At 46.5% G+C, this 60,436-nt stretch overlaps 2 protein-coding genes across 2 annotated transcripts; one reads left to right on the top strand and one right to left on the bottom strand.

Annotated features, from left to right (window-relative positions):
• Window positions 1-1,095: 1,095 nt before the first annotated feature.
• On the top strand, window positions 1,096-6,552 carry LOC116629054 (sialic acid-binding Ig-like lectin 15; the record flags this gene model as incomplete). The annotated part of the gene is made up of 5 exons (XM_032399340.1): window positions 1,096-1,155; window positions 1,528-1,911; window positions 2,957-3,337; window positions 4,748-4,778; window positions 6,471-6,552. Coding segments are annotated over 5 exons (938 nt in total), but the record flags the coding sequence as incomplete, so codon positions are not given.
• Window positions 6,553-12,678: 6,126 nt separating this feature from the next.
• On the bottom strand, window positions 12,679-58,875 carry LOC116629053 (ectopic P granules protein 5 homolog; the record flags this gene model as incomplete). Its single annotated transcript, XM_032399339.1, has 19 exons — window positions 12,679-16,627; window positions 18,954-19,068; window positions 21,353-21,568; window positions 21,756-21,972; window positions 23,455-23,697; window positions 29,658-29,802; window positions 30,530-30,739; window positions 31,245-31,430; window positions 33,851-34,026; window positions 38,570-38,670; window positions 40,074-40,146; window positions 40,704-40,905; window positions 41,469-41,617; window positions 43,680-43,893; window positions 44,945-45,139; window positions 47,637-47,793; window positions 49,416-49,558; window positions 57,505-57,667; window positions 58,773-58,875. Coding segments are annotated over 19 exons (3,191 nt in total), but the record flags the coding sequence as incomplete, so codon positions are not given.
• Between the last annotated feature and the right edge of the window lie 1,561 nt (window positions 58,876-60,436).

The raw sequence follows: 60,436 nt of genomic DNA, 5'->3' as shown, positions 1-60,436 counted from the left end.
CTGCACACCCCTGCAGCACACACCTGCAGCACACCCCTGCAGCACACTCCTGCTGCACACCCCTGCAGCACACCCCACTAGGCTGCAAGGAAAGCATGAAGCAAGCAGTGAGGAAGCGGAGTAGACGGGATAGGGTTCTTGGAGGATGGGTGGTCACCAGCTGTGGGCCCAGGGGATTCCTACCCAAGGCAGCAGCTACCCCCAAAGAGTAAAGAGCACTGGACGTGGAGTCAGAAAAGCTGGGTTTCTCCCATCTTCTGCCTGTGTGACTCTGGGCCTCCATTTTCTGATATATAACAATATCCCCCCCCCCCCCCCCCCCCCGCCTCACTCCCCCAGGGTGTCTTGCGGGTCATGTGACATGATGTATATAAAAGAACTGTGTAAATTACAAAGCTCTTGGGAAATACAAGAGCAACTATATTATTCCCTCTAAAGATCCCTTTTGTGAACTGCATTCAGGGCTCTAGCAGCGCGGGCCTACCAGCCTGTCCTCCCTCCTCAGGGAGACACCAGCCCTAGCCAGATTCTCCCCGGCCGGGCTCCAACACCCAGCCGCCCACCTGCTCGCCCCCTCCCCAAAGCAGGGCAGGCATGCAACAACAGGGGCGGGGCTCTGGCGCCATCTCGGAGCTGGAGGCCGAGCACAGCTCCCAGACCTGAGCTCAACCATACTTCAGAGGCTCCCAGCACAGCAGGTGAGGCAACTAGGCCCAGAGCAAGAAGACAGCACGAAGCTCTACCGCTCATGGTCTCTCAGCTCCCCATCTGGCTTTTGGGACGCCCCTTTGGGACGCCCCTTTGGGTTGACCTGGATTCTAAAGGAACCTCGTCTACCAGCTCCACACATTAAGTTCAAAACCTACCACCCCTTGCTGAGGCCTGTTTCCCCTCTGTAAATGGGAGTGTTGGTCTCCTCGGATGAGCCCCAGGCTTCCATGCCTTTAGTGCACTAGACAGCTGGCTGTGGAGTCAGGCAGTCCTGAGTCAGAATCTGCCTGTGCCTCCTTCTAGCTGTGTGGCCTGACCTAATTACACAACTTCTCTGGGCCTCCGTTTATTACATGTAACCCAAGGATAACTGCTTCCATCTAGGTTCATTTGCGAGCACCAAAAGAGATACTACCGGGAACTTGGTCAACACAGAGGTGCACAGTAAGTGTTTTTATTTTCACCGTCGTGGGAGGCTTGGGGCTGTATGGTAACCACGGATCCCGAGGCTCTTCTGCAGCAGCGCAGGTGCTGGGAAAGAGTATGGGGTCAGTGGGCCTGTAGGTGAGGTGGGACCTCCCCGAAGGAGGCAGGGAGGGTCCAGGCACCTTGAGAGTCATGGGAGTCAAGATCCCGGGAGATGCCTCTCAAGTCACGGGGTGGGTTTCTGGGCCCCCACGAGGGAGACGCTTCCTGAAATCCTGGGGTTTCCAGCGGCCCCCCCCCCGGGGCGCTCCCTGAGTCCTGCGGGTTCCAGGCTCCCCGGCGAGGGGTCCCCCCACCCCAGCGTCTGCTGACGCTCCCGGCCGCCCGCAGGTGCGCCGGCGCAGCGCTGGTCCATGCAGGTGCCGGCCGAGGTGAGCGCGGCGGCGGGCGAGGCGGCCGTGCTGCCCTGCACCTTCACGCACCCGCACCGCCACTACGACGGGCCGCTCACGGCCATCTGGCGCGCGGGCGAGGCCTACGCGGGCCCGCAGGTGTTCCGGTGCGCGGCGGCGCGGGGCAGCGAGCTCTGCCAGACGGCGCTGAGCCTGCACGGCCGCTTCCGGCTGCTGGGCAACCCGCGCCGCAACGACCTGTCGCTGCGCGTCGAGCGCCTCGCCCTGGCCGACGACGGCCGCTACTTCTGCCGCGTGGAGTTCGCCGGCGACGTCCACGACCGCTACGAGAGCCGCCACGGCGTCCGGCTCCGCGTGACCGGTGAGCGCGGCGCCCCTCCCCCCGGCCCGCCGCGGCCCCAGGGGGGCGATACACGGCGCCTTTCTCTAGGGCAGGGGGCCGCACACCTGGCGATGGACGCGGGCCGCTCGGCAACTTGGTAAAAATGCAGAATGCTGGCCCCGAGAAGGGCTGAGCGGCGCCCGGGAGTGGGCATCGGAATGAAGCTCGGGGGGGGGGGGGGGCTGGGGGGGGGGGTTGGTGAATGGCCCCAGGAGCTCTCAGTCTAGGGGGAGGGACACGAGTTGAACAATAATGGCAAGGCTGCGATGGAATGTGTGCTCTGTGCACTGAAGGGCACCCGCAGCCCCCTGGGGAGGTGCCCCGGGAGCCCCTAAAGAAGTGGGAACCAGGGTCCCCGGCCCCTAGAGCCGAGGTTCTCAACCCTGGCCGCGCACTGTAATTAGCTGGGGAGCTTTTAATCCTAGCCATCCCTGCTGTGGGGATCCCGTTCTGGGTTCCAGTCTGGCTCTGCCAAGAACTTGCCATGTGCCTGTGGAGTCAGGCCGTCCTGACTCTCCGAGTGCCGCCTCTCCGAGTGCATGGCAGTTTCTAACCCGGGGCCCGCGCGCCGCCCTGCCGCAGACCCCCGCGTTCAACTCTAGACCTTGGTGAGGCTGTCTGCGAGTGGGAAGTGCCCTTGAAATCATACCGGCAGACAGCCCCCAGCCCTGAGCTCCAGCAACGGTAACGACCGTTGAGTGAGCATTTGCTATGGGCCAGGCCCGAATCCAAGCACCCCACATGTATTAACTTGCCAAATCTTCTCAACGACCCCATAAGGTAAATGATCCCCATTTTATGCATGAAGAAACTGAGGCACGGAGCTTCAGAGTAACTTGCCCAAGGCCACATCTCCATGGGGTCCCAGGCACCATGGCGCTAGAGCGCCTACTCCCTCCTCTCCGCGCCCCCCGCCCCCAAATCTCTTGGTGACTAAAAGGGACTGGGAGGGGTCCCCCCCTTGCCCGCCGCTGCTCTGACCACAGTTCGCTTTCTCCCCCGACGCCCTGGCCGCCGCCCGCAGCCGCCCCGAGGATCGTCAACCTCTCGGTGCTGCCCGGGCCGGCGCACGCCTTCCGCGCGCTCTGCACGGCCGAGGGGGAGCCGCCGCCCGCCCTCGACTGGTCCGGCCCGGCCCTGGGCAACGGCTCGGCCGCCGTGCCGGGCCCGGGCCAGGGTCACGGCCACCAGGTGACCGCCGAGCTGCCCGCGCTGGCCCACGACGGCCGCTACACGTGCACGGCCTCCAACAGCCTGGGCCGCGCGGAGGCCAGCGTCTACTTGTTCCGATTCCACGGCGCCTCCGGGGCCCCGGCGCTCGCCCTCCCGCTCGGCGCGCTGGGCCTCAAGGCGTTACTGCTGCTCGGCATTCTGGCCGCCCGCGCCGCCGCCCGCCGCCGCCTAGGTGGGTGCACCCCGGGCCAGGGTGGGGGCGAGGGGCCGGGCGGGGGCTCTCTCCCAGGAAAGACCGCCTGGCCGAGCGCCTGGCGTGACTCACCCCTGCACGCTTTCTGCACCTGTGCCTCATCTCGCTGTCCTCTCCCTGCGTAGAGCCCAGGAGGGGGGAACCAGCAGGAGCCCATTTTACACTAAGGAAGCGGAGGACAGAGAAGTGAAGGAACTTGCCTCGAGCCTAGAGACAGAGACCCAAAAAATGTAACTCCCACCCTTCGCCCACACCCCATAAATGACTCCTCCCGAGGATTCTGACCACACATAGGCCTTCCAAATAGCACCATTCCGTTGTGTTACAGTAAGCATCTTGAGGACCTACTGTGTGCTGTGTAGGTGCTCGGAAGACAGAGATGAATAAGACGTGCCCTCGAATGGGGTGCTGAGGAGTAAGCAAATAATGGCAGTCTGCAGGGAGAAGGGCTATCCTGGAGCCCAGGTACCACAGGGGCCCAGAGTGTAGCATGCCTCAGCCGGGTGGGACGTCCGGATAGGCCAGGAGGGAAGGCTTTACAAGTAAGGGGACAGCTAGATCAGGAACTGAAGCAAGGAGCTGATGGTATTCCCAGCAGAGGGAGCGACAGGTGCGGAAATGCACGCGTGTGGGCCAGCAGGGTGTGCGCGTGTGGGCTAGCAGGGTGCGCGCGCATGTGGACTAGCAGGGTGCGCGCGCATGTGGACTAGCAGGGTGCGCGTGTGGGCCAGCAGGGTGCGCGCGCGTGTGGGCCAGCAGGGTGTGCGCGTGCGGACCAGCAGGGTGCGCGCGCGCGGGCCAGCAGGGTGCACGCGCGTGTGGGCCAGCAGGGTGTGCGCGTGTGGGCTAGCAGGGTACGCGCGCGCGGGCCAGCAGGGTGCGCGCGCGTGGGCTAGCAGGGTGCGCGCGCGCGTGGGCCAGCAGGGTGTCCTCCAGACCTGCCGTTCACCCCTCATTGCTCTCGCTGAGCTGGATGGGAAATCGGCTTGTGCCAGACAGGGGCTTCCCAGAGCCTCTCGGACCATCCAGGTCAGTAGCACCCGCCTCACACCGTCTTGGGATGAAATCCAGAATTTGTCACAGTTGCCCTGGCTGTTGCCTTTCCTGTGGCTTTGCTGTCTTTCCTTGCCGGTTCTTCAGACCCACCAAGCGTTCTGGGCGCCACGGTCCTGAGAAAGGCGGGTTCTTCTGCTGGGCGGCTTCTCCCTCCACGCTTCTCATCGTTAACTCCTGGTCATCTCTAAGGCCGCTTCATGCCCGGCTAGCTAGTGTTTGTCGCACGTCCCTTCGGACCACTTTCCACAGTGCGGTGGGGTGGACAGCAGGGCCTGTCGCCTGAGGCTACCATAGAGATTCATGCCTCTCTCTCTCTCTCTGTCCCTCCTACAGAGCACCCAGTTGCCCAGGACACCCCACCACGGTGAGTACCCTGCCTTCACCCACCCCAGTCTAAGTCCCCACTGGCCAAGGCACACAGAGTTCCCAGGGCTTGTAGCATAAGGAGAAAGACCAGGCAAAGGGGCAGGGCTGGGGTCTGGGCCTCGACCAGGGTTTCGACCTTCCCTACGGCCTTCCAAAGCCCTGCTCTTCAGTCTCCCAAGTCCTTCTTGGCCAAACCAGGCTGCGCTGACCTGCTCTCCCCACCCACCCCTCCCCCAGCATTTACAGTCTGGGCCTCACACTGGCATCTCTCCCGGACCTGCCTGGTATCCTGGTGCCGAAGGGTCATTTTTCTGTCTTATGTCCGCGCCTACATGTGATTCCTAGAGCCTGTGTTTCCTCTTGGGCTCCCCAGCATTCTAGAATAGGCAGACTCACACGAAAGCCAGCTCGGGGCGCTCATTCTGCCCCAGAGCTGAAGGCTTCTCAAACAAAATGCCATTAGAGATTCAGAGGGTTTAAGCTAGGACGTGCTCACGCTGCAGTCCAGCTCCCCTTCTCTCTCGGTGTCTGTTCAAGTGAAGGTCTGCGTGGAAGAAAGAATCCAGTTCACTCACCCTGGGCGGGGTGCCTGGGATGCTGGGGAGTTGGGGGGCAGAACCCAGTCTTTCAGGGCCTACTGGACAAGCGCAGGCGTTCCCATAACTTGGTCCCTGCCTGTGCCCTGAGGGCGGGAGAAGCCGTATTACCAGCCCAGGCCCCTCTCTCCAGCTGCCCGTCCAGCCATCCCCCACGTCCTTGAAAACCCGTGCAGTGTCCCTCTGCTCCGCTGACTAGCACACCGAGTCACCTAGGTCAGAGAGCCGAGGGGTCAGGTAGACACTGCGTACTTGCTGTGTAGACAGCGTGCCGGGTGCTGACGCTACAGCGACATGCCCCAACGTCAGAAAACTCACGTTTTAATGTGGAGAATTTGATAAACACGTGAACAAGATCAGCTTCGATTCTGAAGTACGAGCTGTGAAGGAAATGGACAGGGCCACGCAGCAGAGCCCCGGGGAGGGAGGCGGCCGCTGGGCCCGTCGCAGGCTCAGGGGAGACCGGGAAGGGGCCGATGGGAAGTCACTGAGTGCTGATGGGAAGCACCCGGGGGCCCCACCCGAACAAGGCTGGGGGCCAGGAGCCTTCCGAGGAGGCGGCAGGGCGGAGGTGGAGAGGCGGGCAGACGGAAGGCAGGGCCGACCAGGGGGCCGGGTGGGCAGCACGAGCGAGCGAGGCAGCCAGGGTGCCCAGCTTCGGCGCTGTAAGCCTGGGTGCCACTGACTGAGATGAAGACGACAGGGAGGAGGGGGTGCAAGCGCCCACACGTAGGTCTGAGATGCCCGCGGGAGAAGTCAGGAGAGCAGCTAGAGCTCAGGGGGCCACGCCTGGGGAGATCAGTGTGGGGGGCACCAGGCACAAGACGGTGTTGATGCCACCGACGAGATCCCTTCCAGAACATAGTGCCTCTGGGGTCTGGGAGGCCGTCCTCCATGGTAGCCTCCTCCCTACTCCGCAGACGCTGCCGCCCGCTCTCCTTTCTCCAACCTTAGTTAGTCCCCACGCTCTGCTGGGTCTAGGCCGGGCACCCATTTCGACTCTCCTTCCTGCCTGTGGCTGGGGCATGGTGTGGGCAATTGGCGGCGCCCCCACTTATGTATTGGGTGGTCAACGCACTTTCTCCTGTCCACAGGCCCCAGGCTCAGGAGTCCAACTATGAGAATTTGAGCCAGATGAGCCCTCGGGACCCACCAGCGGCCACATGTGTACCATGAGGAGCCCCTTGGCCACTGGCATCCACTTGTACCCCATGAAGAGCAGAGGCCAAGGCCAAGCTTGGCTGGGACAGCCCTTCCTGGCTCCCAGCCACGTGGGCAGCCCCTGGCTGGGCGACCTCCCACAAAGGGTGTCAAGATCCCGCTCACAGAGGCTCAGTGGTCTCCTACAAGGATGTCTGTCCCAGAGCCCCCGGGATATTTATGTCAATGGGACCAGCATTTTGAGTGTGTGTGTGTGTGTGTGCACGCACACATGCGTGCAAGCTCCAGCATGAAACTCAAGGACAAACTCTCGCCCTTTCCTACACAGAACGTCATAGTAGAACAGACAGGGCCGGGGCTTCTGAGGCTGGGGCTGCGTAAACCTGTGGTCCCAGGAACATCCACTCAGCGGTGAGGAGAAGCCTGGTCCCCCTGCCTCCCGGGGTCTCCTCTGTGACTGCCCCCCACCCTCTGCCCACCTCTTATCCCATCGGCTGCTCTGCGCTCCTTGAGCTGGGACCCCCTGGGAACCCATCGTCTCCTGCATCTGGGATCCACTGCCCTCAAGGACCCAACGCTGAGAGGCTAGGGGCCAGTCTGGGCTGCAGGGTCCCATGGATAAGGCAGCTGCAGCAGCGACCTCTCCCTATGACCCGCACCCTCCCCGGACGTGTGAGGTCCAAAAGCACCAGCAATTTCACGGCATTTGCCCTAGGCCTCTCAGGCTGACTTTGTGGAGTGCTGCCTTCCACATTCACACGTCAGTGCGAGCGTGTGCATTTTAGCTCCCGCAGTCCCTGGGGTCAGGAGAGGGGGGGAGCAGGTGTGCTTGAGAGCCAGGCAAGCTGGCAAGAGGAAAGGGTCACAGAGCTAGGGGACTGAAGAGGCGATGGGGACTTTCCCTCAGAGCTTTTCCCAAAGCTAGGCTGGTAACCCAGAGTGGGGAGGGGCCCTGGCTCATGCTCTTCTGGGGAGGTGGCCTGAAGTGGAGGGATCTTCACAAGTTAATAAGCAGGGCAGTGGGTGGCGAGGTGCCCTTGCTCACCAGAGCCTTCGCCAGGGCCTGTGGGTGTCAGCAGCCCATGGTTAACTGGGGATCCATCCAGGAGGCTGTTTGAACTGCCAAAAATGCGTCAGCATTTGCACCTCCTTGTACGAGGATACCGTGGGCATCTGCATGGAGGGTCCTATATCACCAACGAAGAAGCCAGGGACACGGGTGGTGTGTCTTGAAACATCTGCATGGACTTTGAGGCCTGTTTTGCAGCCAAGAAAAACTGTGACAGCAATTACTTCTTAAGGGTCCGTTTTGTGCGAGGAATTGGGCCAGGCGTGTGTACGGAAATGAGTAAGGGGTGTCTATCAGTCAGTCTGGGCTCGGTTGTGCTGTGCTAACCGACAAACCCCCAAATCACAGTGGCTGAAAACAGGGTTTCTTCTTACCGAAGGTACGTGCCCATCATGGACTGGCGGGGTCCCGGGCTCCCACGGATCCAGCATCTCTCGCTGTGGATTGTTGGGTTGGAGATAAAAAGAAAGCACTAGAGGGTCTCCCACTTGAGAGCAGGACTAGCCACCTGCCCCACTAACCCTCAAGGGGCTGGGCAGTGAAACCTGCCACCACTTGGAGTGAGGAAACCCCGAAGCCCGGGGCACAGCCCTGAGGGCTCCACAGTAAGACTCCAGGATTTCTCACGTTAGCGAGCCACAGACCAGTAAGTGGAAAATGCTGAAGGTGCTGTGGGAGCACACAGAAGGGATCACTGACCCAGTCTTGGGAAGGCTTCCTGGAGGAGGGGACATGGAGATGGTATGTGTGATGGGGAAGGATGGAAATTGGAAGGTTAAGAACAAAGGTGATTCTAAGCAGAAAGGACAGTCTGGGCAAAGGCCAGGAGGTCGGACACAGCATGATGTTGAAGCAGCTGAAAGTTGCTGGGATGTGAGCACAGAGAGAGGCACGGCGGCTGGAGCTGGGGCTGCAGCGAGAGGAGCCTCCCACGCGGTGGCCAGTGCTGCCCCCAACAGGGCCGAGAAGCAGAAGGGAGCCGGGCACCCAAGCGGCCCAGCATGGTGCTGACTCCCCGTACTGCCCAGCGGGATGCTTTCCCCGGCCTGGCGCTGCACCTGCCCCACACACCCCACGCGCTTGGGCTGCGCTTTCCACCTGGACACCCTGGGCTCTCAGAGCAGTGTTGCTGCAGTGGTTTCTGAGGGTCACCTGTGTCAGGAGCACCTGGGGAGCTTGCTCACATCCCCATTCTGAGTGCCACCTGGGCCTCCTAAAAGTGGGCTCTGAGGGTGGGCACTGGAATCTTAAACAAATGCTCACGTGATTTTGCCCGTAACTTTGTATTGTGATCATTTTCCAACATGCACACACACACACACACACACACACAAAGCTGGAAAAGATGATCATCCACATACCCACCACCCACATTCAACAGTACTACCATTTTGCCATATTTGCTGTATTTCCTAATGTGCCCATGCACGTGTGTGTGCAAGCATGCACGCACATGTGTGTTTGGCTGAACTATTCAAGAGTAAACCATTCAAGACACCACAGTACTTCACCTCTAAATACGTCAGCTGCATCTCCGGAGAACAAGAGCATGCGCCCCCATAATTTCAATGCCATTAGCACATTGGAGAAAATTAACAATAATTGAACAATACCATCTTACAGCCCACATTTGTATTTACCCAGTTCTCAAAACGGTTTTTTTAGCTTGTTGTCTCTAGCCAGGGTCCAGTTGACTCCAGGCAATTCTTAAGCAAGCTAGAGTCTGAGAATGCCTCTGGCTCTGGCCCAACTTACAAGGGAGCGAGCTAACCAGCCAGTGTTCCTTCCTGTGGTGTGTGCAGTGCGAAGTAGGTCTTCCAGAAACTGCAGAAGCGGCATTCCTCAAAGAAATGCGCCTCTGATGGAGTGGTTTCACACGTGGTGATGGGCCGTGGGAGCACCCTGAGGAGGGACAGCAGAGGCTCCCTCTGGCACTCCCTCTACCAATTTGCTCACAGGGCACAGGTGGCCTCCTGCTTGGTCTCCAGAGAACGCAGCTGCTCTAGGAGCAGAAGGGGAGGGTGGTGGTGGGGGGTGCACTTGGCCATCACCAGACCCCTGGGAGCCTGGAGCTGCTACTGGGAGGTCTCCGCGGAGCAGAGCCACCGTCCTCCCCAACCAGACCATCTAAGAGCACAGGGGCTCTGTCATGGCAAGCAAGGACCAGAGCCACGGGCGACAGGCGCAGTCAGCACGTGGTCCCCGGCCCCGAAGAAGCCGCGGAGAGAAGAGACCCAGGAGACTGAGCGTTTTCAAGACCGGACTCCCCAGTGTGGCCCAGGGCACACAGCTAGAGCCTTCCCTTCCTCCGTACAGTGCTCTGGGAACGTGAGCCCGTTAGTCCCAAGAGGGGCTTCTGACAGCCCGGAGACTGCCCTCCCCTGCCTCCCACCAACTGCCCCCAGGGATGGGCAGCGGGAGGAAGAGATGACAATGGCCTTGGGTACCCACCCAGATCCACCAAGAGCCCAACACACTTTCCCTGCCCTTGAGGAGCTAACCTTTTATATCAAGATGTGTCTCCGTGAGATAATTTACACTGAAGGTAGGCCCTGCCTGGGGACAGAAGTGACCCACAGTGGGGCTGAGTTTTCACATGCAGCCCCCTTGCTAGCCTGGACGGGAGAGACGGGGGGCCCCACTGCTCACAGGGCTTCAGGCCAGTGGGACCTTAGAGACCCAGAGTCAGGGGTCCCAGGCTTTGTCCTACCACCAGCCCTGGCCACTTAGGTCAGTGATACTGGTCCCCCGCCCCCAACAACAGCCCCTCACATTTCCTGAGTGCCTCCACCTCTGTGACCTCAGGGAGTTCTCGCTATAAACCCAGGGGACAAGAAAGGCTGCAATTATCCTCATTTACAATGAAGGGAAAATCTCTGGGAGGGAAGTGGCCCCGTCCCAGCTCCTTCCACATCCATGTGCTGCCTCCTCTTTCCCAGGCTTTCCTCCTCTCCTGTGCCCTTCCTCTGTGTCCTGTTTTATGAACTAAAGGGAGAAAAACATGATCTGCCAGTATAAGGATATAGAATTACTTGGGATTGGAACTCTCTGGGTTTCCCTGGGTTTGGGCCCCCAGACCTTTGTCTTCCACAGTCACTTCCAAGTCCTGTGTGCAAGTGACCTCAAAGGGTCCCCAGAGCAGAAGATTGCCCAGACACTCACCTCCATACCTCCACCAAAGGAGGAGGAGGGGTGGGGGAGGCTAAGAGTGGGAAGGAGGGGGAAGGGAAAGGGAAGGTAGGCAGAGGGGCCTTAAGGAAGGTTGATTAAGAAGGACAAGGCAGGGAGCAGGTCAGCCTGGGAAGGCTGAGAGAGTCCAGGGTAAATCTGGTCTAAGCCACAAATTTAGGCGATATTAAAATATGGCGTCCAGGTGAGAGGCCATGTTGGTCACTCTGACCAACAGACCAGGGAATGCAGGGCTGTTTCCTACAAGGGTTTGGCTAACAAAGAAGACCAAGAGGGAAGAGGACTGTCTTCAGAAGAGGAGGAGTTTTCAGAGGAAGATGAAGACCTTCTCTATTCTGGGTTGCCCCACGGTGCCAGGGACCACTTCCGGCCCAGCAAGAAAGCCCACTCATCCAGAGACAGGTAACCGGATTCCTACACTACAAGGAGGTGGCGCAGCTGGCCTCTAAGCCACTTTCCAATCCCTTAATCCTGTGGTTCTATCTGGAAAAGGAAGCCAAACCCAGACAGGGGTGGAAGGGGCCCTGTCCCTGGGTGAAATTCCAAACTGATGTTACTCCCAAAAGTGCAGACCCTCCCACCATACTTTGGCCCATTCAAGATGTGTCTTACAAATGTTAATGAAAACGAATAGTAAGAGCAAGCTCAGGTTCCGAGGTGCCCCACCCCCGCCCACCAACTCTGGCGGTGGAGGCTTCCTGCAGCTTCCGATCCCTCCTCCTCCTCAGGTCACAACCACATCAGACTCCAAGGACTCTCCTGAACTCTCTGGGATCACCAGGGGGCCTCCTGTCTACGCCGGGCCTTAAGCCCCCAAACATTAAATTCTCTTTGAGGCCTTGTGTGCGGTGTGGTGACTTGTCACAATATATAGATTCTACCCACTATGAGCTTTCTAATTTCACCTTTTTCTTAGTGTGATTTCTGGATGACAAGACCTGCCAACCAACTTGCCAAAAAATGAGACCTGTCCACCACATGTAAGTGAAATTTGAATCTGGTTTATTTGCAGAATTTTACTTAAACCAATTCTCATTTCTCCCTGCTTATCATCATTACATAAAAACTCATCCTTTGTACAAGCCTGTAAAATGCTGAACAATGAATAGGAAGTGAATATTGCACATTTAATGAACAAATAAGTTGTGGTAAGGCCACACTAGACACGTGGGAAGGAAAGGGTTAAATACACTTAGGAAGTACTTGTTGCCCCATAAGTGATTTTAAGCCATTGAAAGAAAAATGAATTGTAACCTTCAGTGCTCAGACATACTACATCTGTACATTAAAAAATGAAAGTTATAATAAACAACATTCATTCCTTAAGTGATCTCATTACCCCAAAACAGGGTCAGTAGTTTATTTTTTTCAAGTTATTGTCATCAGAAATCAGGAACCCATCCGGACTAGAGGAAGCATCAACTATAGTTTCTACAGGACACTTGGTGGCTCTATTAAGTGTGAGGATCACCACAGACCAGAACAAGGTCAGTATGAGCACCGGGCTGTAAGCCAAGAACTTTATCCAGCTCAACCCAGATTCAAACGGAAGATCAGTACGAGGATACTTAAAAGTAAAAAAGGCATGTTTGTTTCCAACATTATACTCTCCATTTTGTTTAATAAGACAAAGTTAACTGAGCAGAAAAAAATTCAGCTACTACCTCAAAATAAGCCATAAAGTTGGTCCAAAATGAAGAGCAGTTTTGTTTTTTTTTTTTAAAGATTTTATTTGACAGAGAGAGACAGCGAGAGAGGGAACACAAGCAGGGGGAGTGGGAGAGGGAGAAGCAGGTTTCCCGCGGAGCAGGGAGCCCGATGCGGGACTCGATCCCAGGACCCCGGGATCATGACCTGAGCCGAAGGCAGACGCTTAACGACTGAGCCACCTAGGCGCCCCATGAAGAGCAGTTTTAAAAGATATGTGCAAAGCCTTATTATAAGCTCATTGTGCTGACAGGTGAGACCAGTCTTTGGAAGGAAACGACGTTAAACAAGGTCTGGAGTTTGAATCCACCACTAACTGAATGTGCCAACCGCGGGGCACAGCTGCTGAGAGCCGATGCCGTCCACGGGGCCTGGGCAGTGGACATGGCTGCTGGGCCCTCGCTGCGGTGACTGACCCCCCAGGGCAGGGGCCAGGCAGAGGGCACGGAACGGAAGGAAGCACACTCTCCAGATGCCTGCAGGTGAGTGCCGCCTCCAGTTTGTGCCCTTGGAGCCTCATCTGTCTCCCGAGTCCTGGCCCTGCTACTCATGGACACGGCCCTTTTGGAGTACCATGCGCTAACGTGGGCACTTTTCCCAAAGAGCAGCCCTGTTAGACGTTGGGTGGAAGACGGCCAACTGAAGGCACTGAGCATTTAGCCTGAAGACTAAGAGGTGGACGGGTGGGGCCAGAGGCGTGAGGAGGTCTGGGAGTGTTGGAAGATTTGTCCGAGGAGTAGGAGTAGAGCAGCCCCGGCCTGGCCTGCTCCTGCCAAACCGTTACCGATGTTATCAGGCCAGCTTTGGTGCTATGTAAAGTAGAACTAGAGAGAGAGAGCTGGTCACTGGCCACCTGGCCTTGCCCACGAAGGGGGGGACTACTGGCCTGGGGGCTGCCGGGGAGGGGCAAAGGAGAAGGCAGGAGGGGGTCAGCAGGGGAGGCTGGAAGAGCAGGGCTGGGGATCCCTGCTGAATGAGAAGTGGGACCAGATGAGCTTTAATGTCCCTGCTGACTTCAGTCACGATTGTATAGCATTTGCTGACTTCAGTCACGATTGTATAGCATTTGCTTCCTGCTCCAGAAGAAATCATTAAGCTTAGTATTAAAAACCCAGTAGAAAACTGAGTATCACCTTCATTCAAAAGGAAGAAAGGCCATGCACACTCTACCTTGTACAACGTGGACACACTGACTTTAGTAACCGACCGGGAGGAACGCGGTTGGCACTTGGTTAAAGTGAGGTCAGGCTACTCTGGGGGTTTGCATCTTCTGGGTAGGCTTGCCCCCGCCTCAGGACTGAGCGACTCCCGCAACCCCAGGAAGCAGATGTGACTGAGCCCCAAACAGATCATGAGGTCCTCTGCGTGCCCAGGAGCTTTGGGAACATGCGGGGCGGGTCCCAAATCCTCCAGCAGGCTGGGCACACATCAGCACCACCTCCTGTCCTCAGCGTCTGCGCCTCCCAGCTTTCCGCCGTGTTCACTTGTCACAGGCGTGGGAGCCTGGGGAGGGAGACCGAGGGTGCCTCTCGGACCGAGCTCTGCGTGCTGCGGAGCTGGGGGAGACGGGGTGGGGTGGGGGGGCAGAAGCAGGGGAGGTGCTCGTTATGGGCCAGGAAGCTGCCAGACACCCCTGTGGGAAGCAGGTGCCGCCCGTGGCAGGTGCAGGGCAGGTGTGCGCAGGTGCGGGCAGGTGTGGGCCAGCGGGCCTCCAGCACTGCTCGGAGCGGGCGGCCTGGGGCCGGCTGGATCCGGACAGCCGTGCACAGCACGGGTAACAGCGTCCGAAACCGGCCCTGCGCGCTCCGGAGGCCGACTACTCTCGGCAGCAAAGGCGCGTTACTCCTGAAAGCCAACGGGGAGGCCGGTCTCTTCCGCCCCAGGAGGCCGCAGCAGCGCTGCCACCTTCTGAAGCATCTCACGGTCTTTAAAGCGCTTTCTTGGCCCAGAGCAGCTCGGAGGAACCGAGCGGGGAGCCAAGCTCCCACTGCTGCTAAGCCCGAAGGAGTCAGAGAGGAGGCGCTTTCACCGACCCCCTCTGATAATCAAGTTCCAGTGTCAAATGAAACAGAGCACATCAGGCCGAAAGCCTGCATCGACTTCAACTGAAATACTTGACAAGATAGTGTGAGGTCCCTAAAATTCGTAGTCTTGCCAGCTACAACCAAAGGTTGGTTTTATTTTTGATGATTTTTACAGACCAAACACATTATAAATATTACAAACCTTCGAAAATTAATAATCATAATTTTCTTTAAAATGTACATACTGTCACTCAAAAATGTTCACATTCTAGGATACCAATAATTACAGCTTCCTCAGAGAAAAGAGCACACAAAACCCCTCCTGTCATAAAATCTTTGTTGCCAAATCGGCCACCAAACTGCTCACAGCTTCTAACACTTTCTTACACAGCACAGGGAAGCTGCCTGATGTTGAAAGTGGAGAGAAGCAAAACGCAGGCTAGCTCTGTGACGCGCCCCTCTGAGACGGACACCTCGTGACCTACACAAACTCGGAGGCTGCACGGGGATGAGCTCTGTGAGGCAGAAGTGTTCTGTCCAACTAGAGAAGTTTGAAATGAAGAACAGCTCCTGCACACTTCCACATGTTGGGGGAAGTACTACATAGGATATCTGAAAAAGAGATTATCACTCCGTTAACCTAGATCCCTACCCCCTGCTAAGAGCTCTCAGTTCAGATATTTTTAGGTAAATACCCTTGGGTTATAAGTAACCCATGAACAGAAGACATATTATGCAAGCTGAACAAACAAAACCAATTCTGAGCCAAGAGAATTAGGAAGACAAAAGTCAAACTGTTCATTCCGGGGGGGAAATGACGAGAGCAAGAAGCTGGCGACAGAACAAGGCCACACTACAGAAAGGCATTGGTAATGAGTGAGCTGTTACCAACAACAGAAGGCACAGGGCTACTGGGAAAAGCTCAATGTCCATGGACAAGTGCTTCAGCAGGTGTGCTAACTTCACCTGACTTTACATGTGGAATGAAGAAACACACAGGGACCCAGAGCATCAAGTTCTCAGACTCTGTCTCTTTCTAGACAGCAAGGCCTTCCGATTTCAAGCCTGGTGTCTAACAAGAGTTGCGAACTCTGATGTCTACAGGGACGGAGGAAGTGACCTGAGTGAGGGAATGGGCTGGGGTAGGCTCCACAGAGATTATGTCTACAGTGAGCACACTCTCCACCATGGGGGTCACACAAAACACGCCACCAGTGTGCCACCTCGGTTCACAGGGATGTCTCCTTCTCCATAAGGACCACAGCTGGATGGAAATGGACTTGTCACCATCTCTGCTGTCCACTACAATCAGGATCAAGTGGCCCCATTTTAGACAATGACTCACTTTAATTCAGCGTTCTTATCTCCATTCTGAGGGAAGTGATACTTTTAAGCTGGTGTATTTCCCCACCTGTGAGAAATGCAGAAATTTTCTAAGCTTTTTTTACCTGGAAAGAACACAAATGGGGTTCAAAAGTGAGGGTTCTACATGACTCCCAAAGCGGTTGGATCTGGCACAGCAGTCTTGAGATTTAAATAAAATAGGGAAGACAGAAATGGAGACACAGAAGAGCTCTGTGTGGGGTCCTGTGAGGTGACTGGGGCTCCAGCAGCTGAGAGTGGTTCTGTGCCCAAGGGGGACTCAGTAAGTTTCTCCTGTCGGGTGAACATAAAAACTAAAAAGGCCCCAAGAAGTTTCAAGAAGAAAACACACACACACACACGCACACACGCACACACGCACACACACATGCGTATGCGCAACAGAATTATCTAGTGCCTCCCGACTTGCATTGCAGTCAGCAAACTCATTGGCCAAACTGAGCTCTGCAGTGAGACTGAGCGAAGTTACTTGTGCAACAGCAAAGTTAAATGTAAATGTAAACAGCAACAGGGTTTCTTGAGATACTCAGTGTCACTATCGTATGTTGTCCAAATAATGCACTTCTGGATAGAGACAGTTAACAAGAAGAGCCAGGAAGCTTTTCCCATCTTGGAGGCAATGGCCAGGATGCTTTATAAATTGTGCAGCTTGTGATATCTGATCCTGGTATTCAACATACTGCTTATTTGATGTCAAGGATTCAAGAGCAGTCAGAGCCTAAAAGACACGAAGACAAGAGGGTTAAGCATACAGACGCATACAACGTGATTCCCTCAGGTGCAGCACACCTGCCGTTATCTGCTACGACCGTGAGCCTCCGGGAAGCTTACAGAACTACAGGTCCCAGAGGCAGGCACTCACTGATTAACCACAGCGGAAGGAAGCCAGCAACTCAAGTTTCTCCGGCTTCGGCCGCCTTCCACATCCAGCCCTCCCTCCTCCTGGCCTGTGCTGTTTCCCAACCCTTCTGCACAGAGAGCCCCTGCTGCAAGCCCCTCAACCGGAAATCCCAGGTGCCAATGGCCTGTGCGATGTTTGATTTGCTGTTGGGTTTGTTCTCACGTTACAAAATCATGTCATATTAAGCTAACTGTATGAAATTCAAAAGAAACCAGTGTCTAAGTGCTGCTGAGGATAAACAATAAGGTAGTTCGATCAGTCAACAAACGAAGTACAGATCAAGTTCCTCCGGCTTTGCCCGCCAGAAACAATGAAGGTGCTCCCATGACCTTTTTTTTTTTTTAAGATTTTATTTATTTATTTGACAGAGACGGACAGCGAGAGAGGGGACACAAGCAGGGGCAGAGGCAGAGGGAGAGGGAGAAGCAGGCTTCCTGCGGAGCAGGGAGCCCGATGTGGGGCTCGATCCCAGGACCCTGGGATCCTGACCTGAGCTGAAGGCAGACGCTTAACGACTGAGCCACCCAGGCATCCCACGCCCCTCTTTACATTCTTTAATCCCATAATTTTAAAATTTCTTTCCTTCATAGTGGGAGAAGTGAAAAAGACTATTTGGAGAAAACAAAATCAGGGTAACAGTTCTTAGTGGAGGGAGAGTTTTATTTTCCAGCTATACAAGTTCACCCACCCCCAGGATGGTGAATGTGCCCATCAAGTCCCCCACACCTTCCCCTCTCAGAGATGCGGACCACTGCACTAGCGAATATAGATTAAATGGCAGAATTTGCTTGGCTCAGTAAACAAGGACGGAGAAGATTTTGAGGATGGTAAACGAACTGGCAGCTTAGAAGTAAATGGCCAGAGGGTTGGAGACAGAAGTCTTGGAGTGGAAAATAAACTGAAGAGATTTGGGTACCAACCTAACTGCTGTGTGAAGAGAGTTCAACCTAAGAACAGGAAGCACTGGGGCTGAGCGGGAGCCAGGCCTGAAGGGAACGCAGGCAGAGAGGCAAGGCTCAGGGGACCTCCTCTGATGCAGGAGGGCGTCAGACGTCTCAAATACACCCGGAAATGGGTTGTGCTGACTTCACAACCGGCCCTCGGGACAATCACCTGCCCACCTGTGGGGTTCACACATGGCTCACCGATGACTTTGGGGACTGAGAGAGCAGTTGTCAGGTCAGTCCGGGACAAGTATCAGGTCTTACATAGACCAAGAAGCCTGTGAAGAACCTGCCGACTGGATCACTGGACGCTTGCTCTCGATACCCAGGAGGTCACCTGGCCCGGGGCTAGCCTGGACACTGCAAGGCTGCAGAGGAGGAAGAGCTGGGGGTGCAAGCGCCAAGAGGGCGAGGTGGAGCCACCCGGCTGAGTGATCCCGGCCCAGCACGTGCAAGCTAGCGCGCCCGCCCCTCTGCGCTCCCCTTCCTCACCACACACAGCCAGGACAGGAACCGTCCCTAGCGTCTGGGGTGGTTAGGAGGGTCTGTCTGGTGAGTGAAGACTTACAACAGGGCCTGGCACGTAGTGAGGACTCAAGAACGCTAGCCATCGTTTTATCTGAGCCACCTCTGTACGCACGCGGCCAGCCTTTTGCAGGTGCAGGAATGGGACCGCTGCCACGTGGCCGTCCGTGTTCTAGAACAAACTAGCATTTCTCACAGCTGCCGCTCTGTCCGGGTTTGGTTATTCCAACAGCAGCCAGCAGTGGTCAACCTCCAGACTCACAAAACAGGAGCTGCTTCCTTGGTTCCCAGCTACAGCTCAGCTAACCTCACTGGTCTTCACTGTGACCCCAGCTTCTGGGCCAGTGCCCAGCCCCCAGCAGGTGGCCGGTCAGCACACCACGTTCATCAGAACCAGATCTGATCCTGGACTGGCTTGCCTGCCCACGGCCTTGCTTCTTCTACGACGGCAGTGACAGTGCTCGAGGCAAGCGCCTACGAAGACGGTTTAAAATCTGACGCAGGCCGGTGCAGTAACCATTTTCCGGGGCGCAGAGCATACTGATGAGCTACTCCTGAAAACCATGACCTCGTGTTGTCGTCGTGTGTAAGGACCAGCGCTGCCCCCTCCCCGCCTCCTGGGCAGGTCGACGGAAGGACTCCTACCCAGGAACTGTAAAGCTGTTTTTACTGACCTGCTGAGCTTTTGGGGTCAGATGTAATTCCGTGCCAGGCTTCAAACGGATCTGATCCTCGGAAGGAACCTGAATTGAAAGGAAGGCGGCCATGCCTCGAGCAACCACTCGGAACCTTAGGTGTCAAGGAGAGGTCAGAAGTAAATGACTATTAAAGTAAATATTTTAAAGTAAATACCACATTTTCTCTTTAAAAACAAGATAAACACATTTCAGACCTAATGTTGCTGTTAGCATTTGCAGGAAAATCTTAAAAAAGATCAAGAAGGAGCATTAATCTTCCTTTCCATTATACTGCCCCAACAATGTAAGCAACATTCAGACTCAAGAATAAAAGTGCTGCCAATAGCCAAACTGTGGAAAGAGCCAAGATGTCCATCCACAGATGAATGGATAAAGAAGATGTGGTATATATATACAATGGAATATTATGCAGCCATCAAAAGGAATGAGATCTTGCCATTTGCAACGACGTGGATGGAACTGGAGGGTATATAGCTGAGCGAAATAAGTCAAACAGAGAAAGACATGTATCATATGACCTCACTGATATGAGGAATTCTTAATCTCAGGAAACAAACTGAGGGTTGCTGGAGTGGGGGGTGGGGTGGAAGGGATGGGGTGACTGGGTGATGGACACTGGGGAGGGTATGTGTTCTGGTAAGCGCTGTGAATTGTGCAAGACTGTTGAATCTCAGATCTGTACCTCTGAAACAAATAATGCAATATATGTTAAGAAAGAAAAAAAGAAGAAGAATGTAGCAGGAGGGGAAGAATGAAGGGGGGGAAATCGGAGGGGGAGAAGAACCATGAGAGACGATGGACTCTGAAAAACAAACTGAGGGTTCTAGAGGGGAGGGGGGTGGGAGGATGGCTTAGCCTGTGATGGGTATTGAGGAGGGCACGTTCTGCATGGAGCACTGGGTGTTATGCACAATGAATCATGAAACACTATATCTAAAACTAATGATGTAATGTATGGGGATTAACATAACAATAAAAAAATTTTAAAAAATTAAAAAAAATAAAATTAAAAAAAAAAAAAGTGCTGCAAGCATGTAGAATAACTGGAACTCTCAGACATTGCTGGTGTGAATGTGAGAGATGGTGCAAGAAAATCGGTTCTGGCAGTTACTCGGTAACAGAGTAACCATATGACCCAGCAATTCCACTCCTGGGCATATACCCAAAAGAACAGAAAACAGGTATTCTAACAAAAATTTGTAAACGAATTTCATAACGGCACTATTCACAACAGCCAAAAAGTGTAAACGACCCAAATGCCTATCAACTGATGAATGGATAAACAAAATGTGGGACACATCATATACTGGAATATGACTCAGCCATTAAAAGGAGTGGGGTATGGACTTATGATAAAACATGGGTGAGTCCTGAAACTTCATGCTATGTCACAGAAGCCAGACACGAGGCCACATACTACATGATTCCATTTATATGAAATGTCCAGAAGAGACACAATAAAGTCGGAAAGTCAATTAGTGGCTGCCAGAGATGCAGGGGACAGGGGTCTAGGGAGTAACTATGTGATGAGCATAGCATTTCCTGTTGGGGTGACAGAAACATGTGGTGATGGCTGCAACACTGTGTATGTACTAAATGCTACTGAATTGTACATTTTAAAAGAGCTGCCATGATAAATTTTATGTTACGTGTAGTCTACCACAACTTAAGTGAATCAAAATCACATACTCCTGTTAAATTCTATCACAAAGAAAGAGACATGGTGTGAACCCGTATGGATTGAGTGATTCCCAAAGTTGCAACAAGAGGATGGGCTATTCCACCAAGAATGCTGACATGAGAATGGGAGCAGAACTCGTTTCAACACTGATAAGGGCTTGGAAAGAAAACCATTATGCAAATAAGTAAGATAAAATGGGAGGCTAGTGGCAAATTCTTTCATGCCTCAGAATTTTTTAGCAACAAAAACTTAAGACTTGTTTCTCATTACTTATTCTTCTTATCAGTTAACTTTAACTCATCTTGACTTACAGTTCTAGGAGACTGCTTCGTGGGGCCTGGGCAGCCCTGACAAAGTATGCAATGAAGCAGCTAACTGGGGTATTTTCACCTAACCCTGCACACCGTCACTGGCTCAAAACCAGACAGAAATCAGCAGTGTGGTCAGGTTACAAAGCCAAAATACAACAAGAGATACTACTAAGAAAACATTCTTTAAACGTGAAAACAAAGTTGTTTTAAAATGAGAAAAAAAAAATGTTTTTGTAAAATATAAAGGTGTAATCAGGTGATTTTTTTCCCCCTTAATCTATAGGGGAACCCTAGCCTAGCCCTTAAGTCAAAAAACCTACTAAAGTATTACAATCCCTAAGTAGGAGCAGAAGCTGAGGCCCACTTAGAAGGTGCTTCCTTACCTGTTAGACAGGGGTGACTTCCGGCCCAGCCCAATTGCCCCCAGAATCCCAGAGCTGAGCCTCTCCTCGGCCAGCAGGCTCAGCCTGCTCTGAAGCATGAGCAGAATTCGAACGACAGATTCTATCAAGACCGAGTCACTCTGCTCCGCTTGAATCAGGGACAGCTGCAGGACTTGGTGCCACCACAAAAACAGCTTGGCCTCTTCCTGCATGGAGCTGGGGTGGGAGGGTGGGGGAGGCCCAGGAGGAAAATAAAATTAGAAGTGGATTCTTTCCACTCGCATTTAACTGAAAGTCCACATTTGAATTTTAAGTATAGGGGACATTCAGTACTTTAAAAGCTTAGGCTAACAGATAATATTAATATAGTGAGTGTAATATGGCAGCCACAGGGCCAACAAACCTTGGATACACCTGTTCCAACCACTTGCTTAAGATGAGCAGCACTTTCATTTCGTTCCTCAGAGTCTGTTCACTATTTAAACACTGAAGCACGTAGACATAGAGAGTCAGGTAACTGCCGAGGGACAGGCACTCCTGCAGAAATTCCTCTATGGTAAGCTCAGGAACTTGAAGGGACACCAGAATGGGGCCCCAGCCTAAATTCTGATTGAGGGAACCTAAGAAAAGAGCACCAAGAAAAGACAGCAAGATAAAAACAGGAATCAAATTATTTAACTGCTGTCATGAATCTTTTCACTTGAGGCTTCACATCAAGCCCATGGGACCCCGGAGGCCACCCAAAGGAAGCATGCCGGGAGGCTCAGACTGGAAAGCCCGCACACTGAGTGCCTATCCCCTGCTAGCCACTGTGGAGGGGCCGAAGTCAGAACTGAGCACTGTGTTCTCAGAGTCACCCTTCTCATCATTTTATGGTCATTAAAATCGCAGGTAGACACTGCCTGTCCGGTCATCCAAGGGTCTTAACTTCATCTAATACCTTTTAAGTATGTTATGAAAATGTATGCTTTTCCAAGGAAAATTATTATTCTATCCAACTGAAGTATTTCCCCTTTTTAAAGCTTAGCTGGATTCATCCCTCGACGGAAATCAATTGAAAAAAAATTTTTTTTGATTTTAGTAACATGAATGAATTTGAAGCAGGAGTGTTATCCTTATGGTTCTCAAGTCTTTGGGGGGAATGACGGTGGGGAGACGGTGACATGCACAGCACCTTCCATGGGGGGACACGGGTACAGGTCATGGTCTGCCAGGAAAGGGCAGGGGCAGGTTATGGGCACCTCCCGGCATTCTTGCTCTAACACCCTTCTTTCTCTCCTACTGTGTGCACAATGTATATCTGGGTATCAGAGTTGAGTAGTGCTAATCCAAGCCATTCTTCTTAACCAGACCATGTTGTTTCCAGAATCAGAGTTTAGAGGGAGGTTAGGGAATAAGAAAGATTTTTAAAAGGTAGGGGTGGGGTGGAGATTGACCTCTTTGTAATAGTTCAAAAGATGTGACAAAAAGCAATAAAAAACTTACATGAAAACTCATTTTAACAAGTGACAAAATAGAGAAAAATAACACAGTGGGTCTTATTATAAAGATTCTGGTTTTAGGGGCGCCTGGGTGGCTCAGTTGGTTAAGCGACTGCCTCCAGCTCAGGTCATGATCCTGGAGTCCCGGGATCGAGTCCCGCATCGGGCTCCCTGCTCAGCAGGGAGTCTGCTTCTCCCTCTGACCCTCCCCCCTCTCATGTGCTCTCTCTCTCTCATTCTCTCTCTCAAATAAATAAATAAAATCTTTAAAAAAAAAAAAAGATTCTGGTTTATAGCATTTGTTTTGAAGAGCGTAGCTAGGCCTGTGACTTACACGACGTGCCTCCCATAAAAGGGCCGGTCTGACATCCAAACCCACTGTAAAGTGAATTAGAGGTTCCCTCCACGGAAACATGGCTGTGCTGACAAACATGGGCCATAGGTTCTCACGCTAACTGCAGATCTTTGCAAACAAAACAAAATACATACTGAAGTATCAGCTACATTAACAAGGAAATCTGCGTGGCGCAATCACCCGCTGGGGAGGGTCTGGAAAGATACCTCCTTCTGACAAAGCTTTGCTCTCGCCTGAAAAGGACCAACCTAAAGAGAGCTTCGCACCTTCTTTGAAGTAGGCAGTGATGCAGGCTTCCGTGGTCTCGGCCATGTGGCGGACAGAAGCCAGGCTCTGACAGGCTGCTGTTAAGAGGGGCAGGACCACCAGCCCGTGCACTTTCTGTCCAATCCAGGTCCGGACACTGCCCCGGAGGAACTCTGCCGTTGGAATAGTCGCATTGTTCATCATCATTAGGACTTCCATAAAGAGGCTGCTGAGGGCCATGTGGCGGGTTTGGCTGTCCATGTCTGCGGGGGAACATAGACACACCCCGTGAGAGGCTGCCGGAACGGCGACGCGAATGTGAGCAACTTCGGCTGCACTCTGGGCACATTTTACAATTTACAAATACTGTGGATGGTGCTTAGCTGGTAAGGATAGGATGCAGCACATCAGTACTTTGTAAGGGCACAGTAGGAACCACTGAGAGACCCCTGGTTACAGCAGGTGGCCGAGCAATACTTTAATAAAGAGACATACCAAGTTGGCATGAAAGACTAAACTATTTATCAGAACATGCTTACTTAGACTTTAGCTTCCAAACTTTGCTCATTTGGAAAACCAAGTAGGCAGATCTCAGAAGTCACCTGGTAAACGGACTAGAAAAATACCTCCACCCTCACCACTACCAAAGCTATCAATATCCTGGAGTGATTTACAAGGAATAGAGGTTATTACTTAAAACAAAATATAAAAGTAAGGAAAAGAAACACCTTTTAAACCTTCTTAAAAGAGCTCCTAACTTAAACAGCTCTTATTTCCTTGTTTTTTAAATGGAAAAAGAAAAGTGGACAGACTGATAATTTAAATGGGTCTTTCAAAAAAACTGAGAGATGAAAAGAGCACAGCGTATAAGAAAAAGCAAATTCATTGTACAAGACACCTGCAAATGAGCAGGTTACGGAGGTAGATTCCTTCCTCACATCCCAAAACAGAAAACCTTTTTCGCAGGCTATAGTTTTTGCCAACTACTTCTAGCTCTCCTTAAGCTAGGTAAAATTTTTTTAATGGAATAGAAGTGGGGCTTTGTCACCACAAGCCTCCCGTATTGACGTCAGCGAGGGCAGGGGAGTCTGGGTCATACTCGCCACACCTATCAAATCAAACTCGCCCACCTGCAAGTGTTAAATAAACTCTAACAACGTTACTGTAAGACCTACTTATTATGATCAAAGCAAGGACTTCAGGAACCAAAGTTCTAGACGTAAGTTCAACAATGTCTATGTGTGAGTGCATATTTTGTCATGTATTCCTATGGGTATGGGCATTCTTCTCTAAGGCCTTATCTCTGAATTTCAGCTCAAAAGCAACTGTAATTTTAATGTGCCTTTTAATGATGACTCATAGGAACAAAAAACTCATACAGTAAGCCTCCTAACAGATCCCACCCTCTCCTCTCCTCTCCCTATGCATCATCAACACAGCCAACAAATGTTTTCTTAAAAACCAGATCTGATCCCGTCATTCTTCTGAGGAAGATCTTTCTAGAACACCCTCCCCTCCTGTGCTTGGCCAGCTATTATCTGACCTTCACGGCCTAAACACATTTGATCAACTCTAAAACCCTTTCTCTGGTATCGCCTGCTAATTTTTCTTTTTTTCTTTTAACACTGACTGGGTGTTACTGGTTAGAGGGGCTGATGCTAAAAGGTCAGGTGCACTATCCCATTTCATGCTTACAACACCCATATGAAACAGGTATGACTATTATCCCCACTTTGCAGATGAAGTTATACAACTTGTACAAGATCACACAGCAGGTGGAACACCCAGGCAGTCTGGTCCCAGAATCTGCTTTTTACCTACCATATTATATACCCTGTGCGGTAAATCTATATTGCAGGTATGTACAAGAAATTTCAACTGATTTTTTGTTCACCAATTCTAACCAACTCAGACAGTGACACCAGCTTTCAATTGCTGTGCTTCCCTAAATACTACAGTTGCCTACTTTCAAACAGTATTTAACTAAACATTAAAACGTTTGTGAGATTCATCCACGTCGTGGCAGATTTTCACTGTTGCATTCTATTATACGAATATACTACAACAATTCATCCTTTCTACTGAACACACGGGTTGTTTCCGGTTTTGGATCCCCTCAGATGCATAGCTACAGACACTGTTCACGTTTCCCAGGGCACAGGTGCATTTCTTTTGGAATATTCCAAGGAGCGGAATTCTGAATTGTAGGATATGCAAACTAGTAGATGACGGATGCCAAACTTTTAAAACTGGTTGTACCAATTTCCTCTGTGATCAGCAGTTCATGAGTTACATTCATCCACATACTTGCCAACTTTGTATCGAAACCTTCTTAACTGTACTCATTCTGGTGGATGTGTCATCATCTGTCACTAAGGTTTTAATTTGCATTTCCCTGATTATTAACACGGTTAGCACCTTTCTGTAAATATACTGGTCATTTAGATATTCTCTTTTGTAGAATGTCAATTCAAGGGTCTTGTTCATTTTTTCTACTGGGTTGTCTTTTTCTCCCTTCTTTTATCCAGTGTGATCATTTTAGTCACTCATATTTAATGTTAATTACTGATGTAACTGGGTCTAAATCTACAATCTTACAATGTACTTTCCATTTATTCCCCAAATTCTACATCCCTTTTTCTCTCTTTTACTTCATTATTTCTTATTCTATTTTCTCTCTTTTGGTCTGGAAGTTAAACACCATTCCAACATTCTTACAGCAGGTGCCTTACCAACTACACGTGCACTCTTGACTTTTCAAAAGTCTGATGTTAACTGGCTCCAAGGCAGTGCCAGGGCTCTGTAACATTCTAACTCCTACCAGCTCTCCCTGCTGGTGCCTTATCCCCGGGAGGCATTTCTATTATTATTGTTTTAGACAGTCATGTTTCATGTAGATTCACCTACACGTTTATCTGCCACTTTCATTGTTCTTCACACTCACTCTCTTCCTACTTATCTTCTCCAGATTATTATCTCTTTCTTTCCACAGTCTTTGATCGTATTTTGCTATTCTTTTTATAACCTCTTAAGCTGGATTCTTATCTTATTAGCCTTCATCTTTTTAAAATTTTAATATAAGCACTGAAGGCCAAGAAACTAAGTCCCACTTTAGCTGCACCCCACAAGTTTGGATGCATTCTGTTTTTTTATCCAGTTCCAAATCTTCTAAATTTCTATTATGACTGCTTCTTTGGTCATCATCAGTTAGTTAAAAGTTTGCTTCTTAATTTCTAGGGTACAGTTGTATTTTGTTACTGATTCCTAAGTTGACTGCACTGTGGTCTGTTGCACACCAGTCCTTTGGGATTGGTGGAGACTGGCTTTAAGCTGAACAAGGGTGAGGTTCCTTAGCCATTGTGCAGGGGACTCATCCCGCATATACAGGGCACATCTTGTCCACGTGCGCACTACACCCAGTGGGGCTCTTCAGACTTCCTAAAGCCTTACTGATTCTCCTTCGACTTCATCAATTACTGTGAGATGTGTGGCAAAATCTCTTACTGTGAGTGAATCTGACTTTTCTCTTCCTAATTTTGTCAGCTTTCACTTCAGATATTTGCAGTTGCTGCTGTATTATTAGGTACAAATACATTTATCATTAATATATGCTCCTGGTGGATTAAACCTTTTATCAATTTCCAATGACTCTATCTCTACTAATGCTTTTATTTATTTTTTGTCATGCAACTTCAAAGCAGGGAAACACCCTAGAGATCACCTGGCTCTGTAATGCTTTCTGCTTCACAGTCCTATCTGCCCAATATTAATCTACTACGCCAGCTTTCTATTTTAATAATTGCCTGATATGATTGCCTTATAGAAAGCTTTCTATATCCTCTGCTCTATATGTACTTTTTAGAAACAGCTTAAGGCTGGATGTTCATTATTAATTCAGTCTGACAAACTTTCGTCTTTTAAGCTGAATATCTGTCCATTTACATTTACTGATGTATTTAAATTTTACCATCTTATTTTGGTTATTTTTCTCACCTTCTCCAAGCTTCTTTTCTTGCCTTCTTTGGACCGAATGCACTTTGGCCATTCCTTTTTATCTCCCTCCACTAACTTGGAAATTATACATTTTATTTCTATTCTTTTAGTGAATTTCTTAGCAATTTCAACATTCACATTTTACCAAGATGTAAATTTAGTCAATTTATTGACCCTCTCAAACCATACTAAAACTTTAGATGCTTTTAAGTCAACCTCCTTCCTAACTTATATGTACTTGTGGCCATATAGTTTAATTTTTGCTTTTGCTTTTTAAACCCCTAAATGCATGGTTACATAGTTTTCCATATGTGCCTAACATTTTACTACTTTCTCTGCTTACTTTTCCTGCTTATAATCCAAGCCTTTTTACTTGTGATCACTCTACTTCTACCCAAAGAACATGCTTTAGGATTTCCTTCAAGTGATGTCATGGGGACAAACAATCTCAGTTTTCAATGAAAGTATCTTTGTATCACCCTCATCCTTGCAAGATGGTTTCTCTTAGTTTACAGCTCCAGGTTACAAGTCACTTCCGCACAGCACACTGAAGCTGTTCCACTGTCTTAGCTTCCTTTGTTGCTATTGAGAAATCAGCAGTGTAAACGTTCCTTTGTAGGTGTCCGTCCGTCCCTCCTTCCTGGATGTGAAAGTTCTTTCCTTTTTCCCTGGTGCTCGTGCAGCATCACCACAGTGTGACAGTGTGTAGAGATGTGCATTTCTCTGGCCCGCTTAGGATCTGCTGGGTTCACTGAATCTAAGGAGTGTTGTGCTCATCGGCCATGGAAAATTCTCAGCCCTGCTGTCTCTCCGGCTATTCCTGCCTCCCCCCAGGTCTGTCTGTCCTCTCCGGGAATTCTGACTGGATGACTGCATGTATGTTCCATCTTCCCAGCCTGTCCCCCAGGCCCTCTAACCTCGCTTCCATGTTCTTTCTCTGTCTGTTCTACATTCTGGACACTATGTTCATATGTATTCTCCAGTTTACTAATTTTCTCTTCAAATGAGTTGAACCTGCTGTTAAACTTACCCATTAAGTTTTTATCACAAGTGCTATATTTTACATTTCTAGAGTATCGGATTCTCTCTCAAAGCTGTATATTTCTATAATTTCTTGCTCCTACCGACATTTTCAAATTTCTCTTATTTTATTAAATAGATAAAAATACTTTTTTGTTTACTGTACTAATTATTTCAGTATCTTAAGTCGTTCTCTGCTGACTTGCTTGTGGTGCCTTGTTTCCTTGTGTGTTTTATGACTTTTTCTTTTTTTACTATGAGTTCATATTCCTTGGAACTCTGAGGCCCGAGCTGAAGATGGGTTTCTCCAACGCGGCTCTGTGGGTGCTTTCCCCTGGGCATCTAATGGCACTGCCAACCCAGAACAACTTGTACTCAGTTCCCAGGCTGAGGGATTTTTCTCTGGACAGTCTAGGTAGTAGGAATTTGTGGCTCAGACACACATGAGGGTCAGCTTATGCCTACTAATTTTCAAAAGAGACAGCTCTCTTTCCCCACCACACAGACATCTGACCCAACACCCAGGTCAAACGGATTATTGTCTTTGCTCTCCTCTCCCAGGGGCAGGTTTATCTCTGGCTCATCCTTACACTGAAGATGCCATCCTGTGGGTGATGTATACGAGCTCCTTTCAGGCCCCCATCTCCAGCCGCCCTGGGCTTTAGTGCCCCCCTACCCCACCCCAGTCTAAGATGATCCCGTAAAAGCCTTCAAGGGGGAAGCCAGTTTAGCACTCTATCTACGTTTATGGGTTCCTCCTTTCACTTAGCTTCTGACTTCTAAGATTTTCCAGCACCTCATGACAAGTTTCATTGTCGGTTTCCTAAAAACATTTTGTCCAGCATTCTTAGTTGTTTTCAGCAGAAGCAGTCAGGATACCCAGTCCACCAAACTGCCAAGAGCACAAGCTCTCCACACACAGTCTCTTTACACGTCTACAGGTGATTCTGAAGGGCTCTCCCAGTGAAGAGCGAAAGCATCTCGGGATGCTGCTCACTGGCTGTCTCTGGTTCCCTCCTACTTATTAAATCCAGCTGTCTAGCTTAGCCCTCAGTCCCGTTAATCTCACACCAGCATCTGACAGCCCATCCTCTCTCCGAGCACCACTTCTCTGGGAACAAGACTGAAAGTGTCCTGCCCAGGCCCCTGATCTCACAAGAGCAGGGATTCACCCACTGAATGGAGACACGATGGCCCATGGGCCACTCACCAGGTGGGTTAAAGACGATGATATCATCCAAGAGCTTAGACATCTCCTTTTCTAGGACTGCTAAGGTGATTTTTCCATTTTGTTCCAGGGAGCTGAGGAACTGAACCATCTGATGAGTGAAGGCTCGGCACTTTGGAACTGCATCCTGACAAATAATAAAAGGAGCATTCATTTGAATCCATGCGAGCAGTGTAAACTGAGTATTCCCTGGGGGCATGTCACTGCTCTGAATGCTTCGGGAGGGAGAGGCGAGGACAGAGCAGGAGGCCACATGAAGACAGGTGTGTGTCTAAGGGCCCTGTGTCTAGGGATATGCAAATCTGTGGTAACACTTACACCAAAACCCACATTCTCCCAAATTCCAGAACATTCTTCCTTTTTCACTACATCAATAGCAATGTTAACTACACATTGATTACTTGCCAGAAACTTTTCCAAAAACTTTTATATTCACTACCTAATTTAATTCTCACAACAACACTTTGAGGCAAAGTACTATTTCCAACTCAGATGAGAAAACCAACGTCGGAATGGCCGTGAGCTGGGGACCGGAGTTTGTCAGACCTCAAATTCATGCTCATCATTTCACTGCCATTCTGCTGCCAGTGACATCCAGATCTCTAAACCACAGGCTGCCGCCCTCAATCCTGCCGCCCTCTTGTTAGCGTGTGGGACTGCTAGTAAGTGAAGGTTTAGCAAAAGAGATAATTAAAACTAAAGGATCTGAGAGGCCAAAACAGGAGTACACAATGGTACACATCCTCTAACTCTTTCACCTGAGCCATCACAGGGTTTGAGACCGTCCTCAGCAGCACCTCCACTACCACAATCCTGAAGAACACTCTGCCTTTTAAAGCACCCACTCAACTTACAAGATGTTTCTGGCTGTCAGTAGGAATGGAAAGGCCCGCAGACACTCTTAGGAGCTTCATGATTAATTCCGCAGAAGATTCCTTTGCCAGGATGATGGCTGGCTGGTAATGGCTGCTGAAATAACTGAGCACGCTCTGGTAGGACACGGTATCCACAAGATGCCACGAGAGTGAGCTTGTTTGTCCGAGGAGGTTCAGGAGAGGTGAATCCTAAAAATAAAACACATATTCCTTTAGTTTCGGAGTTCTCAGTTTCCCAGAAATATGTATCTCTAGTCTATGGAGTGATCACTAAGATGGCCTATGATAAGCACTGAACAGTTAAGATGTCAAGTAAGTATCTACTGAAGCTAGAAGTACTAGTGAAAGTAATAACCAAGGTCTTGGCAAAAACACATTAACTTTAAAATCTGTAAGTATTCAGAACCCAATTTTCAAAGGAACTCTCAGATCTGGTGGCAGAACTAGCAATTAATGAGATGTAAAATAAAATTGACTTGCATTCTCTAACTCAGTGTGCTTCCCTTCATAACCCAGAATTAGATTATGAACGATCCCAGAAAATCGGGCGCCTAGTTGAAGGCACATCCCATATGCCAAGCAGATATTCACACTGACAGAGGTGTTAGGGAAACAAGTGAAAAGCTACAACCTCGTAGGAAGTGGGGCTCTAGGAAGCCTTGCCAAGTCTTCATCACAGGCTCTCCAAACTTACTGCTTGGTCTACCAGCTGATCTTCCTTTGCCAATAAAATCATCATGAAAAGGAGGCAGACAATCATGCTCCGGGTCTCTGGGTGGGGACTGGGGCTCCAGGCATCAGAGAGCACACTGACCCAGTTGACTTCGCACAGGACAGACCCCAAAAATAAGAAGCAGCTCTTAGGGCTTCCTCGTTCCACCTTAAAGGGAAATGAATCAAAATCAATGTTTTCCTTTAAACTGTCTGTGTTCTTAAAAATGTGTATAAATCAATGCTTACTAAATTGAATTTTAAAAATAACTTTTTCCCCAAATTATAAAAACCATGTCTGAATCCTTCCCCGCAAAGATTTAGACTTGACATTTGTAATATTTTTTCTTCCATCCTCAGTGAATGCATACATTTTTCAGCTTGTTTAGAGTTCATTATTTATTCCACTAATTCTTAACAGGAGAGGAATGACCTTCCCTAGCTCTAACCAGGGTGGTAAATCCCTGCCACAGTCACCAATGCTCTGTCACAATCCTCAGATGTGCTAAGATAGAACAAAGGTTGAGATCTATTAGTCAGTAGTTCCTAAAGCTGATTGTGCAGCAGAACCACCTGGAGAACTCACTAAAACACAGATTGTGGGACCCTACCCCCAGAATTTTATATTTCCTACATCTAGGGTGAGAGCAGGAATTTGGATTTCTAACAAGCTCCCAGGTGGTGCAGACGCTGCTGGTTCTAGGACCATACTTTGAGACCCGCTCTATTATTGTATATAATTTTTATACTGCCTTTTTGGTATAATGTTATGTTATAAAAATGTCTCCACATCATTAGACTTTGTGATTTTTGATGACTGCGTAATATTTAATTAAATCCTATTTAAAAGATATTTAAAATATATTAGGGATTGGTGGGCGGGTGGTAAATGTATTTTACAGTATATAATCAATGTCAGAGTTAACTCTTATTAGCCCATTTCAGCAGTCTGTTTAAAATAAAACATGGCTAGCTATAAATTTTTCTATTTAAAATGAAGATTAAAAAGCCATTTATAAAATCAGTCAATGGAATCTGGTGATGATTCATGCCCTCCTGTGACTACCATCATTATATCATATTAACTGCTGCTTCTTTTCCCTTTTAGAAAATGATTCCTCATCCTCTTTTATCACCTGTTCTCTATCCTCACTCCAAACCCCTCAAAACACATCCCTTCTTACTCCAGAAAGACACACAGGACTGAAAGGCTTCCTGCTTCCGGCCAGGTCAGCACCATCTCTCATTAGACTAAAATACCTAGAGGCACCGAGTCTACAGTGACTCTTCGGGGCTGTGCTCACATTTCATCTGTCACACAGCTGAGGCCGCCCGCTTCAAGCCACCCTACAGCTCTTTAAGCAAACATTCTCTTCCATGTTCATAGTAGTGATAAATATCTACTCGGGACCTATCTCATATACTAAACCGGCTATAAAATCATTCCTAAGCTTTTATTTCAGAGACAGCCGTCCTCAGCCTTCCCTGGAGCTTGGCTGCAGAGGAGCGGCTGACAAGCGCAGCCCTGGGTGCTCTCCACGGTCAGCGCTAACAGACCACCGTACGTTTCCCGGACCATCAGAGACCACCGTGGACCTGCAGGAATTAAAGCACTTACGGTGTCTCAGTCATCAACGTGACGTCAAGTGAGGAGTAAACACAAGAGTACTGGTGACTCTGAATAAATAAACTGAAATGACTATAAAAAGCTAAGACAAGATGATAAGGGGAAATGGAAAAAAATGGAAACCTAAGGGGCGCCTGGGTGGCTCTGTCGTTAGGCATCTGCCTTCGGCTCAGGTCATGATCCCAGGGTCCTGGGATCAAGTCCCACATCAGGCTCCCTGCTCGGCGGGAAGCCTGCTTCTCCCTCTCTCACTCCCCCTGCTTGTGTTCCCTCTCTCGCTGTCTCTCTCTCTCTGTCAAATAAATAAATAAATAAATAATCTTTAAAAATGGAAACCTAAGAACAACAAAACAACAAAAATGCCGGGCGCTATGTAAGTGATGCTACTGGGGCTGTTTTTTGTAACCATTGCTTCTACTGCTAAGACTCACATACATATTAGCAATTTTTCCAAGTCATTTCGGGTCTTTATATGATTATGATGCGTCACTGGTTGTTACGATGCACTTCTGTCTCCTACAGCATTATTCCCTTATGTAACTGCTTAAAGAAACTAATGGCTTGAGTACCAATTACATTTTGCTTTAATAGAACATTTAACAACATGGAAGCCTGATGATACTGTCCTAGAAAAAGATGCAAACCCAGAGACACCAAGACTGAGCATGACAAAGTCATTAAACCATGTATTCCTACAACAATATTACGAAAGTCCAGGGGTGACAGCCATGCTACAGTCAACATCTTTCCCTGGGTTTAAAAATGGTCCTACAAATGTCTTCCAGTTGCCTACTCCCACAGTAAAATGAATTCCACGGAACGCTGCTTCCCACAAGCAGCATTTGGGCAACACAGAATGCGAGCACAGTCCACTCTAGCACCCACTGCAGCCGGGCCTGAGAACCGCAGTGAGCAGGCTGCTCCCTAGGAGCCAGGCTGCGACATGGAGCGCGAGGGCTCACTTTGAAGAAGGCCTCCATGAGCATCTGGTCAGGGTGCAGGTCCCTCCATGGGAGTCTCCGGTAGGCACTATGGAAGGCGTACAGAATGAACTCTGGCATTCTGGGGGCTGTACACGCTTCACAATAATGCATCAGGTGTAACCGAAGGGCTCCTTCATCACTTGGCAACAGCTTATCTAAAATTCAAGCAGAAAACACAGCTGAAGACCTTCTGGGTTATCTTTAAAAACAAACAAACATGGGGCGCGTGGGTAGCTCAGTCGTTAAGTGTCTGCCTTCAGCTCAGGTCATGATCCCGGGGTCCTGGGATCGAGCCCCGCATCAGGCTCCCTGCTCCACGGGGAGTCTGCTTCTCCCTCTCCCACTCCCCCCGCTTGTGTTCCCTCTCTCACTGTGTCTCTTTCTGTCAAATAAATAAATAAAATCTTTAAAAACAAAAAACAAACACAAAACAAAAATTTGAACTAAAAGTCTAAAACCTAAGGTTCTCAGTAATTACCAAATTTCAAAGATTTTCATGTGCCAGGAAAAAAAAAAAAAAACAAACAACTGATGGCAAATTAATAGCAAAGACCAGTACTGTAATTACTTACTTGGGGAACCAGAATGAGAAGCTGGTAGGTGGGAGATAGCAGGGGCGATCAGTTTTTCTTTAAAACTTCTAGCTAAATGGCTTTTTAACTCAAATACACTTGCACAACCCCACCCACTTCTAGGCATCCCTCCAGTCTGCTGCCCTCAGCATATAATCAGTCACCAGCATGGAGCACTCATTCATTTGGCGCCTTGGAGGAATCCAATATCGCTCAAAAGGAAATGTTGCACATGACTAAAACGTAACCCGTGGTGCAGTGCAACTAGATGATTAACTGTCACTCGGCTAAGTTATTCTAAAACGACACTCCTCTGCGACATGGATCACTCAGTATTAAAGTCACAAGTATCAATTACCTCAGTGCCCGCAAGAGTGAATGCCAGTATAAGGGGCATTTAGTCTAAAACAAAACTTTTCAGATGTTCTGGTTCTACGCAAAGAAATGAATGTAGTCAAAGAAGAGAGAGCCAGCCGCCCACAACAACACCTGATGGTGGTTCTTAGTAGTGGCTTTTGAAAAATGACCAATGAGCATCAACCCATGGTAGCAATCGATTTATCATTTCCAACATACCTGTGCCCTTGATTCACAGTCCTTACTTTATTCTACAGCATGAAACATCAACATGTTTTTAACCTTTTAAGATAAGGTAAGGTTAGCATTTATTTAAATACGAATAAAAGATAGTTCTGTTTAAATAAGGATGGATATATAGTTGGATGTCTAAAAGGTAATCTCTGAGGACAAGACTGAGTTTCTAGTTCCAGCCCAGACACACATTAAGTTCTGTGAGCTCAGATAAATTCATTTTGCTTTTTGGGTCTTCATTTTCTCATGAATAAAAGGAGGGAGCTGGATCAGAAGATCTCACTAAAAGGCTATAATAAAATGCTTTTTCCTGCTTTGCATAGTTCTGTTTCCTCTCCTTGAACTCAGCTACCAATTCCTGATGTTAGCCATGGACCCTCCTGTTCCCAAGCCACTTTCTTATTTTATATACACACGCAAGAGCCTGAGAGAGTGCTTGTCCCCTATACTAAGAAACTAAACATACAGGGGCTCAGTCGGTTAAACATCCAACTCTTGATCTCAGCTCGTGTTTGATCTCAGGATGGTGAGCTCAAGCCCCATGTTGGATTCTATGCTGCGCATGGAGCCTGCTTAAAAAAAAAAAATTTATATATATATATATGGTGCCTTTGTGATTATAATTTGATGCTCAAATATTTTTGATGATGATAAGCAGCTAGAAGTTTGTCTTTCTAAAAAAAGTGAGTACTGTTAGTATTTCATATGTTACTCATTAAACCAATACTTATCAAATAGATACTGAGATTATGGCACTGCATAAGTCTTATAGGGGATAAAAAGAATAATGTTTCTGGACCTAGAGTTTACATCTTACAGTTCGGTCAAAAATTTTTTTTTAAAGAGATCTGGCATGTATGTAAAAGGTCAATCAAAAGTACCAGATGATGGGGTACCTGGGTGGCTCAGTCAGTTGGGCTTCCAACTCTTGATTTCGGCTTAGGTCATGACCTCAGGATCATGAGACTGAGCCCCAAGTCGGGTTCCATGCTGGGTGTGGAGCCTGCTTGGGATTCTCTCTCTCCTTTCTGCCCCCGCCAACCCCCTGTGCGCTTTCTCTCTCTCTTAAAAAAAAATATATATATATATATCTAGACAATGGAATACTGTTCAGTGCTAAAAGGAATGAACTATCAAGCCATATAAAGACTTGGAGGAACTTAAATGCATATCACTAAGTGAAAGAAGCCCATATGAAAAGCTACACAATATATGATTCCAACTATTTGGCATTCTAAAAAAACTAAAACTATGGAGACAAGAAAAAAAAAATCAGTGGTCACCTAGAATTAGGTGGAAGAGGGGGAGAGTAGGTAGAACACAGAGGATCCTTGGGGCCACGAAACTACTCTGCAGGATACCATAATGGTGGATACGTGTCATTACACAGCCGTCAAAGTCCACAGAATGTACAATGCCAAGAGTGGATGGTAACGTAAACTATGAGCTTTGGGTGACAATGAGGTGTCAGTGTAGGCCCATCAGCTGTAACCAGCATACCACTCTAGCGGGGGGGGGTGTTGATAGGAGGGGAGGTTGTGTGTGGGAGGTGTGGGAGGGGGGTCATATGGGCACTCCGTGTACTTTCTGCTCAATTTGGCTGCAAACCTAAATCTGTTCTGCACACACACACACATCTGTCTTTCAGGACCAAAGGCCACATTGTTAAGTCGGCGACTACGAGCCACAGAGAATGTGGCGCCGCAGAGGCAGACCAGTCAGAAACAGAAGGTGCCCAGCAGGCCGCGCTCCTTCAGGACCCACTGCAGTGCCCGAGGGGAGCCAACAACTGAGCACAGAGTGGCCACTTCTGCCCAACGTGGGAGCGGTAGGGCGGAATGTCTGCCTGGCGCCGGCTGCTGGCCTGGCCGCCCATTGGTCGGAGCTGCACCGCAGGCAGGCGCACTGCTCTTCCCTCCCACTCGCCTCTCACAGCTGCCCCACCTGCGCGGGGGTCCGAGGCCACCGCCCCAAACAGATCTCTGGCATTTGGGCTCCATCACGGTGTCTACTGCCCAAGGACTCAAACCGCAGAGGTGCGCTAGAAGATTCAGAGGCAGGCGAGAAACACATGCACATAAACACACGTGCGAAAGAATATAAAGTACCCGAGGCTTCATCTGGTAGTGGAATCAGCATGAGCAAGGGCAGCGAGGGGAGGGCCAAGGACATTCGCAGAATAGTGCGTCAAGCAGTATGGCTGGAGTGGAAGGTTTCCATGAAGAAACCATCACATAATGTTGAAGTACACTGGGCCAGCCATATCGGAAAGCTGGGCAGAAACATGACACTTTAAAGTTTGGAAATATGAATATGATAGGATATAAATACTATTTCACGAAAATCAATCTAGTCAGTAGGCAGGAACAGAAACTGGAGATAGGAAAAACAGGAGGCGATTGCAAGAATCTTGCATCTCTGAATAAAACATCTCTGAAAATGCAGAACTACGTTCGCTCAACGGAAGTAAACAGGGCCAGAAACAGGGACCAGAAGCAAAGAGAGACCAGGAAACCTGGGTACTGAACAGACATTGAAGCCTCAGCTGCCCATGGACGGTCAGCTTCTGAGGGGTTCTAACAGCATGAGGAGTCTCCTAAGGACTGCGCCCTCACTGAAAGAGCAGATCAGGGTAAGATCTCTGCCTTCACCTTGACTCAGAGCCAAGGAGAGGAACAAGTTGACAGTGATCACTGAGGCCCGCCGGCGAGTGAGCCTGGGGTCTGACTGTTTACAGCACAACAGTGAGAAACCACAGGCCAAGGAATTACACAACTCCCGCTGGCAACAAGTGCAGATCTCCTCTGGAGGACACACCCTCAAGCCCTTGTCTTTACGGAATTCCCACAGAGAGAATCTCTCTAAATGCGGGCTCACAATACAAAACTTAAAAATCCACAAGGAAACAAGCCTCTAAGTGTAAGAATCTGAAGGAACATCTAACTAGTTGTAGCATAAGCCATCCCCAATAGTAACTTCAGTTATTGCAAACAGATCATAAAGGAAACTATGTTTAAACATTTCAAACAAACAAAAATTAGAATTTTAAACAAAAGAAATGATATGCTATCAAAAAGGAGGATAGGTTTGAAAAAAAACAAACATGACTTCTAGAAATTGAAATAAATCCAAAGGCTTTTTTTTTTTTTAAAGCAGATGAGACACAGCTGGAGAGACTAAGTAAACTGGAAGAGAGTCCTCAAAAATTCACCCAAAATGAAGCACAGAAAGAAAACATGAAAAAGAAGTTGGAGTCACAGAAGATAGAATGAGGTTCAACATGAGGGACAGAAATATTTGAAGAGAATGGCTGCCTATATTCCAAGGCTGATGCAGCTCAGAGCTACCTTACAAACAATAAGAGGTTACAAACTTCACACCAACCAACTTATCAGTGACCTCCTTTGGTCAAAGATGACTGCCTCTCAACTAAAATAAAATTAAACAAAGTAGGAAAAGCAGAGGCAAAAGAGTAACCGAATGATTTAGGAAAAACGTGGTAACTAACCAGAGACATAACATAACATCTTCCTACCTTTAAAACTCTCGTGCAAAGAGTCAATACAGTCCGTGAACAACTGCACAATGCTTAAGGCCACCACAGCATCACTCTCCAGCCAGGGGTAATGTCGTTGGCTGCTTTAAATAAAAGAAGCACACGCTTAGAAAGGAAAGCACCGTGGTTAAATCACTCTAGGTCCCAGAGTCTAGGGACTGCCTCAGTCCTACAGATCACTGTATTATGTAGCCCCAAAACACATTCTGACCACTTTAACCGCTGTGAATTCCTGGAGATGAATCGTAGCTCATAATAACAATCACACAATTTTATTTACTTTCCTTCTAAACCTTTCATTCCAATGCAATTATGTTTCAGAAATGTGTTGTCTACATAGATTAACACCTTTTTAAATTCAATTTACACCCCTGTGTATCTCGGTTATATTTCAAATGCCTCAGACGCGTGCCACTAAGTGGCTTCAACAGTTTTGTCTACCTAAAACATGGAAAAAAAAATCCCTGTAACAGAAAGATGGCCAAAAACGGACAGATTTCGAAATAACCAAAGAAAAAAACTCTTTATATGATCATTTTAGTTTCTGAACTGGGCCCAGAAAATTCAATATCAAAATAAATCCCATTAATTCTTCCTGGAAATAAACAGCAGTCTGCATTATTGCCAACAGTCTCGGAGTCAGCACAGAATCCTGAAGCTTGCAGATTGAGGATAGTCCTCTAGCAAACGCAAAGATCCAGAACCTTTTCTGTTTTCTTCAGCGAGCTCTTGGAGCAGCATGGGCTAATGCCAAGAGTCCTGACAGGGGAGTCGGAAGCCCTGAGCTCTGCTCCCGGCTCTGGCCCTCACTCGTGGTGGGACTGAAGCAAAGCCACTCATGTTTTCTGAGTCTCAGTAACAGATTAATAGTTGTGAAAACACCTAAACACTGTGATATCTAGCACTGTTGTAATTTTAACAAACTCCTGACAAATTCACCTAGCTTTGTTTGTATGCTTTTAGGGGAAAATAGACTCAGAAGGCAACTCCCGGCATGTGAACAGTTTCTACACCTCTGTTTTAAATGCTCATAACATCATGCTTTCATTTAGTCTCCAAACTCATGTGAAAGGGGTTCATTGCCACCCAGTAATTCAAAAGCCAACTTAGTTCCAAAAAATAAATAACCGAGGTACTGGATAAAATCAAGTTAGTCTCATATTTTACAGTAGTATATTATCAAAATCTAATTCAGGAGAGTAACACCCATTTTTCTGAAATTAAGTACCAAAATTTATTCAACGTCTTTTTGTAGAAAACTGGAAATAAGTGTCTAGTTTTGCTTCAAAGTTAATAGGTCTGATCAACCAAACTAACAATTCCACAAGCAGAAAATGTCTTAAGTTTCCTTCAAAAGGAAGCATTTTCTAAATTTAATATGGCCCTACATAAAAAATTAAATCCGTGACGCATCCCTCATAACAAAATACCATCAGAACTTTATAAATTTCAAAAGAATATGAATCTCTGAAAAACGATTTACCTTTCATGGTCCTCTAAAACCAAGATCCATGGCTTAAAGAGCTGGATGATTACTGAATGTAGGGATCTCAGCACTAAAAACAAAGCAAAATTTTTAGAGACAAGAAACAAGCTCATCCTTTGTCAATATCACTAATAACGCTAAAAAAAAATCTACTTATTATCTGTATACTCACAAACCTATGTTGATAAACAACACATTTCATGTAACTAAGTTAAGCTCATGTTTTCATCATTTGCTGCAATGGAATTTCCTGAGGAATTTTTATTACCTCACAGTGTCATGGATAATTTTATACCGTATATTTTTTAAAAGATAAATGTTTAAGAACCCTTTCCCAAATAAGATAAATATAGGAAGAAAGAGCTGGAGACTGAAACCTATCTCCGTGTGCCGTGCCCCATGAAGGAGGGGCAGAGACAAGCTGAAGCAAGCACACAGTGTGCGAGTGAACATAGGTATGATACATAGATGGGTTCACGCCTATACTATATATTTCCTATTTCTTCTTCTTGACACTCAGATATATAGTTTTATTGCTAAGATTTAAATATCTTAACGTGTCTATTCAAGTTTCTTCTAATGGAAGGTCAGAGCACCTTGCTCCGTGGTGCACTAAGGGCATATTACCTGTTTTGCTGCTGGGAAATGGGTCTTGAGCCAAGCAGGCCATTTCTGAATCAAGCAGCCGTTTTACAAGATAGCCCAAGAGTGTCTTCATATCAGCCATGTAAGGACTCCATTTTGAGAATAAACCAAAGCTTTTAAAGTCCAATGTGGATAACCGAAGCTTATAAAAAAAGTTTGAAAGCCACTGTATAGTCTCCACTACCTGGAAGAGAATGACGGGGCAAAGAGTCCTTACTAAAGGTCTACTTTCAGCAGAGTACTAGGGTCGACTGTGATGGAGGGCTCGGACTTTTTAATAGAGTTGCAAAGGTGTTTGCATAGGAAAAGTAAATCAGCAGATTTCAAACTCTTTTTCTAAAGCAGAGGAACCATTCTTTCCAGTACATTGTCATGCGGCCCCACATCACATAACACTGATGGAACCGAGGGCTCTGTGGGATGCTGCATGAGAACCTGACCACAGGAGCCAGGGGTGTGAGGTTAACTGGGTGGGGTAAGGTGGGGAGGGAAGGTACACCCAGAGGGTGGGTCTGGGCTGCTCTTGAACGGGTGAGCAAGACAGACTCTGAGGTGTGAGAGAAAGGCAAAGGGTGCATGGGAGGAAGAAAGTGACTGACAAAAACAGGGCTCTTAAAGATAATGCACAGAAGTGCAGCTTTTTTAGGTAAAAATTTTGAATGTGTTCCAACTGTTTAAAAAACAGATAGCAAAGGAAACAGAAAAGGAATGCAGAGACATAAACTTCAGACACCAAAAGCGACACACCTGCTTGTCAGACAAGAGAACATCTGGAGAGCTCTGAAGCACCGAGCTCTCTGCAGAAGCTGCCCCCTGCTGGCAGTTTGGGGCACAGCAGCCCAGGGCTCTCAGAGTGGCTTTCCAACACTCGGGGCTCAGCAGCTGCTCGGCGGAGCCTTATGGGGCAGGGACGGAAGACAGCAGGTTAGCATCTTTCACAAACTAACTTTTTCAACTTGAATCAAATAACGTGTGTACTTTACAAAGGAATGAAAATTCAATAAAAATCCAGAACTAATTCATAAAGACCTATGGTGAAGAGATTGCAGTAAAGAGAACTTATGAAAAGAACTGTTCACCTGGACACTTCACCTTCCTGGTTCCTAGTAACCCTGCTGGGAGTGAGCACAGCTGGAGCCATCTGAGCTGGAATCCGGGGGTGGGGGGGAATCCCACCTACCAGCCCCCAACTGGGGGACGGTCAAGGTACCACTTTCCTGGCTGAAGCTGTGAGAAACAGCAGTAACAGGACAAGGGAGACTGGATTGCAGAACGCAAGTGCAGAGTCCAGGCTCTCTTCTCATACTTACCCCTGAAACTCCACTCGTGCAATGGGCAAAACCTAAAGCAACACAGAGACAGCACGCAAAATAGACACTACAGCCAGCACTCTGCTCCTGGTAAATCTCCCATCCCAGAGGCCAGGACTAATACCTCCTCCGGCCCTTTCCACCCAGAAGTGGCCTGAGGATCACACAGGATAACAGAGATTGGTAGGAGTAGATCGAGGGGAGAGATGATGAGGCAGCTGCAATCTGCTGACTGGGAGCTGTCTAAGGAACAGTGAAGGGTCTGTGTCGAATGGCTACTGTGGTCTGGCTCTTAGAGGACACAGCCCTGGAATCAAGTTACAGGTATGGGAGTCACGCACACCTAGAACACAGCAGGGAAGCCAGGGAAAACAAGGGGCTTGTCCATGAAGAATGAAGAGAAGAGATAAGCAAAGGCTAGAGCCCCAAGAACACCAACATGGCGTCCAGGGAGGGAAGGTTAAACCAGGAGGCTGGAGGTCACGGAATTGGCCAGTGATGGTACTGTTATTCTTAAGCCTTTAACTGAAATTACTTTCCTGGTAAGTATAAATTTCCTATTAAATGCAAGTCAATGGTTGCCTATACACACTGCTTACAAGCTCTTCAAAAGGTTTCAGGAGAAAAAAACACAATATATACTTGATCAAGTTCTGAAAATTTAGAGCAAAAATTAGGCCAGCATGCATCAAAATTGTACAAATACATCTCCCTACCCCATTCTCCACCCACCCTCAACCTGCCTCCACAGAAACAATGAAAGCTTGAAGTACTCTGAAAACGAGAGCACACATTTCAGTATTCTTCAGGTAGTTCAATATATAAAATCATTACCTTATTCCTTAAATGGTTTCTTAATATTAAGTAACACAAAAATGTGGCATAAAGCAAAACTTAGTTTTCCATTACATCTATAAACTGTATGAAGTTCGCATGAAAAAAGTAAATACTATCTCACATTTATCAAATTTCAATAAAATTCCTACCTAGTGAAATTCCCAAAATAAAAAAGCTAACAACCTTTTTACTCCTCTTCTTATCTCCAATACTCTAGTGGAAAATTGCAGGGTGGGAGGAAAAAGAAATGGTGGGAATGTAGAAAATTGAACACTGCTCTTTCCCTTGGTGAATATAAATACAGGCTACCATTACATACAGATAAAATTTACTTGCAAAAAAACATGAGTCAAAAAAATTAAGGTGGGAGAAAAAAACCAAAATTTATCCACTATTTGGATCTACAGAGAAACCAGTTGGCAAAGTAAACATATTGCAACGGAGCAACTTCCTTCTCTTACCAAATCTGTAGTCAGCACAGTAAGCAGGCCCACTCCTAACCCAGCCCAGTTCAGGACAGCTGCAAAGTCAAGGGAAAGAGGTGGGTGCATGACTGTGGACTTCAACACCATATACTAAGTGCTGTCTTGCTGAATCAGGGCCCATTTGAACATTTAGGACAATAACTGACCTTTTTTACAGACAGTACCCTTTTGGGCATTGTTCATCAAGCACTTCAGGTAGAAATTAGTGATTCTAAAACTCCTACATACTGGTCTTATTTTTACATTTTTGGATGACATCTGTAGAATGGTAAATGTCACATTAAATATTCACTGCAATCTAATCATTATAATTAAAAGACACTTACTTTGCATCAGCAGCCTGAGAATGTCACTGTACTGGTCAGGGAACTGGTAGAGAAGAAGGTAAGTCCAGTGCTTACAGAAAAGATTAAATGGCATCAAAATATCTTCATCTGGTTCAAGACCCCAGGCAGTAAGTGCCAAATGAATGGACTCCAGAAGCCTGGTACGATCAGACAGAGGAGGTTTAGTGGTGTTTAACCATTGCTTAAGATTGAACTAAAAAGAAAAAGAAATAAGAAGCAGTTTTATTGACACCGGAAAATTAACTGAAGTAGAGAAAACTATGTGCAAATTTAGTTTAAAAGTCAAACATCACTCAAGATTCAGCTTTGTATAAAGACTGAAACTAAAACGTATATACAAGTACTTAAAAGAATCTATGCAGGTCAATAATTAATAGGTGTCAGTAAGCCGCCAGCTCTACTTCACCCTCTGGGATTACAGAGGGGAGTTTTCTCAGCTCTGCGTGCTTTTCTGTAACGTAAGAATGTTTGGTTAAGTTCTCCCTACAAGGCAAGAATCAGAACTCTGTCGTTCTGCCTCACTGGTCACAGTGCCAGAAACAAGCAGCCCCTTTATGGGACTGTCTCCATGTGATACAGTCACATTTCTGAGTCTGCAGTAGTAATGTATCTCAGTTAATAAAACTTCAGGGGGTTATCGATCACCTCCCAGAATTCCCAACTATAAAATGTTTGCCCCCATTACAGACTGAGAGCAGTCTCTAGGCCCTAAAAAACGCCTAGGTTTTATGATTTATAGATGTTAGAGAAATACAATTGAAGGCAAAATCACTAAGGCTCTGCAATTCTCAAGTGGTTAAGTAAATTCATTGCTTGGGCCTGAGTTAATATTCTACTTGGAATGAGGACAAAGGCAATTTGCTTATATCTGGCTTATTCCAAATATGAGAGACTTTGATATATGACATCTCATTTATCAAACACATTTTCAGCATAAATTCAGGATATATTCAAAAGAAGGATACACTAAATTACTATTATGAATATTTCAAAGCGGTACTGTTTCTCAAGAGGGCTTGGGAGCGAAGTCCTTTTTCTACTATGTGGAGTAAGACTGCTCTACACAACACAACCACTGCCCCCACAAGAAGAAGCTGCGGGATCAGGCTGCTTGAAGATGATACAAAATGTGAAAAGGGTCTACCAGGAAACAGAACTCCAGGGGGCCCTTCATTTCTACGGAGTGGGAAACACCACCAGATCCTACATTTCCATGACGGCATCAGCACAGAATCACATCTCACCTTGGTCAGCAGCATGAAAATCATATCACTGTTGTCCTCACTTAGAAACTTCACCACTTTCTCATAGAGCTGAATGAATTCCGCGGGTGCAGCATTGGGAGTGAAGAAAGGAGACAGCAGAGAGCAGAGCCTTCTATTCTTCAGAACGGTCTCCAGTACTTTCCTGCATTCTGACTTAGTGCCGCTGATAAACACCTTGAAAGAATTAGAAAAGGAAAATGTCATCAGATTCTGCACTGCCTTCCCCCACAACTTTTATTTAAGCAACCAAGCTTTAAGGGCTAATACAGAAGGCAAAGAGAACTTTTTCTAAATGAAAACATGAAACAATCAAAATAATCTAAAATCAACACAGATAAACCTAACACTTCCAATGATGGTGATATTAAAAATTCTGGATTATCCATGAATTTGATTTGGACAAGCCATAGAGAATTTCTAAAAGATTAAAATATTAGGATAATTTGAATCCAGAAATTTGCAAGGTACCTACCATAATTTCGAAGTATTCAAAGTGACCCTGCATTTTGTCAAGAAAACAAAACCTCTAGGTCATAAATTTTATTGAGATGTGCTTTTAGTACTTTTAAAAAGTTAACTTCATTTTTTTTTTTTTTTAAGATTTTATTTATTTATTTGACAGAGAGACACAGCGAGAGAGGGAACACAAGCAGGGGGAGTGGGAGAAGGAGAAGCAGGCTTCCCGCCGAGCAGGGAGCCCGATGCGGGGCTCGATCCCAGGACCCTGGGGGATCACGACCTGAGCCGAAGGCAGACGCTTAACAACTGAGCCACCCAGGCGCCCCTAAAAAGTTAACTTTAATAATTAATATTTAATCAAGATAACTTCACCATGTTTTAACTTGGTTCTAATGTTTTAAGTACTGGATATAAGTATTTAAATAATTTCAGGGTCAGGAAGGCTTTGATAAGCCGGATCACAGGCAGAAATAATAAAAAGCAAGACTGAGAGATCTGAATATATAAAAATTTTAACTTCCATAAGGCAAAAAGTATGATAAAATTAAAGGAAAATGACACAGTAGAAAAATCAATTTAGAACACATTCCAGATACTAGGTTTAAAGTCTGAGGACCTCCTTCAAAGCAATCAAAAAACAGAAATTCTACAACAGAAAACATGCAAAGGACAACAACTAGCAAATCATAAAAAATAATTAAATGGCTAATAAACATAAGGAAAGTCATGCAAGTGAACAATTACTTAAAGAAATACAACTTAAAATAATAACAAAGTACACTTGCCCTATTAGATTAGCAAGACTTAAAAAGAACAATCCTTCCTCACACTGGTTACAGTTTGGAGAACAATAAATTCAAACCCTGCTATGATAGTGGCAACAGGTAAAAACTTCCCAGGGGGGCACTGTGACAATCTACACCAAATGCTAGTCCCTCTGACACAGCGACCATACTTCTAGGAAATTATCCTGGAAAAAACAGTCCAAAGAGTTCACAAAGATGTATAAGAATATTTATCTCAGGCTCATTGCAGCAAAACAAACCACCTGAATAGCCATCCAGAGGGCACGGGCTCAATACATCACAATATATCTGTACCACGGAACACTATGTATTAAATACCATGAGATCAGTCTGTATTTACTAACAGAATAGTATCTAAAAGTTGTGTTTGAATGAAAAACAGTAGGTTACAAAATAGCACTTGCCCATTTTTGGGTATATATGCCTATCTCTATCTATTTAGCGATATGTAGGAATGATGTATCATTTCTACATATGTACACACATACACTAACATGCATATACACAAGACAAACTATAATAAAATGTTAGCTATTTAACCAGTATCTTCAGGAGGTTAGAATTATGGAAATTTTTCTTCTTTATACTTTTTATACTGTCTGCATTGCTTATGGTAAGCACACATCAATTTTAAAATCAGGAAGAAAACTTTAAAAAATCTATCTTAATATCTGCTCTGCATCACCTCTTTATAAGTATCCAATAACAAAGTACTCATTCCACTGAAACTGGGTGAGAGTACACGGTTAGTGTTTACACATTTTCCATCAAGTGGCTTTCCTTTCTTTAACGACTTATTTCATAACTATGCATGCATACCTTGCTCTTGCCTTTTTAAATATCCATATATTTAACAGTAAGTCAAATAAATAAATAAACAAACAAACACACAGGGACCGAGAACAGCAACTGGGAGGCAGCAGTGGGGAGGCAGAGTGAACACGGACTGCTAAGGCAGAACACATGGGATCCAGGCTCAGCTCCAGCACTGACCAGCTGGATTCCTTAGGCAAGTCATTTCATCTATTAGAGACCAGTTTTCTCATCTTTAAAATGAGAATGGTATCAGTCACATAGAGTCACTGTGAGGATGAACTGGAGAGCGTTTTATAAACAATAAAGAACTTCATCATGTTAATTGTTAACAATACCAAAAGCATATGAGTTTGACGTCTCCCCAGAGACTTTCAAATATGAGCAACTTTATATCTATTGTATGAGAAGCAAAATTCTATACCAACAATTTTAATCACATCTTGAGACGTCAAGATTCAAAGGGGCTTCTGACTTAAGTAAGAGTCCGAAACTGTAATGGAAGCCTGAAGTCAACCCTGACTATATCTAATGAGGATGCTGCAGGAACTCAATAGATGTGAATAAGGCTAAAAAACACAGAAGTACCTTACCTGTCCCAAGATCTCAATGCATGATGTAAAGAACTGCCTTGTGGGAGGATGACGCTGAGTTTCATCGCTGACATAATCCACAACAGTAAAGAAGAGGCTAATGCCAACCTTCTGAACCCCAGGAGTAGGCTGCAACTTGTAGGCATTCACTAAGGCCCTGTGGGAAAATGTAGGTGAGACTATTGGTCTACAGTAGGAGAATCCAGACTCACAAGTATTTCTCTGGTACTCTACACTTCTCAGGCAATATTCTTAAGAGTCCTTCAGAGCCCCATACAAATGTCACTTTAAAAATATTCCATGAGATTGGGGCGCCTGGGTGGCTCAGTCAGTTAGGTGTCTGCCTTTGGCTCAGGTCATGATCCCGGGGTCCTGGGATTGATCCCCAAGTCAGCTCCCTCTCAGCAGGGAGACATCCCCTGCCCATCCCCTCACTCATGAGTGCTCTCTCTCTAATAAATAAAATCTTTTTTTAAGTTTTTATTTATTTTTTTTTAAGATTTGACAGAGAGAGACACAGCGAGAGAGGGAACACAAGCAGGGGGAGTGGGGGAGGGAGAAGCAGGCTTCCCGCCCAGCAGGGAGCCCGACGCGGGGCTCGATCCCAGGACCCTGGGATCATGACCTGAGCCGAAGGCAGATGCTTAACGACTGAGCCACCCAGGCGCCCTAATAAATAAAATCTTTAATATAAAATATTCCATGGGGTAAGTATCTTCCAACTTGGCCCGACACTTATTTTTAATACACAGAAATGATTTTTATGTCCTCCTGGGAGAGTGGGGATCAGCTGTATTAACATTCTTACCCTTATCAAAATTACCCTTTCATATTTTCTATGTAATTCATAATTTATTCTTTCACTTTGTGTATTCCTTATAGAATACATATTTTTAAAAACAAGAACACTGAGTTCTCTAAATTTTAAAATCCAAAACACTGAAAAGATTTTTGTATAGAGTAAGATCCTAGAATAAAGACACCTCTTCTAAGTCTCACACTCTTTTGAGTTCCTTTGCTGGTAAAAGAAACATTAACTTCTTGTTCACCTCACCTCCTTCTTCTTCCCAGGTCCCCCAGTCCAACCTACAAAAGGACTCAATGCCCTCCTCCGTATCACCACCCCAATCTACTGGGGGATTAGTTGCTGGTACTAGAATGTGGAGTCACCTTAAATCAAAGGCAGGGTCAACCTCTCTCCCAAGTCATGCCCTGGTGGCTTTAAGAAGAAAGAGGACATTGAGTGTAAGCCAGATGCTCCATGGGAAAAAAATCACAATGGCCAAATGCAAACTGACAACTACAGTTGAGAGCCCTAATTCCCCTGAGCAATTCCACTTCAAACTCTGCTCAGTAATCTGAGTTGACGATGATGATTTTCTGGTAAATGTAACTATAATCTAAAGCTTAAGCACTAAATCTCTCCATGATTGAATTTCAATATGCTGTGTCATCTCATAATTCAGGGGTCAGTAAGCTTATTCTATCGAGGACCAGATAGTAAATATTTTATGTTTTATGGGCCATAAACTGTCACAACTATTCAATTCTGCCATTATAGCATAAAGCCATACACATGAAGTAAATAAATGGGCATGGCTGTGTTCAATAAAACTTTATTTATAAAAAGAGGTGGCAGGCCAGATTTGGTCCAACGGCCATTGTTTGCTGATCCCTGTACTAATTTAATTAGTAGGTGCCTGGGGGTGTGGTAGCAGGTAGGATTACTATCAGTAGTAACAAAATAGATTTTTAAATTACAATGCTCTCAAAACTTACGTAATCAAGTTTTCGGCATGGACCGCAGCTTCCACAGTATTAAGTGATGGTGGTTTAGCAGCTTCGGCTTGCAACTGCTTCACTTCTTTTCGCAAAACATGAAGCTGCTGGCTTATTGCTTCATTTTTATGCATACCTTCAAACTAAGAAAAATTTAAATGGTCAACAGACTTTTTTGTTCCTATTATGTTTCTACAGCAAAGATTTATTACAAATATACTGAGTACTTAATGAAGAATTATTACTACAATTAATATTATAACTCAAAATTCTCAGCTGAATGGGGCAGGGGTGGGAAAAAAAAATGTCAAAAAACTATTCAAGAACCTCAGGTTTTTCATGAAGAATCAAACCTGAGTCAGTTTATCGCTGGTTCAGTCTTTTGTAGGATATGTTCTCTGTCACTTACGTTTGGACTCCCCAGCTCTCATCAAAAACAGACTTAATGTCTTCTACCACTGAGGTTTTCCTTGAAGCACACCACGCCCCTCCTCTGTTGGGCATCTTCCCCAGAAGCTTGACCCCCCTGTTCTCCCCACCCAATAGCACACACAGTTCAACTCAAAACACTAAGGCTGCAGGGTGCCACACATACAAAGACCATGATACAGATGCTGTTAATAAAACACTTGCCATTCTGAAAGGAAGAAAGGATATGTAATTATAAAATAAACAACAAAATAAGATAAAATACAGGAAGTGCATAAATCAGCTGCAAGCCTACAAAAGAGCAGTTGACTGATTCAGTGGTCCCTGAAGCTCATCTGATAAAATTTTTACTCATTCTCAGTAAAGATGTGAGAAAGGAGAATTTATTGAGCTTAAAAAAAAAAAACTAAATCTATTTCAATTTAAAAGATTAGCCTTTAGTTAAGATTACATCTCTCTTATTTAAGGGGATTGTTAATATCCCTTTTCTCTAATTAATTGGTGGTGACCTATATGATAACTGCTTTGTAATGTCCTTTCTTGGATATGAATAGATGCAGAGCATATCCTACATCCAGGCTGCAACACAAAGATAGAACTAAGGCAGCAACTGTGGAGGACAGGAGGACACAGGGACAACAAGGAGAAGCCCCGCCTGGCAGGGAGGTCAGGGATGAATAGCACAGAGCAGTCAGTCTAGAGAGGAGGGGTCCTGTCCTGGGGGAGTTCTTTGAAGCAAGCTAGGGAATTTGGACTTATCCTGCAGGCACAGCAGAGAATGCTGAAGAGATGAGAACATTCAGAAGGCAGGAATGTTAAATCCTGCATTCTCCTCAAATGGGCTCCCCCAATCATGTGAATGAGCAATGCAGTCTACATTTTCCTTTATGTGCACCTACCCAAACCCAGTCTTCAGCCCACCACTGCAATGATTATAGGTACCTTTGTTTGTAAATAACATAAATACTTAATTCACAAATTTATTTAACTGAGGCCCTTATGTCCCTGCCAGAGTTATTATCATAAATTCCAGACGAAAGGCTCCTGGAGTGCAATGGTCTGGTCTCTTCCGCTTTACACAGCACCCCAGTACAACACGACTCTGACAGGATGCCGAGCACCTACTTTCACAATCGTGAGAACAACTTTTTTCCATAAAACTCAGCAATGTTGTATTAAAAAGCTTTACGAAACTTCTTAAAGAAAAAAATACACTGTCAGTTTGAATCAAAAGGCATGAAAGTGAATAAGAACATATAATGTTAACAACAAGTATTTTAATTTTTGGACAAATGAAAGATAAAATAATCAAATTACCTCTATTAAACCACATAATGAATCAATACAAATATTAAATTTCCAATCTTTCAAATAAAAGACCAATGTTTAATAAACTAAAATGTGATCAGGAGCATGTGCAGTCAGTTTTGTGCCTACGATGTCACCAACTGCGGTTAGACTGGGTCTTTGAGGGTCACAGCCCTTGGCTGGCCTGGAGAGAAGGCAGCCAAACAGGGAGGAAAAAAAGGAATCTGAGGGGAGGAAGGAAGACAGTGAGGATGAAGGGAAGTAGAAAGACAATGGGTAAGAGAGAAGGAAAGAGGTTCCCCAGATTGGGAAATGCAGAGACAAGACTAAGTTAACTGGAGCTTCAGAACTGCCACCCCACGCTGTGGAAACTACTAGTGCCCAAGAGTAAGGAAAAGCAACATTCCCACCAAAAACACCACACAATGATCATTATTTCCCAGTCTACTTGTTTTTGTTCATTGCGCCCAACTCTACTGAGAGTTTTCTTTGCTCACAAGGATGGAAGAGGGGCTGACTGCCTGGCGGCTCACAATCACCAGAAGTTGTGGACTACACAGCAAAGCCGCGTGCTGGAAGCCCCTCCACTTAAGTCACTGTAAGGAGACAAAGCGATGGAAAAGCTGAAAAAAGCAAGTAAGTTGTTACAATACTGCGAGGCCTTCAGTGGGTCTTTTCCATCTTTCATTTCTAGGACTGAGCAAATTTTTCACACGATAATAAATCAATCCTGGGTCCCACGAACATGCCCCACAATACCACAGTACAACAAAAGGAACCCTATTATAAATCACACCATTTCCTCAGGGAATATCACTGAATTATTAGAGGCTTCTACTGGGAGAGACGACCGCAGAAGAAGCACGTTTCACTTCCCATAAAATATATTTGGCTTTTGTATACCCCTAACAAGCTATACATAGTTCAAACATTTGCAGATGGCTGGAAATTTCCAGGGCTTTCCCTCTCAGAAAAATTCTATGAAGCTATAAAATATTTTCATGATATAATTTGAAATCTTTATAAATGAGCCATTTAAATATACTTATGCATTTTAATCTTAAAATTTATATTTAAAATATAGTCATAATATAATATATATAACATAATATAAATATATAATATAATATAAAGTCCGTGAAACTGATTTTAAAAATGGATCCAATCAATGAATTTTCTAATCACTGAAAGGGAAGGTGATCCTATCACACCAACTCAGAGAGAGAAAATGGTATACCTGTTAATTTAAATGAAAATTGATGGTCATGATCAGCTTTCTCAGAATGATACAGCTAGTCTTAAAAATTGGAGCAGAAATAGCTAAAAGCAAATGGCTTCATTTACCAATACTGAGTGGGAAAGAATGGGTCTTGAATTTAAATAGACGTGGGCTTGAATTTCAACTGAGCCACTTACAAGCTGTGTGACTATGGCAGGTCCTTGAGACTCTCTGAACCTGTTTCGTCACCCACATTTTGTGAAGATTAAGTGAGATAATGTATGCAGAGTCACCAGCATGTTACCTGGGATATGGGAGTGCCCCAGCAAGTGATAAGAAGAAATACTGAACAGAGCTGGGAAATAATGTAATATACTGAAGTATGACCATCCTTATCACTTTCCAAGATGGAATGCCCAGGAGACGTTTGTATTAGAGCAAAAAGCGCAGCAGTGTGGTGCTTAAGTCGAGATTTTGTATGGAAAGCATTAAGTCGGCCAACTGAGCAATAAATTGGCCTAAGGTAAACACAGTCAAAGAGTGACTGCTAATTTCTAGTAGGAACAAGTTCCAACTTCCAGCCAAATAATATCTACAAAATTCCTGAGGGTAGTTAAAATCTTACTTGTGAAGAGTATAAATCTGCAGTTGTTTGCTCCTTCAAACACCTCAGTTCTATGGCACTGACTGAGCCACTGACAACAGAAACACGAGTAAGACAAGGTCCCGGACACACAGAACTCAGAATCTAGTCACAGCGACAGAGGTGATCATAATGCAAAACAAGTTGTAACTCAGCCTAATGAGTGATGTGCTGGTGGTTTTCATGGACTCATTCAGGGCCGTGAAAGGGCACCTATTATGTTCCAGGAGCCATGCTCGATGGTACAGGAACACAGACGACTAAGGACAGGAACTCTACCCCCGAGGAGTTCACAGACTGGCAGGAAAGACAGCAGGCGACTACCACAGCATTTATGCACGAGCTGCTACGAGAGACTACCTCAATCTGACTAGAGGGGCTAGGACCTCAAGACGTACTGCCTGACCCCAGACTGGAAGGATGAGAGGAAGGAGCTCTCATGCGACAACAGGAGCGTGGGACAAGTAGCGCATGCCTAAGACAGAAGGTAGGAATGTGCATGTCATGTTTAGAGAATGGAAAAAGCCTGAGTGGCTAGAAAACAATGTTTAGGGATCAGGAAAGGGTAAATGATGCCACTAGAAACTGATGAAGAACAGATTACGGGGGTCCCAAGAGTCCTATTCCTTATAGATACTGGAGAGCCAATGTTGGTTGTCAGCCTGCAAATGCGATGAGCTTTGTGTTTAAAAAGATGAATGGTGGGGCGCCTGGGTGGCTCAGTCGTTAAGCGTCTGCCTTCGGCTCAGGTCATGATCCCAGGGTCCTGGGATTGAGCCCCACATCGGGTTCCCTGCTCCGCGGGAGGTCTGCTTCTCCCTCTCCCACTCACCCTGCTTGTGTTCCCTCTCTCGCTGTGTCTCTGTCAAATAAATAAATAAAATCTTTAAAAAAATAAAAAATAAAAATAAAAAAAATAAAAAGATGAATGGTGGCAGAATGGAAAACAGACTGGACAGGATGAGAGTCTATGGACAGGAAGCCTTACGTAATGGTTCAGGGGAGAAGTGATGCGGGGCTACCTGGGGGCAATGGGAACGAAGAGAAAGAAAACAAATGTAAAGTCATTTCAGAAGCAGAGCCGGGAGGACTTGGAAAGTAACTAGATGGGACGTATGAGGGTGGGGCGATGACACTGATGCCTAGGTCCCCATTTCCTGTTACAGGAAAAACTGGTTTGGAGGGTCCAAGTGGGATTAGTTTGGGACCTGTGGAGTTTGAGGTATCTTTGGACATTCACAGAACATTACATAGGCAAGTAGAAATCTAGATTTGGAACTCAGAGAATTCTGGACTAGAAAAGCAGAACAGGAGTCATCAACATATGGGTTAGCCCTTTGGGGGTCATGGATTACTGAGGATCTACTGAAGTTATGAACTCTCCAGAAAAAAAATTTCCATATACTTTCAGGGACTTCACTGACCCACTGAAGACCATTCACACACCCACACTAGATTAGCAACTCCAACACAAATAGTAGGCAAAAGCCGCTAATGTCACAATGACGGAGGGGATCAGGGGAAGCGCAACTCACAACCAGCAATCTAAGGGTTGAGTTGATGAAGAGGAACCCTGGACAGAACCTGCAAAGTGGCTAGTGATCTGGAGGGACTAGAAGAGACCTCATGACGTTCAGCATCGCCAGATGATAGAATTATGTTAAACAGGATCAAAACTACTGGATATAGCCATAAAGTGGTCCCTGGACACACAGACACAGAGGGGCTACAATTCTCTGTATAAGAATAACAATCTACCTTCTGTATGGCATATGCTCTCCCAGTGGCAGTTCCATGATGAGTCCTAAACAGTCAGAACTCACCTTCCCTACCCCGACATCCATAACCAAAGTCATCCATTTGTGTAAGAGACAGCTTTAGACTCAAGTACAATCTCTGACCAAAACTCAGAGCGAATCTAACTGACTTGCATCAATTAGATAATGCCCCAACTTCATGACAGCTAGAGTTTCAACTTTCTTCTACCTTGCTCTTAGCTATCAAGGAGTAGCCAAAAAAATTTTTTTGTCTTCAATTCCTGGAAGTATCAACCAGCAAGTACTGCCTAGGATAGACTTAGTTAGCAATTTCTATATAACTTTCCAAAGAAATCTTACTTGAATCAGATTACAAAAGCTGCTCACTATCCTCACATTTTTAATTTCCCTGGCAGATCTGCATCACCAGGCAAAATAATGGCTGAAGTAGATACCGTGTCGATATTGGTACTTCTAGGAGCCATCAGTGGGGGTTCCCAAGTTTCTAGGTCTTCCCAAATGGAACTGAAAGGAAGAGCACTGGGCAAACTAGTAAGGCCAGCAGAAAATCAGAGCGTGTGCTTTAAGAAAACTTGGATATTTCTAATGAGATTATGGCCACAAAACACAGCTATTTTTTCACATTCTTTAGGCTTCTATAAAATCTTTTTCCCCCCTCTCCTCTCTTTTTGCTTCCTTTCTTTAAGCAATCTTAGCATCTACCAATTTTTCTTTTGAGAAAAGAAAGAAATATTTTTATTTGTTTGTAAAAATAAAATCTAAACCATATTCATTTTAATTCTTATCATAAATCATCTGCTTTCCAATCTCCCTCTAATCAAAATCACTTTGAAGGAATTTTAGGAAAGGTATGCCTTTCTATTTCAGAATCAACAAAGCAAAAGTTTGTAAAGAAATTTCAATTCAAGGGTTCAGACAAATCAAGACTACTTCAGGAAAGGAAAAGCGCCAAGTCACTGTAGGCTGGGAGCTAAAGCTCCCAAGTCTGCCTGGTGGTATTTTCCACCGCAAGACCCCGAGAGTTAACAGGTCAGGCAAAGAGACGTGTTCTTTGGCTGGGGCAGCAAATATTCACAACTCTTCACAGAGCAAGCTACTGGCCAGAACTGGGAAAACATTTTTGTACTCACTTCACCCAGTCATTTACAAAAATGCATCGGAGGAGACTTCCCCTCTCTGTATAGAATTAACAGCCTGGCAAAGATATGTAATTCCAAAATATGGAAAAATACCGTATTTGTGAAGGCACAGATTGAAAGACACCCTTTTTAATTAGAACTGGATACATTTCAGCTTTTTTCACACCAATTCAAACTCCATCCGAAACTGACAGACTTGTCTTCCAGCACTATTCCTTTAGCAAGTGATCCTTCTTAAATGCTCCTACCTAGTCTTACTAAAGTATTTGTAACTGAGGGGAAAATTACACTGAAAGAAAATTAACTTTATAAAGCACCTGGCCAAATACATTACTCAGTGTTTAGAAGTCTCCCATCCCAGAACAAACTTCTGAACTTTAGATGCATACAAAGATATTATTTTATCAGAAACAAATTTTAAAGGTAATGAAAAATACAAGTATAAAAGTTACTTCAGAGGAGTCATTTTAGGGAAAACAGGCTCCCAAGGAGACTGATCAGGAATACATCAGAACTGCTCAAATGTGGATTAGAACAAAAGGAAATTCTGGAAAGACAATCAAGAGTCAGTAAAAGAAATTTTCCCTAATTTCTAAAAGGTAACAAAAGAATAGGAGCCATGTTTGTGCAAATGGAGTCAGGCAACAGGCAGTCTATCTCTGAGTGGTTCTTTCCCGGCTCTGGGGACCTGAAGGCCCTCGCACAGGACTCGGGTGCAGCGGGGGGGAGCGGCGCTCTGCAGCCACACTGCCCGGGCCTTCCTGGTTCTGCCACTCAGCGGCTGTGCCACTTCGGGTGTGTGCTTAACTTCTCTGTGCCTTTATTTCCTGGAGATAACAAGAATACCCACCTCACAGGGTTGTGGGGAGGATAAAGTAAGTTCTGCAGCGTGTTTAGACAGTGCTGGCTAAAGCTAAGCTCCACCCTGACGTCCTTACGATGTCACAGACCCAACTTGAGCCTGTTTTTCCAACCCAAGAAGCTGACTCTAAGAGGCGGCTGAATTCCTAATCTTACAGTTGCACATCTCTTTCTTTCTGCCTCCTGGCAAGCTCCACCCAACTGACCTGCTTTCCACACGGCCCTCCACGTCTGTCTTCAGTGGCTCCCCACTGGCCAGAGCACACGGCTGGAGCTCCCAAAGGATCCTCTTTTCCGATGTAAACCCCAACCTTTCTGATATGAATTCCCACCACCACAGCCAGAAACCACCTGAAGTAGACTGACCTAGCCGGTGCCCCCTAAACTATGTCCAGAAAACTCCATTCCCACATTCCTTCCCAGTGACTCCAAACCGTCATCATCAAAGTCTTCTAAGGACCAGTGTGAGCCCCTCTCTCTAAGAATCTTCTCAGTTAACTGCTTTTCTGTGAATTTGTCTTGCAGGACACATTAGCACTACGGAAATACATGATTAGCTCCGTGTGGGCCGTCACCCCCCCACAAAACTATTCAATGTTTTGGGACGTGAATCATGTGCTATGAACTTCTTGCTGTCTCTCTCAACAATATGCCAATATTAGGGACTCAATTAAAAATTCGGTGAATCATGAAGAAGCTTCCACAATCTTACCTGAACTGTGACAACGGCTGGTCCTTGGCATTTCTTACCGCTACTACCTCTACACTCCAAATGCAGAGTGGCCTGTTCTTCCCTGTTCACGTACTGTTTGGGCATTGTGTCCAACAGCTCACTCTCCAGGGCAACCTGCTGGGATTCTCGAAGAGCTGCAGTTCTGGAAAACATCATCAGGAGGTAGAAGAACGGCTTAGGAAGGGTTTCATGGTAAGTGATAAAGGCTTCCGGTTACCCCCAGCCTACACTAGAGAGCAACAAGACCTAGTATTCTACAGGAGCAAAAGACCAAAGGTGTGTGTAAATCCTCTCTTTTCCTTGATAAGAAAGTTAAGAAAAGAAGGGAAAGTGGGACGACTTTTTAGCCAGGAACAAAGCTTCATTTAGAATCTGTATTACATTAATAATGTTTTTTTCACAGACCCTTAAATAAACAAGACCAAATGAGTATTTCATCCTGATTAAAACATTCCTAAAGGGGTACCTTACTTCTAAGCACCAGTGATTTCTTAGGTATTAGCAACTCAAACTGAACTGTCAAAGATGGAGGAAGCTAACTTTTTACATGGGTGTCGATACTGTTACGTGTGTGTACGCATGCGCTGGTGGGGCCAGGGGCGCGCGTGCGCACGCGCGCACACACACACAATAAATACCTGGACCAAAAACAGCCAAGGAAACAAAAGCCAGTAAGAGATAGATTCCCATGGTCTTTGCAAAGATAAGACTCTTTTACTTTATAAAACAGACTCACTCCACACACACTCCTTCTCACAAGACAGCAAGCAAGAATCAAACCTTCAAGAGTTGATCATTCTGTATCTACTTCAACTCAGAGCACTAAATGACTTTCCCACACTCTGATCAAGCGCCTGTGGCAATTTGTTAAAGAACATGAAGAGTTAGGGAGCGAAGCAGTGACAAAAGAAAGCAAATCTCACTGGATACCCTTTTAACACCATCTTTCCAATATCAGAAAGTCTCCTCAGGAGAAGCTTAAGAAACACTTGGCTGGCACCGCTGACACTCAGAAATGCCACCATAGGAAATGTAAAATTTATCGTCCATGTAAGCACCACATCATTTCAATGTAAAATTAAGAGACTTGTCACAACTTGGTTAGCTGAGGTAACTGACTGGGCTAGCCTGGTCAAATTACCCTCACGGAGAGGTGGCTGATGAGGAAGCCCTTCTAGGTACGCAGTCATCCAAGCTGTCACAGCAGCGAGCACAAAGGCACGGCCCTGGAGGTCTCATGGTCTTACCTGGCCTGCTGCTGTAACACATTCAGGTCCGTGCGCACCAGCTGGGTGGCATCCTTCTGACTCAGGAGCACGGCTGAGGAAATGACTGGCACAGGAGGCTTCACTGGGTGCAGGTCAAGGGGAGGCTGGGGAGCCTCATGCTTCCGCAAGTTACTTAAAACCCTTTCTTTAGCTGAAAGAAAATTAAGTCCTACTTACCGAGCAATGGCTACCACTAGGTAGTAACATACTAAATGGGTGCAAAGCCTTGGCCTATTACTTTTGAGAAGAATGCTGAAGATCTATAGAACAGTTACATAAACCATCAGAGGCCTAAATGAATAAAATCATTATCTTCAGTTACTTACAAGTTTTGAGGGAGCCCCCACCCAGCTACTAATATTCTACCGGGAGCTAGGAGCTCACAAGCATGTGGTATGATTAATAAACAGAATTCCTATCCAAAAAGCCTTAATGACAGTTTAAGTGCTAAAGCTCATGATCTTAAATTATTACCCTAGACAGCCTTGCGTGACATGCTGCAGTGCCTGGACTTGATACTAGTAGTGAACAGCTCTCAACAAGCCTGAGAAAGGTGGTAGCTATCACCAGACAATGGATTGGGGGAAAGGGCAGGTAGTCCCATTAAGAGTTTAATGCAGGGCGCCTGGGCGGCTCAGTCGGTTAAGAATCTGCCTTCGGCTCAGGTCATGATCCCAGGCTCCTGGAACCGAGCCCCGTATCGGGCTCCTGGCTCAGCGGGGAGCCTGCTTCTCCCTCTCCCACTCCCCCGGCTTGTGTTCCCTCTCTCACTGTGTCTCTCTCAATAAATACAATTAAAAAAAAAAAAGAGTTTAATGCAATCATCCAGATAAACCTCATAGGAAGAGGAGGAAAAAAAAATGGGTGTTAAGGAATATGACGGACTGAAAAATCTTAAATTGGGCCAAAGTTTGAACAGGAGGGCTGAGACTAGTATAAAATGAACAAAGACATGGGCACAAACTACTACAGTACTTATATTACATAATTATATTGTCATGCATTCATTTATTCACTTACTCATTAAAATAATAGAGTCCAAATAAGAAATCAGGTGCCATGTAAGAAAGTAAAGGCAAATTTATCCATCCAACTTTGTACTCAATTGCATGTGATCCCATATTGGTGAATCCAATTTCAGTGTTTTTATTTCTACACTTAGTACAGAGCTGACCACACACAGGTATCCAGTAAATTACTATCTTCCCACCCTCTCTCTGTATTGCACTGGACACATACCATATAGCAGGTGGGGACTGAGGAACATGAAGAAAAATGCTGCCACAGACCTGATTCTTTTCAAAAGATAACAGGGGATAGGAGAGGTCAAGGAAATTTCAATCAGTAAGTCAGGTCAACAAATACTTAAGGGATTACTATGAATTTCCAACTTCATTCCAGATGTAGCATTCCATTTTCTATTCTCAAGAAAATTTAAGACAACTTAATAGCCAGGATTTTACTTGGCATAAAAAGACCTGTATTGTTTGCACCCCAAACAGATGGAATTTAACATTCCAAACAGGTCAAGTGAGGGATCGACCTGTAAAGCCGGGGTTTTTCCACTAGAACAACTACTCTGCACAGAATGTAACGAAGTTGGATATTCATCACTGGAAAAGACTCCTAGCTTTGTGCAAGTT

The sequence above is a fragment of the Phoca vitulina genome, unplaced genomic scaffold (genome assembly GCF_004348235.1).
Source record: "Phoca vitulina isolate PV1807 unplaced genomic scaffold, GSC_HSeal_1.0 scaffold223, whole genome shotgun sequence".
In the NCBI taxonomy this organism is placed as follows: Eukaryota; Metazoa; Chordata; class Mammalia; order Carnivora; family Phocidae; genus Phoca; species Phoca vitulina.
The sequence above is the reverse complement of the archived record's forward strand: the minus strand, read 5'-3'. Positions and strand labels throughout refer to the sequence as shown.